The 70,568-nt window shown below is 37.8% G+C and overlaps 8 protein-coding genes across 13 annotated transcripts; 2 read left to right on the top strand and 6 right to left on the bottom strand.

Moving 5' to 3' along the window:
* Positions 1–13,095: 13,095 nt before the first annotated feature.
* Positions 13,096–17,360, bottom strand: gja1b (gap junction protein alpha 1b). Its single transcript, XM_057352762.1, has 2 exons — positions 17,223–17,360; positions 13,096–15,861 (listed from the first exon to the last, which is right to left on the bottom strand). The coding sequence occupies exon 2, from the start codon at positions 15,843–15,845 to the stop codon at positions 14,703–14,705; it is 1,143 nt and encodes a 380-aa protein (XP_057208745.1). The 5' UTR covers positions 15,846–15,861; positions 17,223–17,360; the 3' UTR covers positions 13,096–14,702.
* A 444-nt stretch (positions 17,361–17,804) lies between these two features.
* gja13.2 (gap junction protein alpha 13.2) lies at positions 17,805–20,455 on the bottom strand. Of its 2 annotated transcripts, XM_057353728.1 has the most exons (3): positions 20,271–20,455; positions 19,468–19,535; positions 17,805–19,048 (listed from the first exon to the last, which is right to left on the bottom strand). In XM_057353728.1, the coding sequence occupies exon 3, from the start codon at positions 19,036–19,038 to the stop codon at positions 18,205–18,207; it is 834 nt and encodes a 277-aa protein (XP_057209711.1). In that variant the 5' UTR covers positions 19,039–19,048; positions 19,468–19,535; positions 20,271–20,455; the 3' UTR covers positions 17,805–18,204. The 2 variants fall into 2 exon arrangements, with proteins under 2 accessions (XP_057209711.1, XP_057209710.1); XM_057353727.1 differs by lacking the exon at positions 19,468–19,535.
* Positions 18,951–24,618, top strand: gja12.2 (gap junction protein alpha 12.2). Of its 2 annotated transcripts, none has more exons than XM_057353730.1 (3): positions 18,951–19,055; positions 22,007–22,117; positions 23,213–24,618. In XM_057353730.1, exon 3 carries the CDS (start codon positions 23,219–23,221, stop codon positions 23,954–23,956), a length of 738 nt encoding a protein of 245 aa, XP_057209713.1. In that variant the 5' UTR covers positions 18,951–19,055; positions 22,007–22,117; positions 23,213–23,218; the 3' UTR covers positions 23,957–24,618. The 2 variants fall into 2 exon arrangements, with proteins under 2 accessions (XP_057209713.1, XP_057209712.1); XM_057353729.1 differs by having other exon boundaries at positions 22,007–22,301; positions 23,213–24,617.
* Positions 24,619–25,371: 753 nt separating this feature from the next.
* On the bottom strand, positions 25,372–27,654 carry gja12.1 (gap junction protein, alpha 12.1). Its single transcript, XM_057353256.1, has 2 exons — positions 27,544–27,654; positions 25,372–26,168 (listed from the first exon to the last, which is right to left on the bottom strand). The coding sequence occupies exon 2, from the start codon at positions 26,131–26,133 to the stop codon at positions 25,372–25,374; it is 762 nt and encodes a 253-aa protein (XP_057209239.1). The 5' UTR covers positions 26,134–26,168; positions 27,544–27,654.
* A 1,741-nt stretch (positions 27,655–29,395) lies between these two features.
* On the bottom strand, positions 29,396–30,268 carry gja13.1 (gap junction protein alpha 13.1). Its single transcript, XM_057352986.1, has one exon. The coding sequence runs from the start codon at positions 30,266–30,268 to the stop codon at positions 29,396–29,398; it is 873 nt and encodes a 290-aa protein (XP_057208969.1).
* Positions 30,269–31,453: 1,185 nt separating this feature from the next.
* gja11 (gap junction protein, alpha 11) lies at positions 31,454–33,508 on the bottom strand. The gene is made up of 2 exons (XM_057352865.1): positions 33,243–33,508; positions 31,454–32,632 (listed from the first exon to the last, which is right to left on the bottom strand). Exon 2 carries the CDS (start codon positions 32,605–32,607, stop codon positions 31,750–31,752), a length of 858 nt encoding a protein of 285 aa, XP_057208848.1. The 5' UTR covers positions 32,608–32,632; positions 33,243–33,508; the 3' UTR covers positions 31,454–31,749.
* Positions 33,509–33,711: 203 nt separating this feature from the next.
* Positions 33,712–36,282, bottom strand: hsdl1 (hydroxysteroid dehydrogenase like 1). The gene is made up of 4 exons (XM_057353054.1): positions 35,920–36,282; positions 35,341–35,786; positions 35,008–35,226; positions 33,712–34,861 (listed from the first exon to the last, which is right to left on the bottom strand). The coding sequence occupies exons 1-4, from the start codon at positions 36,137–36,139 to the stop codon at positions 34,790–34,792; spliced, it is 957 nt and encodes a 318-aa protein (XP_057209037.1). The 5' UTR covers positions 36,140–36,282; the 3' UTR covers positions 33,712–34,789.
* Positions 36,283–36,322: 40 nt separating this feature from the next.
* On the top strand, positions 36,323–70,362 carry tbc1d32 (TBC1 domain family, member 32). Of its 4 annotated transcripts, none has more exons than XM_057353466.1 (34): positions 36,323–36,665; positions 37,208–37,411; positions 37,489–37,650; positions 37,896–38,073; positions 38,209–38,280; positions 38,380–38,505; positions 38,671–38,749; positions 38,851–38,954; positions 39,072–39,133; positions 39,315–39,450; positions 39,562–39,621; positions 40,260–40,362; positions 40,898–41,035; positions 41,123–41,212; positions 41,744–41,886; positions 42,603–42,730; positions 43,173–43,374; positions 44,712–44,791; positions 44,918–45,056; positions 45,348–45,435; positions 45,691–45,809; positions 46,592–46,711; positions 47,148–47,236; positions 52,060–52,182; positions 53,040–53,148; positions 53,636–53,729; positions 54,773–54,898; positions 56,885–56,970; positions 58,523–58,602; positions 60,172–60,287; positions 60,886–61,040; positions 62,874–63,014; positions 66,716–66,904; positions 68,811–70,362. In XM_057353466.1, the coding sequence occupies exons 2-34, from the start codon at positions 37,257–37,259 to the stop codon at positions 68,928–68,930; spliced, it is 3,912 nt and encodes a 1,303-aa protein (XP_057209449.1). In that variant the 5' UTR covers positions 36,323–36,665; positions 37,208–37,256; the 3' UTR covers positions 68,931–70,362. The 4 variants fall into 4 exon arrangements, with proteins under 4 accessions (XP_057209449.1, XP_057209447.1, XP_057209450.1 ...); XM_057353464.1 differs by having other exon boundaries at positions 37,174–37,411; XM_057353467.1 differs by having other exon boundaries at positions 37,174–37,411; positions 56,885–56,968; positions 58,533–58,602; positions 68,811–70,361.
* Positions 70,363–70,568: the final 206 nt, after the last annotated feature.

The following is a 70,568-nucleotide window of genomic DNA, read 5'->3' as shown; positions in this document are numbered from 1 at the left end:
AGCAATACTGAAGCCCCAACCCCACCCCTTAAACCTAATGTCAGTGGCGATAAAGCATATCATACTAAAACGTACGAATAAGATCGTATGAATGTATACGAATTAGCCGCTTCGCAAAAATAGTTACGAATTCCTGTGAAATTAAAAGGATGTTTTGAATCAGGCTTCAGCTACTTTAATTTAAACGTTTGTAAAACGTTACACAAGTAAATCAAATGATGATGCAGAGACCGAATATATATATATATATATATGCTAATCTCAATACAGAAATAGTTATTGTTGATTTTAAACTAACTCTGTCGGTGGAAAACTTGCATAGCAACAGAAAGTTTGTGCACAATCGACACGTTTCAGCGCTTTGCCTTTTGGGTTCCTCAGTGTCTCTGGTTTCCGAGAGGAATGTCAACGACTAGACCAAATAGGCCCTCAAACAACATAACTCTTATTTAAAGGGCATTTCTTTCAGAATCACCAGGAAATGTATGCACGGATGTCCCATGCGTCTTAGATGCATGTTTGAACTATAAATCTGGGAGGGAGTCTTTTGTACCTGCTGATGGATTGTAAAAGCTCTTTTTTTTACTCGAGGGTTCCTCGAGCTATTGTGTGGTGTTTCAGGAGTTAAGCAGACGCTTCATCACTCTCTGCTGACCGCTAATTTACAGCCACATAAACAAAGCACGTAACATTTCATTAAACAGAGCCGGCCGCCTTCGCAGAGAGGCAAACTCATCAAACCAAGAGATGAGTGATAGATTTAATGATATGTGTTTTGCAAACATAATATAACATTTCAGGTACAGTATGTCATTTTTGGCAGGTCGCTGTTGGTCATTTCAATTACATCATTGCATATAATATGCCATTATCATGTATTGCATAATTGCACGAATTGGTGATGAAGCCAAACCAGGTAGACATTACGCACGACTTTAAGTGGTTGTCTGGTGTTCATGACTGCCATGATACAAGTGTCGAACAGATGTGAGGATTAAAGTTGAACGATTCCTGTGCATGGACTATGTTTGTATTGTTTTTATGGCAAGCATGATAATGAACTGGACAAAAACGAACAATTCAGAACTGTTGGGTTTCAAGCATTCTTCCCAATATCTTTCTTTGTGTTCATCAGAACAAAGAAATTTAAGATTGGCAAGAAGAGGGTGAGTAAATGAAACAGAATTTTCATTTTTGGTTGAACTATTCCTGTCATTGTTTTTTTTTTCTTTCTTGTGAGCCGACTATCCCGAGATATTTAGCAATTGTCCTTGCTTTCACAAAAGCATTGTGTTCTCTGTATAAATATCAGTTCTGAAAGCCGTTTCATTTCACACGAGTAACACGCACACAAGAATAGCATGCAAGACAACCATTTCTTAACAACCATCCGGTTTATAAACGGTTTATAGTTTTCCACCTCTTCAACTTCAGACTTTCACAGCTTTCCTTCCACTTGCAAGCGCTCAATATTAATTTTACATTTCGCATTTTATGGCCATTTCACGCAGGCCCGTCCTGCCACAGCTGCACCATTAACCGTTCAATCGCTCACGCCATCAGGTCCAATAAAAGAACTGTGAGGCGAGATGCGCCTCGCGTTCGCGGTAACAGGGACACGCGGGAACACCCGCCGCGGACTGGCGGTTCCAGGTTTGTTTTTGGTTGGCCGCTTTTCCAAAGCCCAGCTCTCCCAGCAGGTGATATGGGTAGCTACTGTTTATTAAGCTGTTTTGTGGGCAGTAAAATGCAAGAAGTGGCCTATTAGAGCTCGTCTGTGTCTGACAGACCGAGGCCAAGCCGTTCAATAATTACTTCGTATAAATGCTTTAATTTCATGACTTATCGCTGAGCCCAGCAAAAAGGAAAGACATTTTGTTCAAATCGACCAATACCAGTCGTTCGCTTTGCCTCCATTCGTGCAATTAGCCGCCTCTGGCCTGCGCTCAAATGAAAACCCCAGACGAACCCAACCTGCGTTATTCTGCAAGACTCAACAAATGTCTGACAAACGCTGACCTGTTGTTTATAGAAATTCCTTTTCCGCAATATAATGACACGAGACAGCATCTTATTAGCTGCGTTTACACAACACGTTTAATTCATGGGAAAAAGGGGATGTTTAGCCGCCAGCCAACATGTTAACACCATGTGACTGTCTGTAGATCTTTGAAATGTGTTTTGGTTAAAGCATGGGACACCCAGCAAGTCGCACAGTTATAATTTAGGAATTAAACTCATTTAATTTTGTCTGGCTTTAAACGCTGTGTTTAATTATTTCGATGATTATAGCCCGATAGCGTATTGCTATTTATCAAAAGCAAATGTTGTGGTATTTGAGGGCGGGACTTGAAAAATAATCACATTTTCACAAGCCACAGGTTTTCATATGGCATATTATATTCCGATAATTGCTCTCTAAGTGCAAGGAACCTAATCTCTTTTGCGCCAAACAGCTATGGCTTGACTGAGACCAGATCATGCTTAAAACCGGTTTCCTTTCATTTTCATATTTCGTGGGTTGTGGTTACAGTAAGGTGCAAACCACTTTTTCCACTTAAAGTCAAATGGTAACATGGTGATCTGTTAAACCAAAAAAGCTCCAGTTCTGGATTCCCAAATGCAGAATGTCATGCAGGAGTATTACACTTTGAAGAGATCCATACAAAGATTTTACAGACAGGAAGGAAGGACGTACTGTAAGGCTGGAAGAGCCAAATTAAACACTTGTCTGGTGCTGTTGGATTTTGCTATGGTTACTGCTCGGTGACTTTGGGACCGATCCACAAAAAAAGCGCTTTATAATCAAGAGAGGCTGTACACTACCTTCAAAAATAAGTTTGCATACATCTAATATTTTGATTTCTTTATCTCAACATAGTGCATACTGTGTCAATTCTCCAGTCATCTCAACGGAGAGATTAAAAGCGTTGTCTCAGGTGAGCTCATGGATTCAGGTGAGCATGACTCAAACACAACACTTCAGGCATCAGATGGAAATGATGTCAGCTTCTTCTGAGCGGAGCGGACTTCATTGCTTCTGGGTTGCCGGCCTAATAGCCTCTTTAGCAGAAATAATTGCAATATAAATAGGCCGCGCTGATGAAATACATACTTTTGCATTTAAACGTGTTTCTTTTAAAGCCTTCATAAAAGCATCCAGAGCTTGGCAATCTGTTTAAGTACGTGTCAAACGCTTTGTTGCCAGTATTACAGAGACCGAGCGCCAGACTCGAGACGTGCAAAGCAGAATTGGGTTGCAAAGGAACTGAATTCCTCCCATGGACTCATGTGGTGAAAATGTGAAAAAGCATTTTGATGTGAGGTTTAGAGAGCGGGTCTTTATGTTTTTCCTCTTTTGCTTGTTTGTTAAACGGGAACACTGCGTCTGTGTTAATGTTAATGTAGATACTGTTCGTTCGCTTTATTATATTTGCTTTGTTCACCACACTAAACATAAACCGTGACTTTACATCATTCTCTGCAGAAAAAAAATTCTGCTTGATTTGATCTCCAGGTGGTGCTGATAGGTGTAGTTGACCCAGAAATGAAATTTCTGTCATTTACTCGCCCTTATATCATTTCCAACCTGCATGCCTTTCTTTCATCTGCAGAACACAAAAGAAGATATTTTGAAGAATGTCGGTGACCAAACAACAGGGACCCCATTGACTTCCATTGTATGGACACAAAACCACTCAATTTCTCTTCTTATGTTTTTATAGGTACTGAACAACATGAGGGGGAATTAATGATGACTGAATTTTTATTTTTGGATAAAACTAAACTATCCCTTAACATGACTTCTCATATACTTCCCACAACATACGCTTTGATTATTGTGGGTTTATCCTTAATGCATTCATTCAAACATAAATGCAAAATATTTCTGATTTATTATAAGGCATGAATCAGATGAGCAGTCATTTAAGGGCAACCCTGGGCCGAGAGCTTTTTCTTTCAGCAGTGTGAGCCCATTTCTCTCTCCAAGCCTTTGTAAGCTGTTGCACTGAGACGTGCGCTGCACAACATCAAGATGTGAGACTAAAACAACATCTGATTTGCTATTACTTACAAAAATCCAAGTAGAAAGACAAAAGAATAATATGCTTTTCATTGAGTTTTTGCTGGTTAGTAGCTGTTAAACAATAAGTTGTGTTAGTGGGAAGCTGGTGGGAATAACACAGTCCACTTAGCTTTGTTGTGTTTGGTCCAAGCTCCTGCTTTTCCTCTGTGAGCTGATTGCTAATTAGCGCTCGGTTGGTTTTGTTTGTTGTTTGTGCTTGGCATGGTTACTGTGAGTTCTTTCTGCTTTCCCAAATTCTGTTGTTTGGTAGCACCTAAATGTTTGGCTGCTAACCATCTCAATCTGTTATTTGGTTTTATAAAGCTAAATGCAAGTTCTCATAAATTTCTTTAAGATTGTGATGTTTTATGATTCAGCTTTTAGGTATTCGCTTCTAAACGCTTGCTACTTTTTGCCTTCTTGCATTAGAAGGATAACACGAGGTGGAATGGATTAGCATCTTCTCTCTCTCTCTCTCTCTCTCTCTCTCTCTCTTTCTCTCTCTCTCTCTCTCTCTCTCTCTCTCTCTCTCTCTCTCTCTCTCTCTCTCTTCAACAGAATCCCTGTTGAAGTAATAACATTTATATTATTACATTTATAACATTTATATTTCAATTGTACTGACAGGTACGCCCACCTTACTTGCGTATACATTTGGGCGGTCTTAGTCAAATCATACCACCAACTGACGTAGATTTGTGGGGGTGTGGTTACACGAGGCGTTTCAGACAGGTCTGAGTGAGCATTCGCTATTAGATAGAATGCATCTTTTGTTATGATACTTTCATTTTTGCAATTTTACGTGTCTAATACATGCATGGGCGACTTATAACACACCAAAGACACAGAAAAACCCGTATTCGTGCCATATGACCCCTTTAAAGAACCGTGTCTTTCTTACCTTTTTATAATCTGAAGAAAACAGAAAGGTTTTGTGAAACAGAAAAGGTTCTTTGGATGTAAAAGTTTCTTTATAGAACCATTTAGACAAAAAAGGTTCTCTATGGCATCATGAAGCACCTTCATTTTTAAGAGTGTTCACCATTTGTTTCAATTATATTGTATGTTTTCTTCACCTGAACCTTTGCCTGGACCTTGCCATCATTCTGTTTTCTGTCCATCGTATTTTATGCGCTCGGTTGGTTATTTATTCTTTTTTGCGGCTGTTAAATGGATAGTTCACCCATAAATGACAATTGTTTCATCATTTACTCACCCTCGTGTCATTCCTAACCTGACTTTCTTTCTTTTGCAGAACACAATAGAAGACATTTTGAAGAATGTACCCAAACAGAATGTTGGTCACTATCGTATAGACATTTAATATTGTTCTTTCTGCTCAATTCAAGCTCTAAACGTGTCAAAAGAGCCGGTGCTTTATGAAATTTGGGTCTGTTCTTCACACAAAGCTTTGAGCATTTGAACTGTATTGACATTTTTATGGTGCTTACATGCATTTTGTCATTTTTAAGGTTTGACCCTCTCTAGGCACTGTTCACTTTTATTGTGTGGAAATAAATATGTTCACATGTAGGCGAGTAAATGATGACAGAATTTTCATTTCGGTGTAAATTGACTTGACAAGGATACGCAATACTAGTCAAGTTTGATACCTTTAAGAAATTTGTTTATCATTTTTTAAGCAGGAGAAAAGGGGGAAACTTTATTGTCTCGGGGGAGCAGCAGTGGCCCTCACCCAGAAAACAGTTTGTCCTGAACCTGAATCTGTAAATTTGAAGTAGAGCAATGTGATCTGCAGATGGAGAAAACCTGCACCTGTGTACAAAGACAGCGCTGATCTGAGATTACACAGACGCTCAGAAGACAGCCGGGGAAAACTGCTATCCCTCACGGACTCAGCATGCTGCAATATTACGGAAATGAGGAAACCCTTTGTCAGCTTAATGGAATTGCGAGAATCTTCCGTTCTCAAACATTCATTCATCAATATCATTTCATATTCAATTGCAGGTTGCACACTTCATTATATAATAATCCACCACGGTCGCCAATGTCTGTTTTTACAATCACTCCGGCTTCGAGAACCTCGCACGGCTAGCAAGGAAAATTAAACCGCAACAGTTTAGAAAGCTGTGGATACGCGCTTAGGTTTGTTTGTTGAATGTGACTCTAGCAGTTAAGCAAGCACTATGTCATCCTCACTGAGTTTTCGTATCGGCGGTCCACGTTTCTGCTGATTTCCGAGTTCCTCAGCATCTGAGAGCCACTTCTGCCTTGGCCAGTGCGCAGCGAGCAAAAGAGAAAATATACATGGCCACGATTTTTAACAACATTCTTAGCTGCTTTAGCATTCCTGATGCGATTGTAAACGTGCTTGTGAATTTTTCTGGGGATGCAGAGCCAATGCAGCGGAGGTACAGTGAGGTTGGGGAGCAGTGGGCCGCTAACGTATCGGGCTGGAACGGAGGGGGTGGATGCTAACTTATGGGGCCGTAACAGGTTGCCCGCTTAGACGGACGTATTTTAAATGTGAATGCACGCAACGCAAATGCATAAGACAAGTATGCATGCACCACAACCCCAAATCCCCCCCAGTCTTACAAGTTAGACGAGTCTTACAAGTTAGTCGTCTAAATTTTTCTGTTAAGACTAGTGTTTACTTTTTAAGTCAGTTGCATAACATCTTAGATCGGTCTAATTTAAGACAACAAAATTAAGACTGATGGCCCCCTGGCTAACTTTTCGTTATGATGTTGTTATGGAAACCAATAACCTGTCAACTGCTCCCCTGTTGAAAAAACCAGCATATGATGGATTAGGTATGATTTGATGCTGGTTTGACCACCTTAAACCAGCTAAGGACCAGCACATGACCCAGCACATTACCATCTTAAACCAGCACAAACCAGCATCAAAACATACCAAACCAGCATATGCTGGTTTTTTCAATAGGGTCTAGATCTAAAAATGGCCTGACTTTGTATTGTAAAGTAGCAAATATTTTAATAATAAGAAGAAGAGGAAGAGCTTTCAAATACCAATAAAATTCACTGGAAGTCTTATGAAAATGCTGGAGATTTCTTTTGTGTACATATTTGATGGTTTGTGAAACTGACCGATTTACACTATTAATGTTCTCAGTTACAGCCCAAGCCTTGTTTTTATGATTATTTGCACTGTAATCTGTTAATTTAAGTTGATTTGGCAGCATTGTATTCCTCTAATATGCCAATATTTTCAGCAAAGAAAAGCTGGGTTTAGCGCCTTCTTGTTTTAAGTTGTTCAGTGTCTTACTTTTTCTACAATTCAGACTGTCTCACTAAAGACCATGAGCTTATTTTATGCAACAGTCTTTCTTCATTGACTTTAGTTAGTCAGACTAATTCTTAGACACTGTCTTGCCATGGCCATGTTTATGCAATCGGCTCCTGGAGGATCATCTTCCAGTTAAAGGAACAGTTCACCCAAAAAATGAAAGTTCTGTCATCATTTACTCATCCTCAAGTTGTTCCAAACCTGTATAAAGTTATTTTTTCTAATGAACACAAAGGAAGTTTTTTGGAAAAATGTTAGCAACTGACATTTCTGGAGCATCGTTGACTAACATAATAGGATTTTTCAAAATCCTGTTTTTGTTCTGTTGAACACAAAATTAGATATCTTTAAGAATTTAAGAAAGCAAACCATTCTGGGGCACTTTTGACAGCCATTTTAATTTTTCCAATGAGCCGTTTGCTGCTATTCGCAACCTGGACCTTTAAGTAGTAGGCTGTGATTTTCTTTTAACGTGATAGAAGTTAAATGCACATCTTCACACGCATAACACAGCTTAATGAAGAATATGAGATATGAAAATATATATAATTTTTTTAATGAGCAGTACAAATGAATATTGCATGATTTTTATTTGTACATCCTTTCACAAAAATACATTACATAACACGTAACATTTCTGCTTGCTTACGGGTGTCTGAAAGTCCCAATAACATTCAGGCAAGGAAGGAAAATGTTTATATTAATTGCATCAATATAAAGAGGAAAATTAACGATAAAATATAAATGTATACTTTATGTTGAAAAAGTATCATAAGAAATAAAATATAGAAAAAGTTCATTTTAATGAGCAGTACACATGAATATTGCATGATTTTTGAAAAGTACATTGCATAACACATCATAGCATTTTGGCTTGATTACGGGTGTCTGAAAGTCCCAATAACATTCAGGCAAGTAAGGAAAAGTTGTATAGTATTTGCATAAATATAAAGAGTAAAATTAACAACAAAATATAAATGTATACTTTATGTTGAAAAAGTATAATATGAAACACCAAACAGGATTTTGTGCACAAATTGTGCACAGCATACATATTGCATAGTAATAGTATGGACGTTCTCACATCATACTTTAAGAGTTAATGCTGTTAATGGCATTTTAGTGAGAGGTTGCTTTGTGCCTGACCTCCTGACTCCATAAATCCCCTATAGCAGTTCAACAGAAGTTACTCTCCATTCCTTCTGTCTAAGCATCTACAGACCTTTAAAATTATAGCTATGGCAAATACATATTGCCAGAAGAGCACCGCTCAAGTGATTCAATCTGTTACATTCTTTGAATAGATGCTAGTAACAGTCAGGGCGAATGAAATATATCTTATTCCCCATTCTTAGAATACTCCTGGCTTGATTTTCCCGATTTGGACCTCTCAGTGGAAAACCGGGGCGCATCTGGCTAAATTTAGAGTAATGACCATAGTCAACATATTGGACTTTGCCGTAAGTGAGAGTCGCTTTGGAAGCGAGGGGAAAAAAACACAGAGCGGCGTTCAGGGGTGAGCATGGAAATATTTTGCTTATGCCAGTCAACCCGCTATTGACTTTGGATGTACGCTGCATACTTTCTTCCCTCCTGACCTCTCCGTAACTGATGAAGTCTCGTAATCCCAGTTTTGGACCCTGTGTCTCTCCAAACCCCATCCACCTCAATTAGAGATGTCTTACAGAGCCCCGGTGAACTTTAAAGTCTCTCGTTGAGACTCGCAGGAGCCTACCACATTAAAGTTTTAATGGCCTTGACACTTGGACAGGAGAGCCTGTCAAAACAAAGGTGGCGCTGGGTTGGAGAGAGCAGAGAGGACAGTGGCAGGGCCGCGGTATAATCCATCCCACATGGCCAACATCCTGCTTTGAGAGCGACACATGACTTTTTTTGTTTTTCAAGTATCAGTTCTTTCTATGAAAACCTGTAGTGGTTCATCACTGGTGTGTGCGTACATCATGCGATGGTGCTCGTGTTCTGGATTTGCGCTTCATTCTTGCTAATTCTCTTCATCTGCCTCATTTAATGCATTCCAGTGAGCATCTGTCTCTTTCTTCTGCCTGCTTTTTGCACTCTGGTAAGTTAGTAAGGGAGTGTAGGAGAAGATGTGTTGCCCTCTTAAAGGAAGAGTTCAGCCGAAAATAAAGATCCTGTCATCACTTCTAGTGTTTTGAGGAATATTCTCAGTGTCATTCTATATAATAAGTGAATGGGGACTAGGGCTTTTAAGCTTAAACGTGGAAAATATAAACACCAAATGTTGGACCATAACCACTGTCTTCTAATTGTTGTATGATTTTGCTTATTTGAGATGTTTTATGGGCCACTTTGCGACTTTTCAGGAAAAATGAAAACTGTTTCATCATTTACCAGTTGTTTCAAATCTGTATACATTTCTTTGTTCCGAAGAACACAGAGAAAGAATGTTTGTAACCAAACAGTTCTTGGCCACCATTGACTACCATAGTGCCCCAGAACGATTTGCTTACATTCTACAAAATATCTTCTTTCGTGTTCAACAGAACAAAGACATTTATAAAGCAATTTATGGCCAAATGGTGGCCAAGAAATTTTGGTTAACAAGCATTCTTCCAAATATCTGTCTATGTGTTCATCAGAACAAAGAAATGTATACAGATTTAGAACAACTTGAGTAAATGAATACAGAATTTTCATTTTTGGGTGAATTGTTCCTTTAATAATGGCAGACCCCACACACGTTTTAATAATGCTTCACATTACAATTTGTATATCAGATTTGTATCATATTGTCTTCTGAACATACAAATATACATTTAACAGAAAAATATAAAGATATACACCATTTTTAAAGTTTAGGACCACTTGACTGAAATGTTTCTCATGATCTTAAAAAAACAAACATTTTATCTAAACGCGTACTGTTGTTCAAATGTTCAAAAGAATCAACTTGAAATGCACGATTTTCACAACAGCGAGATATACGACTAAAGATATATGAGCCAGATATATAAATTAACCGCTGAGATTATATATCTTTCCATTCTCTTCTCTCTGCCCGGTAGTTAGTGATCATATGAACTGTATCCTGTCTCCTATTTCCCCTGTCCGAGTTTGTGTCTGTTTTCAGGCGGCCTTTGTGTGTCTTCCTCTCTCTGTGCTATTAGCAGAAGCTTCCAACAGCCCTTTGTGTGTCATGTGCCACTCTCTAACTTTAAATGTCTGACGACAGCTTTTAACAATAAACGGTTTATGCGCCCTGAAATAAAGCAACATAAAATCATGACTGCGTGCGTTTTGATTGAAAGCGAAAGCAGAGGGATGAAATATAGCCTGTTGGAGGACAAAATCACCCCTCGGCGATTATACAATAACTAGATTTCTAGTGGTGCTTTTCCTCGCTGCCATGATGCTGGGGTGGTTGCCAGCATGTTGACTATGGTCAGCATGTTGCTATGTGGTTGCTAGGGTCCCTAATGAAGATTAACCATGCTTTTACTCCAGTATTTATACACATAAGTTACTTTTGGCAAAATGGCGAGTGGCAACACTTTGAGTTGTTTTCCACAGAAGGAAATGGCAAGGCCTGGGGTCACATGCCTCGGGTCTTCCTGCAGACTTCCTGTTGGTACTACAAATGCCCGACCTGACAGTGAAGAGCTAATGTGGCCAAGTCAACATCAACTTATCCTAAAGAAACAGCCAGGGACTCAGTCAATGTAGTAGATGAAGTAAGAGACACCGATAGCGTCAAACAGTAAAGTGCGAGAAACTAGAGAATGATGGAGATTTATAAACTCCCGCTGACAGAGAGGGTCTATTAGCACTACGTTCTTCTGAACTCGGTTCATGTTCCTCAGCCTATTAGACATGTTTGGGAGCAGCTCTTCCATGTTTAATAAAACCACATCTTTTCTCTCAGCAGTGCCGGAGCGTCTAGCAGTGGAAAATTTCAAAGAAAAATGCAACAAGGATGAATCCAATTTCTAACCGCACGGAAAGCTGAGACACCATTTGGGATTGGCAGCTCTCGCCATTGTAAAATTGGAAGCATCCTATTGTTTTGCTTCTCTTATGCTTATATAAACATCGGGGAGTGGGCAGGTCTCTCAGGAAACATGACTGTGCATGATATCCACCGTGCCCTGAAGGTGAAGACCGGCGAACGCCGACCGAGTATGGCACGTTTACAGGTGTGATAGCCGGCGTTCCTCCGCTCTTGCCGAGCTCCAGGAAGAACCGGGCGGTTTTCGGGAATCACATACGATGTTTTCTTGTACCTGTACTCGGAACTCCTGCCAGATAAGAGCAGGAGAGAGATGCACGTAGGGATTCAAAATTGGGATCAAGTGTGAGAATTGTGGGTAAATTTGTTGTATGCAAGGATAAAAAGGAGGAAGTTGTATATTTCAGTGTAAAAGACGTTAATCAGGGGCTGTCCAAAACATACAGGAGCTATCAAAATGGGCAACGTCATCAGAAAAAGTCTATTTGCCATTTTTAGTACATTTTTTAGCCATTTTACATGAGTTGTCAGCACCACCCAGGAGTTGTGGTCTGGGTGGATGTATATACGCCGGAAATGTAACTCACACACTGAGGTTAACAGTAGTCTGTGAGCAAAACACGGCTGTATGTGCATTTAAACTCTCCGTACATAAGTACCCATCTCTCCCTGAAACAAACTCGTGTTTACTCCAGTTTGTTTGCGCAGATATTTTGTGGTATTAATAGTGAATTTGCATAAAATATATCCAATAATATATACACTCTCCATCCTTCTTAAAGGGATAGTTCACCCAAAAATGAAAATTCTGTCATCACTTACTCACCCTCATGTCATTCCAAACCTGTACTGTATATGACTCTTTCTTTTGCACAACACAAAAGACGATATTTTGAAGTACGTTGATAACCAAACAACACTGGCCCCCATTGTCTTCCATTGAATGGACACAAAACCACTGTGACATTTCTCAAAATATCTTCTTTTGCGTTCGTTCAAATAGTCATATACAGGTTTTGAATGAAATGAAGGTGAAAAAATAACGACACAATTTTTACGTTCACGTGAACTATCCCTTTAAATAAAAGAAAATGCTGGGCTGAAAGACTTTCATCCTAATGCTTTTAGGCAAACTTATTCCTGTGGGCCTAACTTTTCTTTTATCATATTCTCATGAATACCTACGGGATTTATCGGTTGGGTCTCTGTTATACGCAATAGCATTGCGAGATAAATCTGGTTTAAAAAGATCTGCATTAATTAGCACTAGATCAAAGTCTCGTGCTTTTTTTACATTCTTCTGCTCTAGCCACATGTGGTCGGCAGACTCGGCCCAAGCATATGGTTTTATTTAGCTTTGTGGAAAGGTTAAATAGGAAACTTGGATAAGAGAAAAGGCACTGAATCTTTTTATATGATGAAATTTTGAAAGTTTCTGGGGCGTTTTAAAACATACATGTAAAAACGTATCAGTCTTTCGGTTTGCGAGCGGGTCTTGGCGTAAGTCGATTTTGGCTGTTACACTGCGTTTGTCTCTATTGCTTGTTTAAATGCAAGTGGTTGTGTACGGCTAATTCTCTTGGATAAAACGCTCGAACCAGACTCCTTCAGATACTGGCTCCAGACAAATTGCAGTGCATTGTGTGTTTTTCGAACATAAAAATGCTTAGGCTGACTGATGTCTATTGCACCTTAGTAAGAACGTCTCTCTACAGTATTACTGAACCGTTTCCGTGTGACATGAAACCGAGACACAAATGCAGAATTACAAAGAAAAAACTTTATTGGTTAAATTGCTTTTCACAGATTGGATTAACGTCCTTTTTTTCGATTCGATTGCATGTTTTTCCATCAACATGAACACTGTACAACAGTGGATTCCCAAGGAATGACAAACATCAGTGTTGTTTCAATTGAAAACCAACTTGAAACCTTTTGTGTTATTTACCAGATGTAAAACCTCAGACATCCAAAACCCAAAGATTCTGTGAGCGCGCTGTAAAAGTGTAGTGAATTTACGCCTTGTAGTGTGTTGTAAAATAAATTAGTTTCGTGCATAACAGAGAACTTTCCTTGTCATTTTTGCTTCAAATAACACCCTAGACAAACTCTCAGTGCAAACACCATCGTAGCTGAAATATCCATGAGCCTCTGCGAATGAGTACCAACATGTTATGATGCAACGTTTGAGAATCAAAAGAATGAATGTCCGAAATGAAATTTCGCCTACTAGCGTTTGGTAGTTGTGGAGCTACGCTGGCATTTATCTTTTAATATAACTGACTAAATATTAGTCCAGCTCTTACAAGCAGTCTTCTAAAAACTCACATTTGTGACATAGTTAGCTTGATTTACAGTACTAAATCTCTATCTCTCAAGCAGCAGTGATTACATCGAGTTAACAAGTCATTCACTCCAAAGGCAAGACACGAGAAAACATGAAGTCTACTCTAATTCATTTCAAACCGAATCGGAAAAGAAAAATGACATACGTTTAAAAAAAGGAACAAAAACAAAGCCTTTCTCTCAATTTCAGCAAAAAATCTAAATACAAAAACAAAAAAAGAAAGTCTACACATAAACTCTTCTGTTTCAGACCACCACCACCACCACCAAAAATAACGATGAAATGTCATCGAATAACAAAACCAACACCACATAAATTCAAAGTTTATCAGGAAAATGACAGTCCACTGTGATTAATAAAACCCTTCTCTTATTTGCTGATGAACGTACTGCTGAAATTTGGATTATTGTCAATAAATATGCGATTGGATGGTATTAGTTATGTAGACATGACCTTGATTAGTAGTCAATCTTCTTTATAGTGGTGGACATCCTGTTAATCTAATGAATAAATAAATATTAATTCGTTGTGAACACCTTTTAAACACCCTGTTGGACGACACAGATTCGAGGTCATGAGAATGAATGACATTTCGTCATTTAGCAGATGCTTTTATCCAAAACGACTTAAAAATGAGTGACATAACAAGTGAGATCAACGGTGGGGGTTAGAAAACGACACATGGGAGTGCAACGTGTTAAAACCGAATCATTTTACGAAACCCATAAAAGCAAAAGGAAACGAATCGCCAAGGCATATTCTGGTGTTGAGAGACGCGCCGCATACGGCCCACGCGTTCTCTCTTGGGCACCTGGCTTTTTCGGTTGTTAGGGCGTGTTAGCTGTGCTAGTTTCGACATCATTATTAACGAATAGTACCTCCAGCAGTGTGAGTAATTTTATGTCTCTGTATCGACTAGAGTCTAGAATGAGGAACTTGTGCGGATTTAGCCCCGCCCCCTCGGTACAGGAAGTGAGCGCCTGCGTCAGTCCTCTAGCGCAGTGACGTGGCACGAGGTCGCGCGGCTAGACATCCAGGTCGTCGGGCCTCGGTCGACCGCTCATGCGGCTGCTCGCCCGGCTGCACGGCCGGGCATCTATCAACGCCAGCGGCTGCAGCTCGTGGCCCGGCGTTAGTTGCTTGTGCTCGTGCGTATCGTCGGGGTAGTCGAAGGCTCTAGCGTGTGAATTGGAGATGGTGCTCCCGTTCTGGCCCAGACGGTTCTGTTCTGTGCTGTAGTTGGCCCAGTTTTGCTCATTGGCCTGCTTGTTATAATTGCGACACGAGTTGGTCCTTTCACCAGTGGCTAGCTTGTAGCCCGGAGGCGACATGGGCGACAGCGGCGCGGTCGGCGAGGAGCAGCCGTTGTAGTAGGCATACTTGGTCGTGGACAGGTCCTTAGGCGTCGGGCTCATCGTGCCGGTGACGAGCTGGTTTTGTCGGCCTTTCACACGGTCCTTGATCCGTTTGAACAAAACGTAGAAGAGCTCGATGACGTTGAGCAACAGCGACACCAGAGAGACCACCAGCATGAAGACGATGAAGACGGTCTTCTCCGTGGGCCTGGAGAGGAAGCAGTCGACTTGATGGGGGCAAGGCAAGCGCTTGCAGGTGTACACGGCCGCCAGGCTGAAGCCGTAAATATACCACTGAATCATGAGGAAGGCCACCTCGAAGATGGACTTGAACAGGATGCTGATGATGTACGTGCGCAGGAGAGCGCCCTTCATCTTCACCTTACCGTGCTCCTCCAGGCCGTACTTGAGCTTCTTGAGCTCGATCTTCTTCAGGTGGAGGTCCACGTCGCCGCCTTCGTTCTGGACCGCTATCAGTTCCTCCTGCTTGCGGTTGAGCTTCGCCTCCTTGCGCATCAGGTAGAAGACGTGCGCCAGGTACAGAAGCGTGGGCGTGGACACGAAGATGATCTGCAGCACCCAGAAGCGCACGTGCGAGATGGGGAACGACTTGTCGTAGCAGACGTTCTCGCAACCGGGCTGCTGGGTGTTGCACTTGAAAGCCGACTGCTCGTCGCCCCAGGCCGACTCCACGGCCGTTCCCAGAACGAGGATCCGGAAGATGAAGAGAACCGAGAGCCAGACCTTCCCTCCGGCGGTGGAGTAGGCCTGCACCTTGTCGAGGAGCCTTCCCAATGCACTCCAGTCACCCATCTTGAGGGACGTCTAGCTGAAAACAGAAAGCTCAGATGTAACAGAGCGTATTTTTCAGCACCTGCTAAGGATGTTATTGTGAAAACAGATCGAAAGATTCACAAAATATAACGTTCAGAAGGTCTTGGATGGCTTGGATATCGAACATGTGGCTCACACATGTAGGGTGGTGAAGATAACTGCCAGCCAGGGCTTTGTTAATTACTGTCTTTTGTTTTTCTGATATTAAATCTCCCCTTTGAATGCAACAGTTTTTTTTAAAGACACACTTAAAGCAGCTTCATGAAACATCAACTAAGCAAGGTGTCTATTTAGCAACGCGTCCATTCCCTCAGTCATGGCAGGGATTTTTAAATATAAAACAAACACATTCTCTTGAATGGTGAATTTAACTTTTCATTAATTCTCCAATACGGAGAAAATGAGAAGCTGTTTTAGACGTTCCCTGTTTCATGTGCACCAGGAGTGAGGGCAGCATATCAACATTTTTGGGGTCCTGTGACTTTAAGCTAAGAACTAAAAGAATGAAGGTCAATAAAAGTCCAGAGAAATGGAAAGAGAAAAAGAGTAGTGTACTTTGTTGTTTGGATTACAAATGAACAAAACGTACTTTTCGGGCAAATATAATTTGATAACTGCTATACAGATATTGATTTGTTTTACTATGATGACTTTAAGGCTCTTGAGTGTTCTGTTCACTGCGTTTAATTTCTATAAAAACAACAAAATGATATTTAACAAATAACAAAATATACTGTCTACCGAAAATATGCCCCGGTAACGCAATGATAGTTTATTATGGGGTATGAACAGCGCCTCCTATCGCGCGCTAGGACTGAGCAGAAAAGGACGTCTCGTTTCTTTTCCTGAATAAAATTTGTACAGCAAAGTCAAAAACACAGTCTAAAAGTATTTTAATCAGATTTTCGAAGCAAAAAAGGCCTCAAATAAGTTCCACTACATTCACATTTCGATTTCTACTATAACGTTTTCCTTCAAATTGTTTTTCCTAGACACAAATCAACATTTTTCAGTCATTTCGTTTTTTTGTTTTGATTATTGGAAGGTTTCTAAAACGACATTTTTCTACCGAACGAAACTTCCATCTCACGTGAAATATCACGAATCGTAATATAACACCTATACTGTAACATGTCACATAAATCAGACATTGCAGGGAAATGTGGCTAAAATTACAATTTTATCTGAGCAAGTCATTTGAACTTTTACAACTCTAGAAAAAGCATTTCTCTTACGTTAAATATCTCTATATACACTTTCCAATGGGCTCAGCTCAACGCGATTATATAAATGCCGCTACTAAAAAAATATATTATCAAAGTTTTGAAAAGTTTGTGGGCTCTTTGTAAAGCTTACCTGGAGTGAAGTGAGAGGAGGGTTGCCCTGCAGGGACTCACTCCGTCGCTTCTGAGGATCGTTCACCAAATCCAAAGCAGAGAGACTATGAAGAAACTGAAGCACACTTGTCAAACTTTCCCTGCTTATAAGAGTCGGAGAGAAGAAAGTGGAAAGCAGACGCACAAAGTTTGGCGAAGTCACGTGACCTTCTGCGTCACAAGAAGTTTTTGGGTCCTCCTCGCTGACTCTCTTTGGCTCCTCACGAGCTTCTTAAGTGCAGATTTTGCTTTAAAAAAACACATTTCTGTAATACTTCATAATAGCTGTTGTTATGTAATTACTAATTAGTAAGTATTACATAGATTACGGTACTTTAATACGAATGTATGAAATTATGAATCAAAGTTTCTTAATGTGCGTTGCTTAATGATGGTCACGTTAAATCACGTTAAACACTGGTAATTGTAAATTAAAGTTAAAATTGCCTGGTGTAAAAATTTTAATTAATACATATTTTGTAAGAAATGATGATGTCATCAAATTCAAATTCGCTTTTAATGTATGTCGAAACTCTCATTATATAATTTTGATGGAGACAATAATTTGACAATTCTGATCCAGCTTCAATAGATCTTTATCTACAAATTTACCCAGGTGTTTATTTTCTTAACGAGGACCAAACATAATTTACATTAACTTGATTTTTAACAAATACATGAATCCAATCTATAGTTCATAGAAAGATTTTATTTAATTTAATTGGTTATTTTCGTTGTAGACTGAAACTGGAAAAATCACTGGCCTTGTAGTGACAAAAGAAGTTAGTGTGCAACTCTAAAAGAGTATAGCGCCATCTCGTGTACAAGTGCAAAAGTTACAGCTTTTTATTTATAGCCCTGTTGTTATCTTAATTGTATTAAAATGGTTCATGTTAAGTATATGAGGTGAATGTATGTTCTCAGAAATATTTCATGACATGAATGATCTAGCACATCAACATTTAACGCTCAGGTTGGGCTCCGTCCAAGCTGATTTTCCTTTGACCCCACCTGTTCTGAAGAGCCATGTTTATCTCATTGTGCTTCATCCCATTAACAGGCTCAAGTTCTACCGGATATGATGAGGGATATCGGGAATCGTGGGCATACGCCTCCCCATATTTGTGGTTTCTCCTGGTTATCCTCTTACAGCACAAATAAAATATCTCTAGCACATTTAAAGCTAGAGATATACAAGCCACCACAAGCATGAAAATAATGAAAATGGTTTTCTCTGTGGGCCTAGACATGAAACACTCTGTCACAACCGTACACGGTGAAATGTTACAGTGGAACTTAGGTTCCATGATGAATCCGAACAGATAATATTGTCCAACGATGAAGGCGACCTCTAATATGATTTTAACAAACAGTTGAGTCAGGTAACTGCCTAGCATGTTTCCTTTGATCACAACTTTACCGTTTTCATCGGTATACTTGGGTGACTTTGCCATAGGGTTTCTTTTAAGCTCCTCTCTCAGCTTATTCTCCTGGTGAATGACGTGCACCACGTGGCCCAGATACACCAGAGTTGGAGTCGAGATGAAGATGATCTGCATGACCCAGAAGCGAATATGTGAGATGGGGAACTTCCAGTCATAGCACACGTTCTCGCAACCGGGTGTGTTGGTGTTGCATATTAAGTTTGAGCGCTCGTCCCCCCACACGTTTTCTGCTCCGGCTCCCAAAACCAGGATCCTGAAGATGAAGAGGACGCTCATCCATATCTTGCCGATGACGGTGGAGTGGGACTGGACCTTGTCCAGTAAAGCGGAGAGAAACCCCCAGTCTCCCATGACGGCTTTTCTGGAGGGTAAGGGAAATTTTACACACTCATTTTCCTTTAAAGTTGATCACAAATACGGTCTGTGACCCTCATAAACCTATGCTGCTTGACAATAAAATGATCGCAATATGAAATGTGCATGTGATAAAATTGACCTTCACTAACAGTGAGGAAGTCACTTCATGAAAATACAGAAGATCTCAGTTGTTACCCTGTGTTGCTATATAACACAAAACCCATGTTGTCAAGGAATTGGGGCTTGATATAATCTTCGAAAACAGCAGATATGCTGTAATGTTTCAATCAAATATTATTTATAGACAGACTCTTACTGGAAATGAAAATAGTGCTGTCTGTGCTCACTTCCCAAAAAACTTTTAGTGAACATTTTATTTAAAGTCACAGTCATATCATAGCATGTATACACTTATCAACTCACAATTGTTGTACTGTAGAACAAATTAGTAGAAAGAAGGTTCGGTTTGGTGTACTGTATAGGTGGCCGCCCTATGGATAAATGTAAACATAGCCATGATTTAGATCAAAACCGAGAAAAATGTTTCGTGATTTGCTAATCTGAACGATCAAACTGTAAAGGGAACATTATTGTTAGTTCACACTATCTGAAATATTACAGTACATATGTAGAGATGTATGTAGAGGAGTCATTTCTGGGAAGGTAAAGATTACAAGATAGCCTAATTGTATTGTATAGGCCTAAGTAATTCTTTATAGATTAAAAATTAAAATATACTTAAAATTGAAAACTTTCATTTAATGTAAATCCTAATGTATTAAAGTATTTCAATATTACAATAGAGTGTTCAAACAATATCACCATTATTTGCCAAATAACGCCGTATCTACACAACATGACAAAAGACAATAGAACCCATTATAATCTAAAATTTTGTCCACACCGAATGCGGCGCGATGCGACAAACCCATTAAGAACAAGCAGGTTGTCATTGAACATGACAGTTTATTGAACTAACATCGAACTTTTTGAGCATGTTTTTACACTGAAGCCTGCCATATTACAAATATAAACAACATATATTTCATAAAACACAAAAAATGTAACTGGTAACAAACTGCTGTTCTGGCCCCCCCAAAATTACTCATTTTGAAAACCTACCCTGCTATCTTAAATTAGGTCTATACTGTATATACAGTATATATATTCTTTAAATATGCAAAACAAAACACAACACAACACAACAAACCTCATAATATTCTTACCTGAGCAGACGATTCCGAATAATTAGTTTGTAAAACTTAGCATAAATAAATTGTTTCCTTATTCTGCTTGTCTGATTCGATTGTATTAATGATATGGCCTGTATCTTTAAGACATGAAATGTCTGTAAACGTGGTTACTCAGGCAGGACTTGATAGATTCGAGCAGTCATCTTGTATGATTGAAATGTGATTCATTTTATCTGAAGGGACACGCGCTCCACCCTTCTGCATAATTACGCAATACCCGTTTAAATCACATATTTTCACTTCTGGGTTTTGACGTCAATTCAGGAATAGATGCTTGCAGACTTTCACATTTTGTTAAATCATCAACTTCACATTTCTGTGTGTCTGTGTAGGTTGACATTAAGGGGTGAATGGTTGCTGGTTTGGGTCCCATAGTGTCAGTTTTGGCTTTTTCCATTGATATTAATAAGGGTTACAAGATGATTTCAATCATACAAGATGACTGCTCGAATCTATCAAGTCCTGCCTGGGTATTTACAGACATTTCATGTTTTAAAGATACAGGCCATATCATTAATACAATCGAATCAGACAAGCAGAATAAGGAAACAGTTTATTTATGCTAAGTTACACTGCAGGTTGTAAATAGTTATTTTTGTAATTTTGCCCCCCACGAAAAAACAATAGCATGGTATTACATAAATAATTGTAAAGAACGCAATACAATACATTAGCAATATACTATATTTTTATAGAACATAGACAACTTTGACTGAACATGACAAATATTTGTTTGAAACTTGAACAAATCTGAAAGCCCACTTCTCATTTTCATTCCATGTAAAGCATTGTGTAACACTTGTTTTTGCTTAGTCTGATTTTTTTTGTAAAAGGAGGCATTCTTTAGTCATTCTTCTCTCAAGGATATACATTTTTGTTTGATTGTGTGTAAATGCGGGAGGGCAGTGATCCCAACATTGAGCTTTAAACCTGCAGCTGACACTCTTAGTAGTCTCTTATCTGTTTTTAAGACCTCTGTGTACCTGATCCTGCCGTTCTGGTCGATTCTTAAGAAAACAAACAAATGGCATTGTATAATCTAAAAACTCCCATTCCATAGGATCAATACAATACTAAGAATACAATACTACACACATGAGAGCAACCCGAACAAACTGAAACTGGGGTACTTGTTTGTGTTAGCTAATGACTTAAAATGTCCCGCAGCAGTTAAAAAGAATTGAAACACACATTTTAAAGTATATTTAAGATAAACTGCATGTTTCTTCAGATCCCTTGAGGAGTCTCAAGACTCAAACCCTTGACCTACATATATTAACAGAATTACTGCATCATTTATTTTTTCTTTCACATCTCCAGCATTAGTGTCAACATGAGCAAAATGCTTTCAAAGACAACAGTTGAATTCTTTTATTTAGCAGATGCTTTTATCCAAAGTCTGTTGGTTTTTATCCCATCCGTTGGTTTTTCATCTTTGTCAGACACTAATATTAATATAAATCATTTAGAAATGTTATTGCTGGCTCCATTTTAAAACACTATAGTAATATAAACGGGTACAAAGTAAAACCATAGCAGCATATTGTAATGATCAGGGGCCTTTGGTCTACCTCTTGAAAGCTTTTGCTAATGATGGATTGCGTAAGATATTTTCACAAACAAAATAGTGTTTACAAAAACATTATGAAATGCAAACAGCTAGACCTTTCATTGTAACGTTGTGTTTATGTGTTTTTGTGATTTCGCAGTCTCTGGAAATGACGATTTCATCACGTTCCTCATGATCATGTGGGTGGCGACTTTGAACATTTCAGGGTTTCGAATTTTCATGTATTGCAAGATCTTGAGTCAAAGCAAAGGTAGGCAATGTAAAGATTCTCTGTGATGCAGTTCTGAATGTGTGTGTGTGATTGTGTGCGATTGTGTATTAATTGACCCGAGGTCAAGTCTGATTATTTTTTTGTGGGAGGACACTGATAAAAAGCTTCACTTAGTAAAAGATGAACTCACGACCTCAGTTTCATAGGACATATCATCCTAAAGGTAAGTTAACTTTGCGCTATCTGATCTGTTTTCTGACAATATCAATTGATGATAAATTGTTGCTGGGAATTAACAAAAATGTTGCTTGTGTTGAATTACAATGTTGGATTCTTAGCAAACTCATCTACTATTTAAACTTGAATGAAATTCACAGTAAACACTTTCAACAAGGACAAAAACGAATTTAAAGGGTTTTATCTCCACCAAGTCTTTAGAAAACGCAGTGTCCCTCCAAATGAATTGCCCTTTAAATCACATTTGTTGCCATTGCAATAGACAAAAGAATAACAAAACAGAATACTTTTATTTAAAAAAAAATGTAGCACCTTAAAGCAAAACATTTTACAGAAAGACACATTTAGATTTCATTTTAAAAACTAATGTAAAATTATATATCTGTGACAATAATGTGATGAGCTGTACCTATTTCTCCGCTTGAACGTCAGGAAAACTACATTATTTGTCAATAAATAATAATAAAAACTATAATAAAAATCAATATAAAGCTAAAACAAAAATGGTTTATTTAACTATAAATAAAAATGTATTCATTCATTCATTAAAAAGAACCTTGGATCTAGAAAATGACCAAATGTAAAGATGTACTGTACTTCTTTGCAGATACCTGCTAGTTTAATTTTTTTTATATAATTATTATACGTTCTTAGTTCAATATAAGTGTTTAAGTACATATTGTAGATATTTCTTATAAAATAAAGAATAAAGTTTCCTTTATGAAAAGTAAGAAATGATATGCAGTAGCAGTGTTATCTGTTAATACTCTACAATACGTTTAGGCTATACCTGACCTTTTCTTTAATTTAATTAATTATGATAAACATTCTAAACACCGAAATGTAAGTAAATCTCTCATGTTGTGATTTTCAACACACATGTCTTTTCATCTCCAGGTCAGCATGGAAGATTGGGGCTTTCTCTCCAAGCTGCTAGACAAAGTGCAGTCTCACTCCACCAACATCGGGAAGGTGTGGCTGACGGTTCTGCTGATCTTCAGAATAATGGTTCTCTGTGCCGGACTGGATAAAGTCTGGGGAGATGAACAGTCCAGCATGGTCTGCAACATCAACACGCCTGGTTGCTTAAACGCATGCTATGATAAAGCCTTCCCCATTTCCCACATGCGATTCTGGGTTCTCCAAATCATCTTTGTGGCCACGCCAACTCTGGTTTACCTCGGCTACGTTTTGCACGTCATCCACAAGGAAAACAAACTATGGCAGCATTTGCAAAACCAGGTTGATAAAGACGGAATCAAACGTCCAAAATACACAGCCGACAATGGAAAGGTTTACTACAAAGGGAGCCTGCTCGGTTGTTATATGCTGAGTCTTATTGTGACCATTTTGTTTGAAGCAGGTTTCATTGTGGGCCAATATTATTTAATCGGCCTTTATATGCCCAAACAGCTTGACTGTTACAGGGCACCTTGCCCTGACATTGGTCTACATTGCTTTACATCACGACCAACAGAAAAGACCATCTTTATTATCTTCATGCTTATTGTGGCATGTGTATCTTTAGCTTTAAATGTAGGAGAGATATTTTATCTGATAGGTCACAGTGCCAGGTACAGAAAGATCCCACATCCAATGGCTGATATGCATAAAATAACCTCCACTGAGAATTCCTGCTAAAAAGAAATCATAAACGGTAATGTAATTTTGATTAAACACTTAACACATATTGATTTAAAGAATGCAAATATGTATCGGATCAAAAACAAAGACAGACATGAACTACATAGCATTGTTTGTCATTTGGTTTTTGTTTGTTTGTTTAACGCACATAAATGTGAAATTTGTGTATCTAAATCTGTAAATATCTTGTATATACCTTTAGGCATGACTTTAAGTAGTACTTATACAAATAATTATCACATAAACACATTTGGCAATCTACATTTTATGCAAAGTGAATTAAAATTTCCTACTTTCTCGTCATCGAAACCCATAAGCCTTTGTGCTGCTAATACCTACCTATTGAGCTTGAAAGTATCATGTGGGTAAATATAAATGAAAAAGAAACAAAGAAGGCTGTGGTGCAAAGTAAATCGATTTTGCTATTACAGTACGTGTCAAAGGTTAACCGGATTTTTTTCTCACGCATTTTCACCAGCAGGGGGCGTATGTAGTCCACTGATTGTCCGGTCTTCTAACTCTTAATACTGCAGACAGTTAATATAATATTAAGAGCAAACAATAAATGTTGTGCTTAACTAAAAGAAGTCTTTTTTATTTATGTGTTTTTTTATTTGTGCTTTAACTGTTGGTATCAAACACAGTATTTACAAACAAGGTTTTAACAGAGTAGTTGTTCAGTGTGGTTCAATTTACTGTAAATTCTAATATCATCTTAAAAACCTGTCATCATTTATTCACCATTCTGTCATTCAAAACGCATATGACTCTTTCTTCTGTAAAACACAAAAGAAGATATTTTGAAAAATGTATCAGTGTATTTGTCAAGTCAAAACTCAATAGGTTCCAATGTTGTTTGGTTACCAACATTCTTCTTAATATCTTCTTTAGTGTTCTGCAGAAGACAGAAGGTAAATGATGAATGTTTTTTTTTAATGATATCTCTTTAAATAATATAGTCCTACCTTTAAATGCTGACACTCTCATAAAGTTTCATAATGACATCCACAGGTTTTATTTTAACCAAACAGTTATACATAACCAGACATTTTATGTCCAGCTGTGAGCGCTGGAGTCTGTAAAATAATGAAAATCTATGATAAAATATGTGTTATTTGTTTTTAATGTCATTTCATAACATTAACATATTTTTATCTTTCAACATTCTTATATAAATAAGAGTCAACTATCCATTGAAAGGTTTGAAGTTCAATACAATTAAATGAAATGTCCTTTCGCAGCATGCAGAGATCTTCCATCATTCATTCTGAGAAAAGACATTGTCTATAAAATAATGAATAATTTGAACAAATTTACAATATTTTAAAAAATACAGCTGCAAATATGAATAATAATATGAGTCTCATTTGGCTATTAACAGGTTTTTACAGCATTGCAGATTTCTCTGCGCCTTAAATTTTGCTAGAACCCGCATTCCCTGTAATGTACATTTTCGATCCGTTTAATCCATGAGGGTACGTCCTTGTATGCGTGCTGCGACGTCTCTTTGACCTGCGGCATATCAGGTAGAACATCTCCACCACATTCAGAAGCAGAGAGAGACATGACATCACCAACATGAAGATGATAAAGATGGTCTTCTCTGTGGGTCGAGACATGTAACACTCGACTGTATGAGGGCAAGGAAACTGGGAACATTCGATCTTGGGAAACATTATGAATCCATAAATATAGTATTGGCCTGTGATAAACGCAGCCTCCAGCAGAATCTTCACGAACAGGCTGGTCAGGTAGCTACCTAACAATTGCCCCTTGATTATAACCTTGCCACGATCATCTATATATTTATGTGGCTTGATGCCTTTCTTCTCAGCCTCACTTTCCAGCATTTGTGTTATTTTTTTCTCCTTGTGAAGGACATGCAAAACGTGGCCGAAATACAGAAGCGTCGGCGTGGATACAAAGATGATCTGAATGACCCAGAAGCGAATGTGGGAGATGGGAAAAGCATGATCGTAGCACACATTTTTACAACCAGGTTGTTTGGTGTTGCAGATCATTTTTGATTGTTCGTCGCTCCACACCTTCTCCGCACCGGCCCCTAGAACCATGATCCTGAACACAAAGAGAACCGTGAGCCACACCTTCCCAATGACAGTGGAGTGAGACTGCACTTTGTCCAAGAGCTTGGAGAGAAAGCCCCATTCTCCCATGTTTGTGCCTCTTGTACCTTCCCTGCCTGAAAAACCTAGGGGGAAACACAATTTTGTGTGATTAGATTTTGTTGCTTCAAAGAATAGTTTTCTAGTTCATTTAAAAAATACTTTCCTATTATAGTTATATGGAATAATGGAAGCACGTACAGATATTTTTAACACGCTATTAAACAGCATTTTGTTCACCCAAAAACAAAAATTCTGTCACCATTTACTCAACCTGTTGATATTTTAAACCTGTATGGCTTTCTTTTTTCTGCAAAACACACAAAAAAAGATATTTTGAAGAATGTCGGTAACCAAAAACGGTCGGTCCCTGTTGACTTCTATTGTGTGGACACCATACCAATGCAAGTCAATGCAGACCATCGGTTTTTCAAACATTCTTCAAAATATCTTCTTTTGTGTTTTGCAGAAGAAAGAAAGTCATACAGGTTTGAAATGACAAGAGGGTGAGTTAAGGAATGACAGAATTTTCATTTTTGGGTGAACTATCATTTTAACTGCATTCACCTAAAACACTAACAATTTTTAGTTCTGTCTTGTTCTAAAGTTGTATCTAAATTTTTATGTTAAAGTTGAAAAGATCATAGCCACAAGTGACATTTTATGATACCTTAATTGAACCAACTGAAAAATTTTGAACCAATTTTGAGTTTTGCTCTCATTTTGTTTTACTGTGAATACTGAATACATCAATTCAAAAAACTTCAAGAAATGCTACACTTTTGTTGTGTTTTTCTTTTTCCGTTTGGAAACTATGAAAAGCCATTGAATGGAAAGAAACTTATTTTGAACTTTCTACCTCTGTGTGCCATGGAAAAAATGAAATGAGCATACAGGATGAGTGAACAGTGACAACATTTTAATTTATGTGCTAGTTTGATACCGCAGATCCTAAATTTGTCTTTAAATATGTCGTATCCATAATACCTCAACTGACTTATAATATTAAAAATGAGCTCAAAACTGAGACCAAAAATATGAGACCAAAAATTAGATCGGCGAATTGAATGATTGCTGTAAATATTCATATTCTTTTAGAAAAAATAATGTTAGGCAATAAAACAATTACATGTGTGTTTTAATGAGAGAGAAGCAACGCTTTTAATAAGCAAGCAGCTGTTTTAACATTCAACCCTCGAGCTATTAACAATGTGAATGACTTATGTGATCTAACACTCGCAGCAAATGGTTAACATTTCTAAACATTTTTAACACGGTTTAACATTTATGTGCAGAACAGACCGATGTAAGAAGTTACATTTTAATCAGCTGAGTTACCTGTTACATTTATTTACCCCTCCAGATACAATAAACAAAACAAACTTAACATAATAACAATAATACACACTATCTTTTTAACAGCAGACACACAAAAATGTAAAAAAGTATCGATTTTTTTACCTGTAGCGCCTCAATACAGCGACTGTGTTGCCCAACGAATAAAAGTGTCAGGTGTATAGATTGAACTTCAGTTCACTGCAATTTCGCAATCTTTCTTTTTTTTGTTTCGGGTGGGCTGTCACATTCCCTCTGACTTCTGATCAGTAGTGGACACTTAAAGTCGCGTGGATGTTTTCGGTGGAACTGAGCCTCATGTTAATTATTAATTGTGTTAAAGGTCTATCTGGGATTGGTACATAGGCTACGTGTGAAGCAAGTTCTGCCTGTCCTCTCATATTCCCACGTAACATGCATATAAAAAATATTATTGTATTTCAAAGTGCAGGAGGTTGACCCTGTGTTTTGATTGGATAATGACGGTATTCAACTCTACAGGAAAGCCTGAGAATAAGGAATATTGCGGAGTAAACCAGCTGTTTTTAAATGTTTCATGAGAGAAAAGGACAGAATAAATGCTCCCTCCACGTGCACAACAGCAGCAGGTTTATAACATAATGAATCTTTGAGTTTTAGCGCTGGGGGGTTTTCAGCAGACGTGAACAGTAGTTACTTCAATCCAACACAGTGTCTGGAGTCAATAAAAACCATCACATAAGCTTCAGCTACAGCCCCGAGCATTTCATAAGGCCGTCAGGTTTATTATGATTGTGTAGCATAATATAATGGCAGCTATCATGAGTGTACTTTTATGAATATTTAAAACCACTAAACATGACATATTAGCAGCACTCCTTCATTTGGGATAGGTGGGTAAAATCAACATACTCTAGGAATGGTGTCACTTTATTTGCTGTGTAAAGAAGTACCGTAGAACTTATTGGAATTACAGTAAGCTGCCATTGTGTTGTGCTTTGTGCAAAAAACGGGTAACACCTTTACAAAAAAGTCCCATTGATTAACGTTAGTTAATGCATCAGCTAACATAAACTTACAATGAGCAACATACTTTTACAGCACTTATTAATCTGCGTTAAGGTTATTTAATATCAACAACGTTTTGCATTAGTGACTCATGTTAGTTCATTGTGTATTAGCCTAAATAACGTTAAAGGTCCAGTGTGTAATTGTTTTGAAGGATCTATTGACAGAAATGCAATGCAATATAATATACATAACTATGTCTTCAGAGGTGTATAAAGAGCTTACACAATGAAGCGTTATGTTTTTATTACCTTAGAATGAGCTATTTCTATCTACATTCACCGCGGGTCCCCTTGCATGTAATTCGCCATGTTCTGTCAGCCGCCATAGTGTTTCGAACGGGAGGGGGGGTGGAGTGAGCGGTTGGTTGCAATTCACAACCTAGATTTCACTGACTGGACCTTTAATAAATACATGTTAATTTCAACTAAAAATGAATGCTGTGCTGTAGAAAGTTTATTGTTAATTAAGTTAATTTGATCTAATGTAATCAAAAATGTCAACAAATGGAGCCCTATTGTAAAATATTTCCAAAATATGCACTAGAAAATACACTTTTTATTTGTTCAAAATTTTAATTTTTATTCCAAAAAAGGAAATTCTCATACATTGCACTCACAGTTGTTATTTATTTTGACACATCAGTGCTGGCAACTAATAAAAATGTGACAAATGCTAAAAACAATATCTAAACAAACAAAACATTCACCAGTGCTTAAGTTACTCACTGACTCTTAATAGCTACGCACTTTATTTACATACAATACATGAACACTTTTGTTTTTTGATATAGTACACCAAAACTTACAAATTACCAGTAAAACTATGCATTGTGCAATCACAATAATGAAATATTTTAAAACCTGTTAGGAATTTGTAGACGTTTCAACATTAAAAAAGGTTTTGCTTAATTTAATGCAAAAGTCAAAATCTAACGGTCGGCCAGCAGTTGTTTTTCGTCCTTAGCCCCATCCAAACTTCCTCCGAGACTCTGACCGCTCTCGAACTGCATGTTCAACTTGTTCTGCTTCAAAGCTAATTCCTCAGAGCTCACCTTCACATGCCAGGAAGACGCCAAGCTGGCTGGGTTTTTAGCAGAAGTAATATTATGCGTGCCTCTCTTGTTTGACCGGCATCCCACCCTGGTACACAGCAGGTAGAAGACCTCGATGACATTAAGTAAGAGAGACACACAAGCAACCACAAGCATGAAGATAATAAAGATGGTCTTTTCTGTCGGACGGGACATGAAACATTCTACAGTGTAAGGACAGGGGGATCGGGAACAGGTGAACTTAGGGAGCATAATAAAGCCATATAAATAATACTGTCCGACAATGAAAGCAATCTCAAGGATGATTTTGAAAAAAAGCTGGGTCAAATAGCTGCCAAGCAGATTTCCTTTGATCTTGATGTGGCCACTGTCATCTGTGTATTTGGGTGACTTCAGCATGTGACCCTCGCCGAGGCTTTTAATTTTCTCTCTCAGCTTCTTTTCTTGGTGAATGACTTGCACCGCGTGTCCCAGGTACAGTAGGGTTGGCGTGGACACAAAGATGATCTGCATGACCCAGAAGCGTATGTGCGAGATGGGGAACTGCCAGTCGTAGCACACGTTCTCGCAACCGGGTTGTAATGTGTTGCAGACCAAACTAGATTGTTCATCGCCCCAAACGTTTTCGGCCGCCGCTCCCAATACCAGGATCCTGAAGATGAAGAGGACGCTCATCCATATCTTCCCGACGACGGTGGAGTGGGACTGGACCTTGTCCAGTAAAGCGGAGAGAAACCCCCAGTCTCCCATGATCTCAGATGTTCCTTAAAAAAGAGCCACGAGACAATAAGAAAAGTTGGTAGAAATAAAAGACAAAGTCCATTTTAGTTTTAAACTTAATCAATAATCTACTGCAGGTTTTCATGAATAACACACTCACGCCACCCTTAAAACAGTTAATAGACTTAATCATTAATAAATCATTTGAAATATTTTAGATGTTGTCCAAAGAGAAGAGAAAAAAGATGATACCGAAGACTGTAAGAGGTTATTATTCATCTTAATTATTAAGTTGATTCATTAATACAAAGTAGAGTATTTTTAATTATTAATAGCATTATATGAACATATGGTATGTGCATAAATAAATGAATAACAAATAGCAGTAGAAAGAGTACAGGTGGGTTTAATGGATAGCAAGAATTTGACACATTTAGATTTATAGAATAAAAAACACTTCCATAATGTACTTAAAGTGATCTATTGTCACACATTAATTTCGTCATTACCAAAAATATAGTTTTTTTGTACTTCTATTCACGGTGTCTCAAAAAAGCAGTTAAGTACACTTAGATCTTATTAAGTCTTAGGAACTTTGGAAGCACTAAAAACTATTTTTTTTGTATAATAAATACAAATAAAGTGTGTGAAAATAGAGCGAATAACCACCAGTTAGATTCATGAAATTAAACACATTGCCTGTTATATTTGATTTATTCTATTTTAAATAAACTCACAGCACAGCTACAGTAACTAATATTGCAGATGCTGTATAAAAAAACATAATCAATTCAATATTGATTTCACACATACCTTTAGTGAAGTACGCTTTCCTTATGGAGACTAGATCGCATACCAAGTGATAGTCGACAATAGTTGAACCTTGATTTTTTGGCTTTGCTAAGATTGCGTAATCTGCTGAAAGTGTCCGGCTGTCACTTTGTCCGCAAGTAAGCAGATGAAAAAGTATCTTGAACGTAGGTTCAGAGGAGTGTCCATTAATGATTAAAGAGCTGATTCTGAACAAAAATATATACTACGTTCAGTTCCCTGACCCACAAGAAAAATGTTTTAAAGGCAACATCATTTTGAATAAAATGGCTCTTTTGGCTTTATGGCACATTTAGTGCACACTTATGAAGGAAAATTGATTGAAAAAGAAAACGAGGAATGTATAAAAGAGAAAAATGACTGACATGACACAAATGTAAAGCTTGATGTTTATTTAACCTTTGTACATTTGAACAGTAAAGAACAGCAAATGTAAGTAAAGATTTTCAAATGAAAACAGGTCTTTATCAAACAATCATTGTCAACATTACACCTGATTTGTTAAACAGACAGAGCGTAGTGTACTTTGTTTGAAAGTGTCATAAAGACAAAACAGTAAGCATGTGGGTTGACAGACATTGAAACGGGAGGGGGGTCTCAAGCAGGCACGAGTCGCTTGTTTCGATGTTTGTTTACCCAAGTTGACCGTGTGAAAGGCTATGTGTACAGAGACCTGTCGATCAGATACGGACCTCTTGCATGTCCTCTGAAGCCACGCTTTTGGTTCCCTCATTTCCAACTTCAATCTCTCGGTTGATCCAGTTCTGAATCACCTGATCCTTGCTCTTGAAGTCCTTCCTGTTCACCATCGCGGTCACGGGAGTCACGGTGTAGTCTCGTTTCCGGCTGAGACAATCGTTTAGCTTTTTGACACAGAGATATAAGATCTCGATCACGTTCAGGAGTAAAGACACGCAGGCCACCACCAGCATGAACCAAATGAAGATTGTTTTTTCAGTAGGCCTTGATAAAAAGCAGTCCACCTTGTGAGGACATGGAAAATTGTTACAAACGTATTGGAACTGAAGGGTGAAGCCGTATAGATAGTACTGCCCGAAGATGAATCCCAACTCTAGCATTATCTTACAAAGCAAACTGAGAATGTAACTTATCAGAAGACTTCCCCGAATGTTGACCTTCCCATTGCCGCTGATGTACTTGTACAACTTGTAGCCTTTCTTGGGGATCAGGCTGAGTTGCTCATTATTCATCATCTCTCGGACTTTTTTCTCGGCGTGTATGACGTGGACGACGTGGCCCAGGTAAGCCAGAGTGGGCGTGGAAACAGAGATGATCTGAAGAACCCAGAAGCGTATGTGAGAAATCGGGAACGCCTTGTCGTAGCACACGTTCTCGCAGCCCGGCTGTAGCGTGTTGCAGGTGAAGTCCGATTGCTCGTCGCCCCACACTCTCTCAGCGCCTGCGCAGAGGACCAGGATCCTAAACACGAACAGAACGGTGAGCCAGATTTTCCCGACCACGGTGGAGTGCATCTGGACTTTATCCAGCAGTCTGCCGAGGAAGTCCCACTCGCCCATTTTCAGGTCTCAGTCGTGCAAATTCCTGAAATAAATTCAAAAAGATGTAAAACACACGATTTGTTTTCTGTTTGTATGTGGGGAGTGACTACCAATGGTGGCAGACAAAATATGATGCTTATTGTCAGAAGACAGAAAAACGTTCTGTACAATATTGTTGATGGGAACCAAGGTTTCAGCCCTCGGAGAACCCAAAACATTGATAGTGACAAAAACAAGACTCTTTCTCTTCTCCACCTTCGAAAGAACAGAAGATTTTCCAAAATGACTGCTTGTAAATATTGTTGAACGTGATCATTTTTAATATATGTGTCTACGTTATGGTAAGATTTACGTAGTGGGGTCCCAAAGTCTACTTTCTAAAAATGTTGGGTTGTTTTAACGCATGGTTGGGTATAATACAAACCCAACAAAAGCTTTACAAAATTAAGCTAGAAAATGTCTTATCATTTTCCCATCCATGGTCTGAAACAACCCAGCATTCTAAGTGTAAGACCTCATTGAAAATCTGGAAAAGTTTTAGGATTTTTAAACAATTTAAACCAAAAAATGTTAATGTGAAATAAAATATAACTAATAAACAAGCAAATGTGTACAATTGACCCAAGTAGAATATACATGATATTTTCACTTACCAAATGTAAGTTGACGAACAGAAAAAATGACACCCTCGGGAAGGACCAAACAGATGCAAATGACTGTTTTCTCTAAACCCCTCATCTCCGCTCTGCCACCTCCCTTTCATATCAAGGCTGCAGCTTTTGGACAAAAAGATGAGAACGCCCCATTACCAGTGTGTAAAGACAACTAAAGCTGGAGTTTTGGGTCAGAATACATTAAAAGGATAGTTCACCCAGAAACAAAAATTCTGTCATCATTTATTCCCCCTCTTGTCATGTCAAACCTGTATGACTTTCTTTCTTCTGCAAAACACAAAAGAAGATATTTTGAAGAATGTTGGTAACCAGAAACCGTTGAGCTGCATTGACTTGCATTGGTTTCGCGTCCATACAAAACCAACGTTCTTCAAATTATCTTCTTTTGTGTTCTGCAGAGAAAAGAAAGTCATACAGGTTTGAAGAAGGTGAGTAAATTATGACAGAATTTTTGTTTCGGGTAAACTATCCCTAACATTCTGCCTTAGTGACTTACTTTGAAGCTATACATTTTTATCAGTATAGACATTCCCAAGGACTTTTTTCCTCAAACCCATTCTGCTGAACAGGAACGAAGAGACATTATTTGTGATTCTCTTGTAAAACGATAAGACATGACGTTTTGTGATAGAGGGGTGTCAATGGCCCTGCTCTAAAACCCCGAACAACCATTAAAGTGAAGTTCCCCATTACCCGTGCCACCAAACAGATCTGCAAAAATAACGATTGTTTTTAATCAGGTTCCCCAAACACTCCCCATCTGATCCAAACAGATAGTTCTGGTCAAAATCTCACCTTTGCCTGAAGACATTGCTGATAGGATGATATACTAAGTCCAAGACAATAAAAGTGTTTTTTACAGTTTAGCTGGGGTTATATAATTGAGATACATATAGAAAGGGCATTATGTATTCTTGGCAAGCTTAGACACAACATTCGACCAAACTAATCAGAGATAATACTGTCTCTTGTATAAACACTCTACAAACAAAAAAACATCTACAGTATACAATTATATGAAAAAGTACTAACGAAAAATCAATTAAAAATATGAAGATGGTCAAAATATATAAAGTGGTAGTGAATGTGAGGCATTTTTGGCACAGAAGCTTTTTATTGATGTTTTATGGTGGTAAATAGATACCAAACCCTGGTTACATAATGCTACAATCAAGAAAACACATCTTTGCTGAGTATAACCAGTAAACTCAAAAACCCTAGTAGTTGAAATAAATACCATATTTACAAAAGCCCTTACTTCTAAATATATGATCTTTGCCAAGTGTGGATTAAAGTATCAAAAAACAATAGTGCAAAAATATCTATTTAATCCAAGCATTATCGTTCAAACCACCTACAAAACTACTGTGCAAATAAACTGAAAAACAGAGATGTAACACAGCATTTTCAGCGTCACACTTCCATCAATCATGTATTATGAATGGGCTTAAAAAGTTTGTTCTATATGAACCTGAAATATCAAATAAAATTTCAAGAACGAGGAAGTCGAGGGGGTAGGAGCCTTCTCAAGTGGCCCTTGTCAATACGCGCGTGCCCAGCATCCACACCCACTCTGGCAAGCATTGCACCAGCCGAAACTAGAAAAACAAAAGACAGAATCACACTAGATTAACATACCTTATTCTCTAAAATTCACTGCATGTCGTATATGTGTGGTTGTGTATGTGACGAATAAACGTTGAACTTGAAAAAAGGAAACTAACTGGAATCACTCAAATTTTACCTGGAGGGTGTGAGGCCAGTATCCTGTGGTTCTGTGAGATATGCCCAGGGTTGAAAGAGCGTGGCTTGCATACACTTGCGGACTTGGAACGAACCAGCCAGCAGTAGCGTAGTCCTCAGGTGCTTGAGATGCAACTCTAAAAGGTAGTAAACTCTGCACAAAGATTCCTCGATGTCCATATTCATAGTGCAGAGCCCTACTGAAGTTATTGAGAAAAGCCTGTGTCAAAACGACAACGCAGTAGAATTAGAAAACCAAGTGATTGTTACCAAACTAACGGATAATGTAAATGTGTGGCAGCGGAATATGACAGTGAATTGTGGGTAAACTGACCGTTGATGCTGAGAGTGCAACCCGTCCAAAAGCGGGACGGAAGCACCTTCCGTTAGAAATGTTCACCACCGCACCTTTTCCCCTCTCTACCATGGTGGGCAGAACCAGACGGGTGACAAGGGTAGCCCCCACTATATTTTTATTAAGAGTGTCCCACATTTCAGCTTCAGACAGGTTTAGAAAGTCTCTGCAGAAATCCAGAGACCCATCCAGACTGTTTATAACGAATCCAATATCTTTACCGAGCATGGCATCTTTTAAAGGTTTACAGGCAGAGGGTCCCTGGCTAAAGTCAGCTTCGATCAATATGGTCTCAACCCCGTAAGTGTCTGCGATAGATCTGACGGTGTCAGCTACATTGGTGACGTCACTGCTGATCAGAATCACACAGATGCCACGTCTAGCCAGTTCTGCAGCGTATGCTTTAGCTATTGCCCCCGAAGCACCTAAAAAGGGAAATACATTTTAGACCATTCACACCAATCTTGCAAAAGATGGCACTAATTTAATGTGGACTTTAAGTATGTGTAAAAATATCAGCGTGCCATAACATCACAGTGCAACCATGCTTAAGCATACCACAAATGACAGCCCATTCTCCATACCGCTGCCTAAGATCCCTACGGTATACAAGACGAGGGATAAAATGAAGCCTTATCAAACGACAACAGTCTCTCATAAAAAGCACAGCCCTGCTGGCTGTGTAACACGCGCCTACCAGTGCCAGTGTTTCAACATAACAATTACACGATCTGGCAATTTCTCTATACAAGAGCTGGAAGCTGTCAACAGCGGCCATCACAAAGCGAAATCGACACTACTAGTTAATAGAAAATAAACGCTGTTATATTTGAAACGCTTAAACTTAACAACGTTTCTTAAAAATTTTGAACAGACACAATTTCGACAGATCTCTTCTCCCCCGTCACACGTGAATCCACAACCCGGAAGAAAAGTTATCACGTGATCGGGAAAAGCGCAGTCACATGATCAGCCCGAGCGTCTTGTGTGAGCGTCCAGCACAGGCAAACATCACATTTTCCTCTTCGTTTGACGATTCAGTATCTTTATTTATACATTTTGGGAATTTCGAGCCGAAGTATATTTATATTTTTGTACATTGGAGCTTATTTATACAGGACACAAATGTCTAAAAGCGGAGTTTGCAACGCGGACGCTTCTCCTCAGCGGAGCTTGTTTCCATAGAAACGGATGCTATGCTAATGTACTGTAGACAGCTCTGTGAAACGTTTGCTTATTACTTATTCCCAATGTTTTGGAAGCAGAACGGAACTGATCTGTTTGAACACCGTGAAATATGCCAGGTAGGCTTAATGTTTAAAACAGTTGGATGTGTGTTTCTCTAACGTTAACGTTACCTCGCATTTATATGCCAATGAGAAACTGGAATTCTTTCCAGCCGCATCTCATAACGTAATTCTAAACATCTGAAATGGTAAGTAAGAATTACAACATAAATTACATATATAGTCCTGAGTTACATATATAGCCTCTATTGCTTAGATGTAGTGGTCTGACCTAATTGTTGTTATTACTGTATCCAAAATAAATGTATAATAATTCATGCGATATTTTGTATTATAGTTAATGCAATATTTATCTTTATATCTATATGCATATTGTGTATTATGTAGATTGTGCCTGGCTGCAATGCATTTTTACATTACAATTATATGTTGTATTAATTCATTTTGCTGCCATATTTATTCAAAGTCACTTACATATTAGAGAGCATTCAACATTTTGCCAAGATCCAACAATAAGCATCTTACGCAAACTTTAAAAAAAAATATATTTCTCTATCTACTATAGACCAAGCACACCTCAGTTAACACATTGACTCAAGCACCATAGATCTCCTGTAGAGAAGAGCTGATCACACCCCCTAAGGAGCGATGTCTCAGTTCGCCACTGAAGATGAGACCGAGCTCCAATGCCTGCTGAGAGAGCTCCTGAAAAGTGTGAAAGACAGGATCTCAGGAGCACCGTCGGTGGAATGTGCAGAAGAAATCTTGCTTCACTTGGAGGAAACTGACAAGAACTTTCACAAGTGAGAGACCTTTCATAGCACATACCTGATTGTGCTGTTTGTTTAAGCTATTTTCATGCTGTTCTCCTGTTCTTCAGCTATGAGTTTGTGAAGTATCTGCGGGAGTATGTGGAGAGCAGCTTGGGAGCGGTTATTGAAGAGCAGACAGAGAGTTCTGCCAGGGGTGATGGTCATGCCGTCGGGTCAGGGCAGGACACCCTGGTTCATGCTGTTACAAAGAACACTCGGGAGTCCACACAGTATGTGCTTTTACGATTCCTTGTCATGTGTTTGAATGTTTTAGTGGTGCCTTTCGTTAAGCAAAGATATCTGAATCAATACAATGAGAAATTTGAAAGTAGTCAGAAATATTTCGAAACATTTAAAGTATTTTTCATATTCATTTTGTTGATGTTCATGTTGTTGAATTGCATTTATGACCTTAATAAATGGGTCAAGCTATGACGTATCACATGACCTAAATGAAGATGAAAACCTTTGTTAGGTATAAACAGATGATGCAAACGCTGAAACAGACCATGATGGTGGTGGTGGAATCCCTGATTAATAAATTTGAAGAAGATCAACTAAAGAAAGAGGAAATGCACAGGAAGAGCCAACGTGAGCAGTCAAGCAGCCATTACACTGACAACTGCTCTGACAGTGACTCCTCATTCAACCAGGTTTTTAGCCCAACTTGCCAAACATAAAAATTGATCTTTCAGTTGAAATATTTAGTTGAAGTAGCTATACATTATAGACAATAGTGGATTCATACCATTGGCTAAAGCACTAATAACGTTTATTTCAAAACACAGAGCTATGCATTTATCAAGCATGAACAGCTGCAAGTCATCGCCGAGAAGCTTGACCCCAGCCGGCCACGCGAGGTGAAGCTGTAATCTTAACACAATGGTCCCTATGTTTTCTCAAATTTCAGTGTGAAAGGATTGTTGTTTTAATGATGCAACCTTTGTATCAATCTGCAGGTGCGCTGGGACGCCCTGCAATCTCTCTGCTATGCTCCCCCGTCTGATGTTCTGAGCTGCGAAAGCTGGACCGCCCTGCGCAGAAACCTATCAGCTGCGCTTTCTGACCCTGACCCTGACATCAGTGTAGGAGCTCAGTGCTAAGAAGCATTGTCTGTTGTGATATGTGGTGCTCAATTATCTGTTTCATGAATAACGTGAATCGTTTGAATAAAAAGTTTGTTCCTCTATTCTTATGATACACGCGATGTAGGAGTCTAATGCCTGTGTTGTGGTACTTTGCTGTCGTAGGATAAAGTTCTCTGCTTCTTTGCGAAAACCTTTTCATCTTCTCCATTAAATGTAACTAAGGACGTATACACCAGCATAGGTAATAGGATTATATTAGTATTAACCTTCAAATGTTTTGCTCATCTCGTAACTGCGCCATCTCAGGTTTTTCTTTACATTATGTGATGTCATCCATTTTAGTAAAAAGCTTGGAGGCGCATTTCCTCTACCATAAGTTGAGTTTTCCCAGTGGCTCTACAGGGATCGATGCGAACCGACCGGATATCGCTCGTCTTCTCAAACAAGTATGTGTCAATGTGTCAGACGCTCCTTTCTCGTTGCTCGCGACGTTGAGCAGAATTGCGCTTGTGTGGCTAAAGACTGATTGAACCGTAATGATATATTTTCTTTGATGGTTTTAGATGTGTTTAATGAACGACTTTCAAAAGGAAGTGACAACATTTTGGATACGACACCCTGAAAAGTGAGTTGTGCCGTTTCGATTATCCAAAATATGATCAACTGAAATGAAACTTCGAGGCAGTAACCAATATAGATATTTCTAGTGAAGCTTTTTATATATAAATATATTTATTCTGCTTAATCAGGATATTCTCTATGACTCATTATCTTTAATATACATTCTTTTATGTTCTGTGCTTTAGGTACATGGAGGAGATCATCGAGGCCACCCTCTCTCTTCTCTCTCTACATTCTGAACTTGGCGCAGAGAAATCTCTCGAACCCATACACTTAATCTCTCTACTGGATATTAAAGCCACCTGGTTTAAAAAATGGATGGTGAGTTTTATTTAGCAAACAAAGAATAGATAAATATTTTCCTCAACGATTAGAGTTCCTTTTCCTTTTTAGAGTACAGATAAAATTGATGACTTACAATTCTTCTCTTAGCATGGCTACTACAGCAGAACTGTTGTCTTAAGGCTCCTTGAGAAGAAGTACAAGACATTGGTGAGTTGCACCATTTGGCATCATAAACTTCATACAACTCAAATTTCTAACCCTTAGCCCAAAGTCAAGTTACATTAGGATACAGTATATAGTTTAGCTCATTCTGATTCTTGGGATAGACTAGTATACTATTTACTGAATATTGCACAGTAAACACTCTATGCTGATTACTTTATTACTTAGTTATAGTCATCTTAAAATGGTTGTTTTGTATTTTTTATGTTTAAATATCACTTGTGGACGGCCAAAAGAAAGACTTTAAGTACAGTTGTTAAATGTCATGGCAGTAATTACTTGAAGATCATTTGTCACGATTAAATAGAGAGTGAAGTTAAGGGCAGTGCATTGTGGGAGATGGTGGCAGACAGTGTTCTCTGCTGTACAGCACTTTTTAAGAAATGTACAGTAGGGAGATTTTATACATACAGAAATTATACTATTAATATACTATCATACTATTCTGCAGAAATCGAAAAATTGTTAGAATAACATTCAGAAATTGGCCAATTTAAATGAAGTTTTAAAATGAAATGTGCTAAAAGTCATTTTTTAATTGACTTTTACAAATGTATTCAACGTATTTAAGTGTAGAATTAATGCATATTATTAATCATTAATTATTATCCTGTCAATCCTAGATTGTAAATGCTCTTCAGCAGTGCATTTATTACCATGATTCCTGTGATTCTGTCCGAGATGAAATCTTGGAAATCAGCCATGGCCTGGAACATCAGCAGATTGGTACGGCTGAACTTTTGCCCACACATTGTGCACAATTATCAAACTTTATCTGACAACCTGGCATATGTTTTCTCCTGTGTGCTGTGATAGACTCTCCTCTCATGGTCAAACAGCTAGATTATCACTAGCTGTGCAGAGATTATTCCACGTTTATGAGTTTACAGTGAAGAACTTTCCTAGAAGCCGGTTTCAGTGTTTTTTTTTCTTTTTTTGAAAGACCCACATGGAAAAACGAACCAAACATTTACACGCTGTTTATCTTCTGCTAGGATGTACTCGAGGCTGAACTGCCAGCCCTGGACCACCTGCAGTTGTAAAACCATCTTAAATTGTATTGAAAAGATGCATGTTTATGATCGGCACAATTTACAGTGAACTGATATGTCTAACAGGGTGAATCTTACGTGTACAGGTCACAATTCACTTCAAATATAAAAATATACATGAAATTCAGTTTTATCTTATTATTGTGATTAATAAGCCCAAAAAATTAAAAATAAACGCATTCAAAATCTTCTTGTGTTTTATTTATCAGGTACTGCTCAGAGAACCCTCTATGTTTCCAAAGAGCTGGAGTATATTTATTTCGTTCACTCGTTGTGCGTACTCGGAAGGCTTGTGATGTACACTAATGGAAGAAAACTTTTTCCCATTAAAGTAAAGAAACGGAGAGGTACGTTGGGAGGAAGCAGACCTTTTGAAACTCCCATGAGAATAGCAAATCTGACTCACTCTATGTGTAATGTATTGTCTGTTTCAGATCCGGTAACTTTGACCGATCTAGTGGTGATACTCATCAACATCATGTACCAACACCCTAAACCATTCGGTGGTGAGACAGCGCATACAGGTGTGTCATTGCGTGTCATAATCAATATAAAGTTTCACCCACGTCTGGCCTTAATGATCAGAGTCATCAGACTGTATGTGGGACTTTAAGTGAGCGTAAGTGATATGGGTGTGTCAGTTTTACCTCATAGTGTTTTTATCAGGACCAGAACAAGGTACAAGGGTTCCTCTAGTTCATCAACTGAACTCACTCACTTCATTGGAAGAATAAACTGCTTTTTACATATTTTCTCACACCAAAGAAACTCACAGAATTGTGCCAATATTGAGTTATCGATGTGTGGATCTGGCTGTTGGTTAGATTGTTTTCAAGATGTTTATAAAATACAAATCATGTATTGTGTTGACTATAACTTAAAAGTGATATGTCACACAGACAAAGTCTTTCTAGGCTCTTTGTTTGTTCTTGTTGGATCTTAAGTGCTATAATATAAATCATTTATTTTTAGGAACTCTGCTGATAACCGCTGTGTCCTGAGACTCCCAACAGGAACTCACAGAGTTGATGTCTGTGTTTGTGCGTGTTTCGTAGACTCGCTCTCCCCCACCAGTCTTGTAATGGAGGTGTTGAGGACGCTGTGTGACCGCACGGAGTGTGCCGTGGAGTCTCTCTATCAAATCCCTGTGATAGAGACGCTGCTGGACCCTATTATCTCACTGCTTAAAGGAAAGCTGGTGAGCACTGTAGAAATGCTCCCATACCCTTGCATTGCCAGTTGTCTAGATGTGATCATGAAATATAATTGCTGCTCTGATAAAGGTGCCATATTCTACACTATTTATTTAATTTTTTGCTCCACCTTGGTCTGTCTGTCAAAGTCAAGCCGTGAGTACATGGTGTGTATAAAGTAATATACTTATTTAAACAGTTTTTTAAAAACCACCAAAACATCGGAGGACTGTGGGATATCATGGGCAGCAACTGGGATGTTGCCTTTAAAATGGCCTTGGGGATGGCATCTCATTAGACAGGATGCAAAACAAACTTTGCATTTGGCCCTGTTGCCTTCTACTTCTGTACGCTCCCTGCACAGACAGCCATTTTAAGCCGTCATACAACGGCAGTTATATTGACCCCTTGATGACTAGACAAGAATGATCTTTTTCCTGTCTATTACAACACAGATCCAATGATAAATCAATGGCTTTTTTGTCCTCTAAAAGTAACTCAATGGCTGCACATTCTCTTAGAACTGATGTCACATAGCATCATGGAAATAAATCGATTTTTTTTACAGTTGCACAATAGAACAAACCAGTTCATTTAAATTCAGAAATAAAACACAATATAACCTTCTCCCTATGACATCTAATCAGAAACCTAATCCTTTAGTATTTTATATGCATTATACTGTTCACCCGAAGCGTTTTCGATTTGTCTTTTGTCGCAGCCCAAATTAAATTCCTTGGAAAGTGCCCTGACTTACACTGCAGACGCCCTGGCGCGAATCGCTACCACTGAACGAGGTTTATCACTCCTGCTTTATGACAGAAATCTCGTCTCGGCTGAGGGTGAAAGGTAAGTAAATCTAATTTTACACTCAGGTTACATTCATTATTTCTTCTTCCGCCTAGTGTCGTCTCGAGTAAGTCTGCACTTGTGGCGGGTATATCATCAGCATGCATAGGATAGAAAAACTTGTCATTCTTCAGTGACACCTGTGCCTTCAGTGAGATGAGTTTGAATGTACTCTGCGATAGAAACAAAACCAAGGGTAAAACCTAGGGGCCTGGAATAGAATGGAACGGAATAGTTCACATTTTTAGTTAAAGGAACAGTTTAACAATCTGTGGTTAAAGGGATAATTCACCCAAAACTGGATTGGAGGAAACAATAAAAATGACCTTGTCACTTTTAAATGTGTTGCTCACGTATACAACAGGTCTGTTATAACCCTTTATGACATTCAAAGCTAAATCATTGAATAATTTTTCGCTAATATGTGCTGTTATTCCCACAGTATTTCTGCAGCACATGTGATCGTGCAGTTTACCCAGAGACTGTTGGCAAAAGAGCTACTCGTGTTCTCTGAGCTGGAGATTTCTCCCGCTGTGAGCGGGGCCTTCCTCTTCGTCTGTCGGCAGATGTACAACACCTGCGAGGGGCTGCAAGTCCTGCGGCCTTACCGTCTGCACGAGAGCATCGCCAAAGCCTGGAGAAAGGTGACTTTTATTCACGCTGGGGTGATAATATACCGTGTAGCTGATGTGTTCATCTGAAGTGACTTACAGGGACGGCCCCTTTGCACTTGTAGATAATGGTGCCCTTTGGGGATTGAACCTGAAGCAGCCCGGATCTTAAACCCATAGGTTACAGCATCCCTGTAATTAAGGTTTATACAGCGGTTAGTTCTAGTCTTCAAATTTGATGATGATGATGATGATGTGACTCGTTACAAGAGTGGTGATGCCCGAACACTGGGTCGTTTTACAGTTTAACGTATAAACCGTATAATGACCTTAATAAATAGACTCATTAAAGTATACATAAATAGTTAAAAAACATTTTTAACTAATTAAATGTAAAAGCCAATAACTTGAGCTCCTAATATCCTACCAAGTATGCAAAAAGTCAGCATCTTTTATCTATTTTTTCAACAGTTTTTTTTTTTTTTACAATTTTTGTGGTCATTTAAGTGTTATTCTGTCATTTGTGCAAATGTTTTGTAACTTAAGAAGTTATCCCTTTTTAATGCATTGGTTAAATTACTAATGTGTCATATCACCAGCCAATGAACCAGAGTTCATTTGCAAAAACCATCATATTTTTTATTGTGTTATCATGTTTTTATTGTGCTTAAGTTAAGTAAGTTATTATTACTTCATCAAAAAAACATAATACTTGAAATATTACTTGAAATGCTCAATAAAAACGTGATTATTGACAATTTTAAAAAATGTTGTTATCTGTTATTGCAAATTAGCTTTTCATTTGTTCCTTGGAAATATATCAAGATATTGTCTTGATTGACCTTTACTCTTGAGTCACTTGTGACTAAAACAGACATTATGTTCGTTTGAACAATAAAACACTTTATATGGTCTGATTTTGCTAAATGTCTGTGTCATGAACATTTGGTAATATATAACTTAGCACACATGATTTTGCCAAAAACTTTTCTTCACCAAAACAACCTACGAGCAAGTGTGTGCATATTTCAGATTCGTTTCTGTTATCAGTCCTGCATTTTACTTCATTCTGGACAGCAGCTTTAGAGCCTCGAGTGTCTGTTTCCCTGTGCAAAACAATATTAATGTTGGAAGAAGTGCTGAACGTCCGTTCTCTGGCCTGTGTGAGGAGGCTTTGTGGAATACAGAAGCAGCAGTAAAGCTTTGTGCCGTCACTAATGAAAGCCCTGTGGGTTTCCCTTCCTCCATGGGCCGAGGTTCAAGCAGAAGGAAGAATCGGCGTCACATTCAATATGTCGTCTCATTATTTAGCCGAAGGGATTGAATGCCATGAAGTTATCCAGCCTAACACTGAAGTCTCTTCCCTGCAGACTAGCTCGCTGTCAGAGAGAGTTCCCACCCCGGTTCCTGGAGCCCCACCAGCTCTGGCTGCCCAAGAACCGCAGAACGTGTGAGTATCTCTCCATCCCCAGCTGTCTTATCCTGTTCGTGAACAAGCTGTCTGTTTTTGGCCTGTTGTGTAGGAAAGAGGAAACGTACGTCTGTCTTATGTGAATCTTTTATTTGAATTCTGCAGAGTGGCATGGGAAGAGATGCTGTTGGACAACCTGCTGAATTTTGCTGCCACGCCAAAAGGACTGCTGCTTCTCCAACAGACCGGTGCCATCAACGAGTGCGTCACATACATGTTCTCAAGATTTACCAAAAAGCTGCAGGTAACATGATCAGATACCATTGTCATTTACAATGACGCATTTGGCAGACACATGTATTCAAAGCACCTTAGCACATTCATTATTGGTAATCAAAACCATAGCATCTGTCTTTTCAACATCAATTAAATCTAAATATATTTCTTAAACACTCTTCGAAAGATATAAAAAGTCCAGCTTATATAAAAGGTAATATTTCCCAAAACTTTACATTATGCACATATCCTCAGGCTGTCCTCAGCAACAGGAAGCTGATCTACGAATGCTTATTTCCTCCGTTCTGTCTAATGTCAGGTCAGCAGGTGTGAGAAGTTTGGTTACGGTGTGATGGTGACCCAGGTTGCTGCGACAGCCCCAGGCATCGTGGCCTTGCAAAGCTCAGGTAGCAAACGTCTTACTGTTGACCGATTTACTTAACAACAACTAATAGCTTTAAATACCAAATGTCATGTTAAAAATGTACTGAATGCATTTTAGATTGTTCGTGTTTCTACAATTATTACTATCGATTTAGCACTCAGTCTGAGACTCATTGCTCATTGAGGCAACAAACAGCGTTGCTTAATGTCAAAGGAAACGATTTACTCTGAAAACGACGATTTCAGGTTTTTAAACTAGGTTTTAAACGGATTTGAAGGTTTTGTCCAGACAATTGTGGTAGAGCTGTGGTCAGCGCTGGAATGTGGACGAGAGGACGTTAGGGTGGTCCATCCGAAATCTACTCCGATGGACCCCATCGACAGGAGCTGCCTTAAGGTTGTCACCTCCCATCATTCACCTTCAATATCCAACATCATGGTGTCAAAACCTGCTTAAGTCATAAATAATTCATAATAAATTATTTTACTAATACTGTATGTACAAACAGCAACCAGCCAGATATGAGTCTTGTGCAACAAAAGGACAATTTTTCAGGTGAAGCTGAAATTTTCACTTAACCTTGCACTTTAAAGTCAACGTGACATGCAATTCACAACCGACGGTGTGCTTTGAAATAGATGCTGTTAGATCAATTTTATTCCATTTTTTTTCTAAACAGCCTTCGACAATGGGGTACAGCAACAAAAAAGAGACAGAAGAGAGTGTGCTACTTGGTTAATTATCAGCTTTACTGTTTCAAGAACTTATCATGCAGCATAGCCTTGAGAACAGGACTGTTTCTCCTAGAGTTATGGGTGTCTGATGGTAGAAGAGAAGAGAAGAGAAGAGAAGAGAAGAGAAGAGAAGAGAAGAGAAGAGAAGAGAAGAGAAGAGAAGAGAAGAGAAGAGAAGAGAAGAGAAGAGAAAAAATTGAATGTTATCAGTATGACACACAGCTGCCAAACCATGGACAAGCACCAGAAAGGGTCATAAGAGCCATATGAACGTACATTTTTTTACACATGCACTGATGAATTGTGCTCAATAAAACCAGGAAGATATTAGGAAACTAAACTGGGCGCTTTCTCTCGTCTTGCACGTTGTATTTGTATAGCCATTATATTAACTCACACTATTACAGGTATAAATGTAATAAATCTGTGTATGTGTGTGTGAAGTCTTTTCTTTCTCTAGTAAACCTTCTTTCTTCACCTCATGCTGTGTGGGAACTGCTGGGACGTCGAACACTTCCCAACAAGACAGAGTACAATCTGAGAGAGATGGCCTCCTCTGTTTTAGTGAGTTCAGTAGAATCTATGCTCATCTTTTCCAAGACACATCACTCTAAAGAAAATCTGTAAAAACGGGGCACAAGGAATTTTCCGTATTCATTTTTTACAGTTGTTTTACCTGTATTTTGCACTACATTGAATTACATTTTAGCATGAATGGAAATGTCTGTAAAATAAAGGTCAAATGTATTTTATCCGTTTTTTTACAGTGCAGTTTTATTCGTTTTCCTTCTTGTATATCAGTCGATCCTTAGCTGTACCCACATTAAAGACCCTTGCTGTGCTGTATACAAAATCTGTAAGATCAGATTTGATTATTTTGCAGTTCAAATCATGATCATTTGAGGGCAGACTTTCACCGGGCCTGTAACACATCGCAGAACTAAACACATTCTGCGTTGCACTTGTACGTTTTCTGACAATGATTCACTCTTTCTGCCAGGACCTGATGGACCGTCTCATCATTGTTAACTCCGATGCAAAGATTCACTCGCTTTTCAACTACGAGCAGTCCCACACGTTTGGCCTGAGGTAGGATCGATAGTTCAGTCCTCTCTACCAGTAAATGGAAGTGCACAAATGTGACAGAAGGTTCTTAAAGAGCTTTATTATCTGATTAGCATTTTCTTCCTCTCCATTCATTCTTCTCCAAGGATCAATGGCAGATTGATTCAGGTCTTTGTGGTCTCTGTGCTATGATGATCCTGAATTAATGCCAGACAGGATGATGTCGCGATATGACAGAGTTCAGGCTCTCAAAGGAAGTCAAATTGATTGGGGTACTTGTTGAAGGAACGCTCGAGATGCTTTTGGCTTATATGTACCAAAATAGTTTCACTCTTTTTTTATGAGTTAGGAGAAAGGAATTGGTTTAGCACTTTAAATCACTGACCGCAGGCTAAGATCACATTTACATACTGTAGATACATAGTGCTACAGCAATTATTTAAACTACTTGAGGCATTTATATTAAAACCAGTGTCAATATTATCATTATAAGGGTCACATACATCATAACCCTCTGGATTTCAAAAAGGAATCCGTGTGTCCAAAAAGAGTAAAATAATGCATTAAGAAGAACAAGGAAAAACATTACATGGTGTACAAAAGTAACAAAAACCTCAACATTAATGTACCATTATAATTCTAAATTGAATTCAGTTTTTATCAAGTCTATCCAGTTTGCTAGTTCCATATTTATTTTGCTATTCTAACTGTGTATTTGCATTTAGTAGCTTTTCCACCCTACTGTTCGTGACCCTGTGAGACGTTAGAACAGACCTCACCGTTTGATTCTTACTGTGTTAGATGAGCTATTTTTATGAAGTGCTAGAGAAATTAAATTGTCCAGTGTCTTTCCATCAATTTATTCCACAAATGTCTTCCTCGTCATGGCATGTGACATCTCAGACAGCTTTGCTAGACAGCTGTGATTAAAGTTTGAAGTTTCAATATTGACTGAGACTCAGAATGAACATTGTGTCTTCAAGTTTATGTCTTTGTTTTGATGTGTGTTTGTGAATATGTTAGCGCTTTGTCAGGCTAATGCCTAAGCCTGAAAATAAATCTTCAGATGGTTATTTGAGCACAGCAGAAGTTGCCAGTGGCGATTGCCGGGTTGCTCTTGGCGATTCAGAGAGTAATTGGGATGATGAAAATGAGTGCTTTGTTTGTTTTCGAGTTTGTTTGTTGCTGTCATGTTTATTTTAGTTTACGTTGTGATAATAAAGTCAAGATGTATGGTGTGGCATAGAGCTCAGTAAATTTAAAGGAACACATTTCTTTGTTCTGTTGAACACAAAAGGATATATTTTGAAGAATGTAGGAAAGCAAACCGTTCTGGGGCACTTTTGACTATCATTGTAAATTTTACTACTATAGTAGTCAATGGTGGCCAAGAACTGTTTGGTTACAAGCATTCGTCCAAATATCTTTCTCTGTGTTCATCAGAACAAATCAATTTATGCAGATTTGGAACAACTCGACGGTGTGATGACAGAATTTTAATTTTTGGGTAAACTGTTCCTTTAACACTATTCAGAGTTTAGGCTAGAAATTTACAAAATAAAATACAAGTTGTGTGAATGAAGAAAGTATTAATTACTTGCCATATTTTGTGTTATTTCTAGGGCTGTGAAACGATTAATCGTGATTAATCGCACCCAGAATAAAAGTTTGTGTTTATGTAATTTATGTCTGTATACTGTGCTAATTAATTTTGTATTTATGAACACACACACACACATAAATGCATTTATTTCAGAAAAACAACAAATATAACAATAAATAAACGTTTATTTAGAATTTAAATTATTGGTAAATATAAATTAATACATTTAAATATTTCCTAAACATATAGACAAGTATGTGTATGTTTTGTGTTTATAAATACAAAATTAATATGCACTGTACACAGATATATATTATGTAAACACAAACTTTTATTCTGGATGCGATTAATCGCGATTAATCGTTTCACAGCCCTAGTTATTTCTTGTTGAACTATTTAAGGTGTGTTAGGCAAAAATCATAAGCCCAATTCCTTAAAAAAGGAACATAATACTCTCTACTAACTTAACTTAACTACTAACATAATACCATACTAACTTATGATTACTAGTTTGTTTAAATTGTGGTCCTTTACAAGCACCATGAATTATTTAGCTGTTGATTTTGTTCAGTGTGACCAATAGTCATTTGGGTTTGAGCCGTTAGTTTAAAGAGTACATAACTAGTGATTTTTAAGGTCCGACTTTGGTTTATGGAGTGTCTAACAACAAGTTTATGTACATAGAAGGTGTAAAAACACAATTATTTCGTAATAATAAGTAGTTATTCTTACTTAGTCAGTCCTCTTGACTGTCACTCAAATGATTCGTTCCGCGATTCATCTGTCTAATCCCCTCCTTTCCGCTAGCCTAGTCTGATGTGATTGGTCAGATGGTCTAGTCTGCTGTGATTGGTCTACCGCGAATGAAGCTCAGGAGCTACAGTGTTTGGGGGAGAAGAGTGAAGTTTTCGCGGGCAGTCCTAGCAAAACGTAGGCGGGGACTATATGTAGTGACGTAAATCCGTGGCGGTTCACGAATCGGACTAGGGACGACTCGTTTGCGTGATTCAGAGTCGACTCCTTTTTTTCCAAGCCAATGACTTTGTTATTCATTCACCTTCGGATTTACAACTTGGCAGACTGCTTACTTTCAAACACGGCAACATTACACACCGCATGAAATGTAATTTTCATGATCTCATGTTATGTACTCTTTAAGATTATCAACCCTTCTGGAGTTTGAAACCGTAACCGTTCAATTCCTAGCCCAATCCACGTCCTTGACTTCTCACCTACTTTACTGAATTAGATTATAAATGAAAAACTATTGTAAATTAAAAATGCCAGAAAATGCTGGACATCTGTGATTTGTTGAAATGTTGGTGGGTGGGTTTTATTTCTTAAGGTCTCACTGTATGTGAGACTGTTATGTCTGAACGTCTGGCTGTTGGGATGGAAGGGGGAATGAGGTGAACATGCACATAAATCAAAAGTTTCAGGGTGTGGATCTGTAGGAAATAACTCAGACACTCCCACATGCTAAACATCTCAGTTTGTGAAATATCACCATACAATTCACACACATTTGGATGTGAATAGATAAAGCGCCTCCTTGTGTCCAATACTGTGTAGTGTTATAAGAAAAGTATTGTTAGCTTTTCACTTTTAAAGGGATAGTTCATCAACAAATGAAAATTCTGTCTTCATTTACTCACCCTCAAGTTGTTCCAAATCTGTATGAACGTCTTTGTTCTGATGAACACAAAGAAAGATATTTGGAAGAATGTTAGCAATTTTCAGTTCTGGGACATCATTGACTATAATAGTAGGAAAAATTAAAAAGGTAGTCAAAAGTGCCCCAGAACTGTTTGCTTTTCTAAATACTTCAAAATATCTCACTTTGTGTTCAACAGTACAAAAAATATACAATATTTTTTCTACTAAGGTACTGAATGATGTCCCAGAATTGAAAATTGCTACTATTCTTCTAAACATATTTCTTTGTGTTCATCACAACAAAGACATTTATACAGGTTTGGAACAACTTGAGGGTGAGTAAATGAAGACAGAATTGTCATTTTTGGGTAACCTATCCCTTTAAAGCTGTCTAATCTTGCTCTGCAAAATAAGTTATTTTTTCTCTTATCCTCATGTTTATAACATACTGTATATCTTCCTTACAGTCAGAAGTATTTTTCCTCATTGTATAAGTATTATACAGTACATTTTCATTTGTCCACAGTGACGTTGGCACAGAGTTCTTCTCTTAGTCTTTAGCTGCAATGAACCGCTGATGCCGCACTGATTCAATCTCAGTCACAGTACAGCGCAGTTTAATGTCTGAGAATCCTCTACGATTCGCTCCGCTGCTTTGAATCACATCGTTAGAATCCATTAGAGAGAAGAATCAGTGTCACCTCACAATTCCAGCTGCTCACCTCACAATTCCAGCTGCTCAGACCTTATGGCCTCTCCAGAACTGAAATATATAGCGATATCACCGTTCTGCGCTCATACAGATTATATTCATCCCATTGGTCTAGTGCTGGATTTCATGATTTATTATCGTGACATCTTCCATGCTGAATTTCATGGTAACGTGTCCCTGTGGTTCCTCAGAGGAGTTGAGCGTTAATGATATCCATTAGTGAAACTGGCACTCGTTTGATATACCAAACTTTTATTATACTGGAGATGCAGAAGAAAAGTTTTATTCTTTAGTAATCACAAATTATTCTACAGTCTGAAGAGTAAACATAACACTTAACCAGATGATGGCTGGCAAATAATATTGTGATGTGTGGAGTTTTGTTAAAGTTAAATTCCTGTGCCCTCATAATCTTTAGTTAAAATCTGAAAATGCACTTCCTTCCTGTAATGACCATCCATCTTAAATGAGGTATGTTAGACGGCTTGGGCGGAGCATCCGTTAACTCCTCCCTTTCAACGTTCAGTCAGCTGCCAGTTCCATTTCAAAATGCAACTGCTGTTTTTATACATCCAATCAAATCGCGGAGAAAGATGATAGCCACGCCCACTATTTTTCTCATTGGAAATTCCATTTCACTCGAAAATACGGAAGTAAAAACGATCCGGTTCACGGGGACTTTAATGATGGAAGCAAGCAGGTGCAAAATTCATTTAATCAGACAAACATGTCTTCAGTTTATTCGATGTTTAGAAATCACTCTGTTTGGCATTAAGCTACCTCGAGGTTTTATATAAATTAAACTTTTCTTTAATGTCATGCTGATATATTGCTAAAAGTTTGGGGCGTTTTGCTTGTTGTCTTTTCTCTTTCTAGGCTCCTGAGCGTACTGTGCTGTAACCTGGATACTTTTCTTCTTCTGGAGTCTCAGTTCAATGTCTCTGAGTTACTGCTGCAGGATCAGAGGGCTAATGTGACAGAGCCGCCCTCGGGTGAAGGGTGGGTGGCCGTCTCTGACTTCCCTCCCTGTATTTATAAGTTAAAGATTTGAATACGTTTTGTTTTTGATGCACAGTTAAGTTCTAAAATGAATTCAAATTAAAAACTCGGATATGCGGATAAATATGACCTTTGATTAGGCATTACTGCATAAGTTAACAGCAACATTGTGTGGCATAATAATCTGACCCTCATATAAAATGGCTAATAAAGAAAACTTACGTAAGGTTATTTATATACAGCCACGGAAAAAGTTAAGAGACAATTCCAAATTTTCATTAAATCAGCATTTCTAGATGTATTGTGGTCATTCCAGTCCAGTGTCTGTTGAATTTCAACGAAATGAAACCCTCAGGAGTGACAAAGCTATTCATCAGCAACGTGAAAGACTGACAGAATGACAAGACACCTGAAGAAAACTATGATATAAATTGAGGTTATCACATAAAAAATAATTTGGAACTTTCCCAAATACATGTAAAAATATTACTGTTGTGTTGCTTAAAAGTGAACATAAACTTACTTTTCGCAGTAATTCAGGTCTAAAAAATACAAAGCATCTTTTCTGTTATTTTCACCAGTTTTCATTTTCTGCGAATAAATGCAAGAAGAAACAATATTTGAAATAAGGGAGAAATATTGTTCACAGAATGAAAGAAAAATCATCATTTACCTAAACACATGAAAAACTGAAAATATATTTTTTAAACGATCTCTTACATTTTTCCGCAGCTGTATTTGTGCACACATATACCGTACATTTACATGTATCGCTATATATTTGTAAATACATAAACATGCTGTGGTAATTTATTGATTCTGTATATTGCTTGTTTATACTGCCTTATTATTCCCAGAGAGTTTATCATTGATGGGCTGTCTGTGGAAAGAAGCCACATCCTGGTTCGAATCGGCGCAGTAGGTGGCCCGTCTGAAAGGAGACTTCCTCCCCGAGCCCTACAGAAGGTCTCATCTTTCCTTATCTGATCTGATGATTATGTAGACTTGCAGTGATATTTTTACTTTGTGTACCAGGGCACTGTTACTCGGCAAAAGTTGTTCGGCAAAACTTGACAGATGAAGCTTCTCTTGTAATGTCAAAAGAATTTGTGAAGGCTGGGTTGGACAAAGGCTATTGACAGGATGATTAATGACTGAATATGACATTAATGGCATTTAAGCAGACGAACCTCAGGATTATGACTCACTACTTGATATTTATAACAAAAATAAAGCATTATTCCTGGTTTCCTTTTCTGTTCGTTTTCTCTTTTGGTTTACAGGGCTGGAAGACACATAAAGCCCTTATTATTCTTTAGCTTTTCAATTGTTTTGTAATGAAGTTAGACTCTTGGCTTGAAATTGCAGTTTTAAATAGATGTTAATTATAGTTGCAAGGAAGGAATTATGTTTTTATACGTGCTGAATTTAAAGTGTCTCATCTGTCTCGCAGGGGAATGATCCTTACCCTTGGCCGATGGTGTCCATCTATCCTCTGCCCAAGTATTATATCCTCGACGTGCACAAGACTCTCCGCAATAAACAGGGTAAGAACCCACAGAAAGATTAGGGACTGGGAGAATTCATTATGAATTGGGCTCGCTGATAAAATTGTTTATTTGCATGTGCTGTCACTCGAAACAGCAGCAGAGCGCTTGAGAAAAACATACTTTGTCTTTAAATCCATATGTATCTGTTGGCGCGAGTTACATTTTTTATTAAATTATGAAGCATTACATATTAAAGAAAATTCAGAAATGCATCATGATAAAGTGGCATTAGGTAAGTTTATGCTTACAATTCATAAATTATTATTTTAAAGTAGGACTGTCAAGCGATTAATCGCGATTAATCGCATCCAGAATAAACGTTTGTGTTTTTGTACTGTTTGTGTACTGTGCACATTAATTTTGTATTTATAAACACATACACATACATGTATACATATTTAGGAAATATTTACATGTATTTATTTATATTGACCAATAATTTAATATATATATAAATGTTTATTATTATGTTTAATACATTTTTATTTTTTATATTTTTCTTAAATATATGCATGTACGTGTATGTTTTTATAAATACAAAATAAATATGCACAGTACACAGACATATATTACGTAAAACGAACTTTTATTCTGGATACGATTAATCGCCCTATTTTAAAGTTAAATTCCCAGTTTACCGTGTTTTCTATGGGTGTAAACCAGTTAGCAAGGACAGTTTTTCCTCCTTGCGACATACTCGTTTCTCCTTTTTACAGTTACGGCAATACATCTTTATTTTTAAATGACAGCTGTCTCCGGCTCAATAAACAGGGAATGGAGGTTCTTAACAGCTCGCAAACATTTTTCCTTTACAAATAAGTATCGGCACATGGTTGCGGTCCTATTCACTGATTCAATGGCATACAATATGTTTCTTTAAACCTGTCTCGAGACGTTTATTGGGTTTGCGTCGGAACGTTGACTCATAATTATCTACTGTATTACTCAAGTTGGCCTTTAAAATGATAGAGGCACTGAAGTGAGACTTTGCGAGGGACATGTAGTCATTAATTGACGTCTTGTTTTGTGTTTCTTCTCAGAATCTGAGATCAGTGCTTTCTTGGCCTCCTGTAAGGAAGCAGAAAGGGACTCTAGCTGGATGGAAGAATGTAGAAGACAGTTCTGTAAAATCATGGTTGCGAGATCACACACTCTCGCTGGATACGGTATGACCTACATTCAACACCGTCTGAACTTCAAGTTGATGCCCAGCCCATCTCATCTCAAAGTTTGACTTTATAAAGGGGGTAATGTCATAAAAAAATCAAAAATCAAAGCCATAAACAGGACCCCTGTGGTGTGAGGGGCTCATGCAGCTTTGAGGTCCCTCTCATAAAAAAAGGTTTGAGCTCTGAGAACTTCATCGATGACATTGCTTGTAAACTACAGAAGAACTACAGATAGGAGGAAAAAGGGAAAGTTTGGCAAACTTTGAAAAGACTGTCAGTAGCTGTCACTCTGAATACTCTTCCGAAGAATCCCAAATTATTCGCTGAAGTTTATTTTCAGTCCAACTTGACCAAGTTTCAGTGCAGATTATTTTTTCAAACTGTCAATGTTATGCAAGCACAGACACTGTTATTAAAGGACGGGGCAGACAGCAAACCCCCAGCTTGTGAGTTGGTGTTGTTACTCATCTCACATGTGAATAGGCCGTTTAACACAGACGTCCTGGAGGCACAGCAGCGCTAAACTGCTCATTTAATTCTATGGGTTAGAGAGATGGTGGAAATGGTCGTGGGTAAATTATGGGTTTGGTGAATGAAAAAAAAACAGTTTATAGAAAAAAGAAATAAAAAGGGACAGGATGATATAACCAATTTACATTTAAATAGGGAGACACTGAACTCTCCTGTATTTCACATCTTTTATTTGTTTGGGAAGATAAATATTTATAATACATTACAACTATATAAAATGATATGAAGATTATCAGTGTATCTGTTGATGTCTTATCCCACGTAAAAAAAGCGCTATGTTTACATGCACCTATTTTCCGACTGAATTCAATCTGATTGCAGATTATGAAAGTGCTGTTTACATGTCCCCTAAACAAAATGCAATACGATTCAAAAATTCTTTACATGTACATGAAATATATTCCGAACTGCGCAAGCGGACAGCTAGGGTTGCCAGATTTGCGTAAAAAATCCAGTTCCATGGCCATTCAAAACGATCCAAAAACTAGCTCAAATGCCCTCGCATGGCCCAATTATCAACATCTGATGAACAACATTATTCCACTTTTAACCCGCGAAAAAAAAAAGTTCCCAATTGACCAAGGACTTTAAACAACAGGACCTGGCAACACTGTGCCCAGCGTCTAACATCTCGCTTCAAACTTAGTTTCTGGAAGGAAGTATAAGTCAGTATAGTTAGTATTTTCACATTTGCAAAGAAAACAAAGTTTTCGAATAACACAAGGTTCTTTATTTGCTTTATCTTATAAAAGAACCCACAAGCCCTGTAGAATGCACAGCGCGTGTCTCCGTTCCCATAATAATGCGCGTAACATTGCCATGGATAAAACATGTTCATGTGGTAAGTTTTGCGTGATTTTTCTATATTTGACGCAAACATTAGATAATTAAGACAAGGCATTTTTAAATCCGATTGAGAAAATACTCTGATTCAAGCGTTTACATGCTTCATTTTTTTCTCTTGATCGGATTGCTTTCGGTCTACACCGCCCCTTTCAATCCGATCGAAATTTCAATCGAATCGACCTCATTCGGATTGATTATGTGTTTACACGAAGGCTTTTCAGTCCGATTGAGCCATCAATGGATTATTTGGTTTCATATAAACGTGGCTAATGTTAGGCTTCAGACGCTCAGATCAGAACCGGATATTTCCTCGTTCCGTCTGCTGAGTTATGAGAGTTATAAACATTGATGGTTTGCTATTCATAGTGAATGGCTGGGCTGAATATTGAACTAAATAGATAAACAGGACGACTAAGGCCTGCACACGCACTTAGGAAATGATATTATAAGTATTCTTCTCATGGTATCTCTGTTTGTAACTCAATAGCTCAAAGATGTTTAAGTGGCATCCAGGCTTTGTATGAGTGGGGCACTTTTGCAGGAGATGCAGGTTTCTCGTCCTTTATTTCTGTGGTTCTGATATTTTCTTCACTGTTGATTTCACAGTGCTCGCCGATCTGCTGGAGCGGGTCGTCTTGCATCTCTCATCTTCGTCCATCGACTGCTTCTTTCCTCCTGCAGAATATAAAGGTCAGTCAAAGCACTTGATGAAAGATGTTTTCTGTCTAGCAGAGATATCACCCACACCGCAGGGCCAAAAGAAATGCTTGAAGAGCAACATAGGCGTATGTGAATATAACATTGTGGTGTTATAACATATAACATGACTTTTTCTGCACGTGTTTACATCAGTGGTCCTCAAACGGTTTTTGTTTAGGACTCAGATTTGTTATTGCATATCAACACCCAACACTGTACCAAAATCGTACGAAATGTAATTTCAGTGTTTTCTGCTCAAGGTCGGCCAATAAGACACAAATCATGTTTATTCTTGTTCCAAGTGAACCTGTGTTTTATGTAGTCCAGATTTTATGAAAGGGATATTGTACATCGCAGAACATACCTGATTTTTGCCATGTGCCTGATTTGGTTGAGAATGCCAAATGAAACATCTCCTTTGAATTCAACAAAATATAACATTTAAGAAACCTTTTCTCCTTTTAAAAGTCTTTTAAAGGCTATTTATTTGGCTGCTCATAAACCAGAATTGGCCTGAGACCCATGAACCACTGAACAAGTTCAGTACTATGAGAATCATTTCACTGTGATGTACTTATTCTTTCGAAAGACATTCGTCTGCCTCCTGTTCCCACAAATGGAATGGGAAATAGTCGAGGCTGCGTGGGTTTTCATTTATTAAACATAAAGATTTCGAAAAGCAATATTGGTGGTGTTTTTTACTAAATCCCAGCTGTAAGAAATATCTGCAGGGTTGAGCCTTTTTAATACAACTAATTCAAAAGAAAAATCACAGCCTTCTTAAACCATTATTGTTTTAAGATTTATTATAAGCCTTTATAATCCTCATTATTTTGCTCTACAATTGGCTCAATAGGAATCAATTAAACACTTTAACAAAGCATAGTAGGAAATGCTACACAGAAACTTTTAATATGTAATACGCAAACTTTGTTCATTGTTCATATTTGTTCATTCATTTAATTATGAATAAAAGATCACAGATATGATCTTTTGGTTAGATTTTTGCACAGTACATAGTTTGCCTTACACGTCCTCTGGTTTTGGCTCTGTACCCTCCCTTCTCATTGACCAAATCGGTCGGGGCGAGCCGTCACTGCACGCGTGCTTCATCTCACTTAGCCGCTCGCGTCATAACCACCGAGTTGTTTTTGCCGGCTTCCTATTGGTTCGCTCGCCAGCCAATCAGGACCGTTCCCTGAATGAGGCGCACATCCATCAACATTATGTCATCATTACAATCCTGACGTCGTTGCGCTATTAATGAGGATGGAGGAACGGCTACATAATTATATCAACGGGCTCATTTCACTCTCACCAGGGGCATTTACTCCATTAAGGCCATTGTGAATCATGATGAATTTAGATCGCACCGTTGATGATGATTTGTGGGTTAGCCGATGTTCGGATAAGAATGTATTATTTAACAACACATACTGCAATGCTGTTTAACTCCTCTGTTCTCTATCCGTTGAGTTTAAATTGGTATTTATGGCCTGTGGAGGAGATGTAAATGAGTCTTTTCTATTTTTGGGGGGTGTGGGTTGGGGTTTAGTGATGGACCACAGTGTGAAGAGCAGGAGCCTTTCATCCGTGGAGCAGTTGGGTGTGGAGATCTCGCTCAGGTATGTATACAGCATCAAGCAATGGTTTCAAATGTATTTTGTTTTGTTTGTCTTGCATCCCTAAAACAAGTTGAACTTGTACAGTCTAAGATTTCTGCGCTGGAAAAACTGAATTCCTAATGAGTTTTTAATTAGTCTTGTTTTCCAGTTCAAGTAGCTAAAAATGAAGATAAATGTACTCGGGATGAGAAGCAGCACTGCATAAGATACAAGGGAGGATGTATCTAATGTCTTTTTAAAAAGTGAATTTTTAAAACAAAATGGGTGACGAAATCACCCATTTTGTGGTCAGCACAAATCTTCCTTATCCTAGTTAAAAGCGGTCTTGTATAAAAGATATTTTGTTTTACTGCACTCTCAGAATGTGTTCCAATTCTTTTAAGTAGACACAAGTAGAAAGGAAAACATATCTGGCATGGCAGTAAAAAATAACACTTACAGTTACAGTCTCTGACAACAAGTCTTCATGTCTTAAAAGTTGTTTTAGGGGCTTTTTGAACTTTTTTTGTCTTGAATTGTTTGTTTAATAATTTAAGCGTAAACCTCACTAAACTATGTTAGATTTATGGTTCAAAACAAGAATAAAAACAATTTGACAATGAAATGCGAAAATCTTAAAGGAACAGTTCAACCGAAAACTCTGTCTTCATTTACTTACCCTGAAGTCGTTCCAAATCTGTGTACATTTCTTTGTTCTGATGACCACAGAGAAATATATTTGGAAGAATGCTTGTAACCAAACAGTTCTTGATCATCATTGACTACCATGGTAGGAAAAAATGCTTTATAAATTACTCTTTATAAATTACACAAAATAAGATATTTTGAAGAATGTAAGAAAGCAAACCGTTCTGGGGCACTTTTGACCTCCATTGTAATTGTTTTGGTTCATTGGAACAAATAAATGTATACAGATTTGGAACAACTCAAGGATGAGTAAACGATGACAGAATTTTTATTTTCGGGTGAACTGTCCCTTCAAGCTTTCTGCAGTAAGTCCAATTATCTTGTTTTTAAGTTTATTTTTCAAAATATCTTTTTTCAAAATCCTGATGAATAAAATGTTTTTTTTTTGTTGATCTTTAGTAAGATGATTCTTACACAGCTTCACCGACAGCCAGATGCATTGTGTGCCATGTCAGCACACAAGTTAAACTCGATATGAACCCATTTAGATATTTTGTCTTTAGGCAATCTAGGCAATGACTGTAATCAGGCGATGCATTATAGTGCACAGCACATTTGGGTAATTGCAAGTCTGTGTAACCCTCATTTGGCGCTGTGTTTCTCAGGGAGAGACTGTAAATGTGTGATAAAACAGAATTTAATTCAATAGTGATATTTGTCCCTATTAGTCAGAAAATATTGCTTTGAAAACGTTCTAATTATGTAAATGTGCACAAGCTGTTGTTGTGGAAGACATTTTAACATTGTCTGTTTACCTTTGTTTAGCAAGGTCTTATTGAATAGAATATTAAATTAAATAGCATTACAAAAGACTGTGTGTGTGTGCGTGTGTGTGTGTGTGTGTGTGTGTGTGCGCGTGTGTGTGTGTGTTTGTTTGTGTAGGTACGGGAAGTTCCTGAAGTTACTGCGAGATGATTCTGAACCAGATCTGTGTCTCCTGCTCAAGCACTGTCAGGAGTTTCTCTCTCAGCAGAGGATCAATGTGACCTCTGACCTCTGTATCCTACTCCTGTTTTTCGATTAATCAAGTGGTGCGTGTGACATCTATTGTAGTGCAAGCATTATGGGATTCCTATCTTAATGGGATCACTGAATTACACACAGCAATAAACGTTTCAAGTTTGTTCATGCTGTCTCGTTTTTCTCTATTGAAAAAGTGCACATTATTTTAACATTATCGGGGACAGACTGATATGTTGGCCAAGATGATTTGGTCAGCTAATATTTGCTTTTTGAGATTATGAGGGGTGGATGAAAACCGTGCGAGCTTGGCTGATAGTTTCAGCTTGTGTCAGCTGCAAAATGTACAGATAACCTTGTGTTTTCAGTTGATAGGGCACCTTGATACCGCCAGTCAGAGAAAAGTAATTGCAAAACTGAGCTCATTCCTTCTGTAGTTGCAGATTGATGTACAACAATGCAATGACATCCGTGTGTTTTAAAGCATGATTTACTATCAACGTCCAAATACATTTGAGGTCACTCTATCGGCATTATGTCATCGGTCGATCCCCCTGTTCTTTAGATATTGGCATTAGAATCAGTCGATACCGCAGACGATTCCTCGTGTTGAAGATTCCTTGACCCAGGTGGCAGCTTATTTTCAGGGTGGTTATCCTGGTCACGATTGGTTTGCCTCCACGGTCTTTCTGCTCATGCACGGTGACGTGGGCCGCTCACTGAGTCTGCTCCTGCGTTTCTCCCGTCTGCTGCCGTCCGCCTTCCTGTGGCCCCCGAGACTACACGGCTCTGTGAGTTACAGCCCGATCCATTAGTACCGCCTTTGTTTTACAATTCTAAGCCCTCCTATCTTCCCACTTGCTGTAAAATCTCTTTCTCGGTCTTGTCAACATTCATTACATGCATCTGGGGAAGCGAATTGCACGCATGCATTCAAATGTCTTGGGCTTTGTAAACAGTTGCATCCATCCGAGTTGTAAATAGCAATTTTACAGTAATGCGGCAAGCTGCAATATTAATTGGCAATTGTAAATCGAAAAATGTACATTTAGGTTCAGATTTTTCTACCATCACACAGTACAGTATATTATATCTCAGCATATAGCGTTATATTCCCAGTTTAATGATGTTCTGGATTTATGCTTGTGTATCTTCCCTATCTGCATGCCACAAACAAAACTGAGCGTTTTAACCGTATTATCATTCTAATCTTCATGCGCACAAGAAGAGTCTTAATACTAGGAGGAAATGTTGAAAATCATGATATTACTCAGGCATAGTCATTATGGTCCCTATAAAAGTTGGATGGGGCAATCTCTCTCTCTCTCTCTCTCTCTCTCTCTCTCTCTCTCTCTCTCTCTCTCTCGGAACAGCGGATGGTAAACAGAGCTCAGTTAATCGAGTTTAGCTGTGGAAATATGTGGAGAAAATGATAATGCTGCACACACACAGGAGTTCGTCTGATTACACTTCCATATTTCTGCACTGTCAGAGATGCAATGCATGTAAATCAGTCAGCTGAGGCCTTCAGAGAAGACAATAGTGACAATTAAGAGAAAAGACACAGTCCATGTAATCTCCACGGTCCACGCTCAACAGTTAGACACAATGGCAGCTGGAGAAATGTTGGCTTTGTCATTAGCATCTCTGATGCATTGACCAACAAATGCTGTTTTATTGCTTGAAAAATGAAAAATGAAAATTCTGTCGTCATTTACCTACCTTCTTGTCATTTCAAACCTCTATGACTTTCTTTCTTCTGAAGAACGCAAAAGAAGATATTTTGAAGGATGTCGGTACAACGGTGGTCCCCATTTGTGTCCATACAACAAGTCAATGGGGGGACCAACGGTTTTTGGTTACCAACGTTTTTCAAAATATCTTCTTTTGTGTTTTGCAGAAGAAAAAAATCACAAAGGTTTAAAATAACATTAGGGTGAGTAAATGATGACAGAATTTTCATTTTGAAGGTGAACTAATCCTTTATTGTGCATGCAGCATCCTTAGGGGCGATTCACATTTTGTGTCTAAAACCGCGCGGAAAACACGAGCCGTGCAGTTTTCTCCTTTTCTTCCAAAGTGCCTAGGAGTTTGAGCTCTCCAGGTGTCTGTCGTTGCTAAGCAACCATGGGCCGCGCTAGCTGTTGAGACGAGGAGGTATAAACAAAGGATATATGGATTATACGCAGTGAAAATAATTAATGCTGTGATCATCTGTGTCTCCATCTTCAATGAGCTTGTTTATATTGGTTGGTTGCTTCATGTCACATGACCTGCGGTGCGCTGAAAAGTTGAAATATTTTCATCTCGATGTGGCGCCGATGCGCCTAGAAAAACGGGAGCGTCGCACCGCATGCGCATCGCGACCGCGTCGCCCCCTATTTGAGCGCGCTTGCCACGTGTCTACATTTCAAATAACGAATATGCGCACGCAAAAGACGCAAAATGTGATTCACCCCTTAAAGGGATAGTTCTTCCCCAAAATAAAAAAGGTAATTATTTACTCACATTGACAGTTTTTTTTTTCATTTTTGGGTGCACTATCCCTTTAACTCTTACAGATTGTCTATTATCTTTAGCTGTAGTGAAACATTTTTGTGTGTGTGTGTGTGTGTGTGTTGTAGGTGAACCTCCCTATAGAGATCGCTCAGTCAGGTATTCATCCCATCTACTCCTGCACTGCTCACTACGTGGAGATGTTGCTTAAGGCCGAGGTTCCTCTGGTCTTCTCTGCCTTCAGAATGTCCGGCTTCACTCCATCTCAGGTGCTGTATTTTAACAAGATTTTCAACACAAAGTATTGTTGTACATTTTACTGCCCAATCTCATATGCTGGTAAATAACCAAGTGATTTGATTGGCCTTCCTCCAGGAAAAATTAAGATTGTAAATAAAAACTTTTATTTTTCTAGTACTAAAATTTTAAGATTCCCAGAAGCTCTTTTACACCCCAAAGCACTCTTGGGACAAACCCGTCATTTACAAATAAAGAGGATATGCACAAGGTCAATCTACCAGTCAGAATAAATCAGCCTTATTGCATTCTTTATAAAGGAAAAGTGTTTTTTGGAAATGTCAGGTGTACCAACATATTGCCTTTTTGTTTGTCTGGAAGAAAATGAATGTCAGAGGTATGCTAAGAGCTAATTCTTCAGCCCAGTTACAATACCTAGAGAGCACTAAAGATGATACATAACATAATAATAAAAGAATAAGACAACACAAGAATACACATAATAAAGCTCACTATAAAGTGCTGCTCATCTCTTTTATTATCCTTATAATTAGATGATACAGATGGCCCGGCATTTGACCTCCTCGCACACTACAATGTGGTGATCATCCCTGACACCAGCAGGGTTGACATATAAAGAAACAGGGACGTTCTGTGATGACCTGAATAACTGAGAATCTTCATAGACAAATGCACAGATGACTCCGAACAACAATCTCTCTGCAGTTTATATGTATAAGCAAAGAGCTTTGTTTCTGCCAGCAGTCGTCTGTCAGATTTAGTCAGATATGACCTATTCCGGCAGTCAAGGACAAAAGAAATGGCTTTTTTTGGTATTCAGTGTTTTTTGTTATGGTGTTGTTATGGTCTCAATTCCACTTACGTAACTAAAAGTACATTTTTCGAAATCTAGTGCCTGATATTAGAATAAAAGAGGTTTTGGTCGCTGTAGTTTTTAATATGTTTGCAAGGTTGTTTTGGAAAAATAGTAAAACAAATGTTATTGATCTCTTAATTCCACTCGCATAACTAAAAATACATTTTTTTTAATTTAGTGCCTGTTATTAGAACGGAAGATGTTTTTGTAGCTATATATTTGCAAGGTTGTTTAGGAAAACCACTATTTGTAAATTATTAAAAGGCACATGCACGCATCTAAAAATAAAAGCAATATGTTCCAAATCTTTCCAAGGACCTTTTTTTCTTTTTATGGAAATACGATAATAGGTAGCGTTTCAATGTAACACTAGGAAATAAACGGCTTGTTTGATTGTTTCTCAGTATGATGTTAGAAAGAAGGTTTCAAAGTTCCTCAACATCAGAAGAACCGTCTTCACCTTGTTGTTCATACATTAAATGAAACTGTTACACTACACAGTAGAAAAAAGATTGCTATAATTGGATATACTAGGAGACTTAAAATGAGAGAATGTGTGTTATGATGTTCAGATATTCAGAGCTATGGCAAGCAGAATTAGCTTTTAATCATTCTCAGGATATGAATTTTTGATAACAACAATTCAATTTTTACTAGTAAAAATTGAATTGTTGATATCAAGAATTATAATTTTTACTAGTAACAATTGCTGTTTTTGATATCAGTAATGACATTTTCACTAATACAAATGTGAATTCTTGATATCAACAATGACGTCATCACTCAACTATTAAAAAACGTCATTCTTGATATCTGTAATTGCATTTTTACTAGTTAAATATCACAATAGGCTGCCATTCAAATTCAATTTCAGATATTAATAATTCATTTCTTACATGTTAAAAATCTTATTTCAGATATCAGAAATGCAATTCTTACTAGTAAAAAACATAATTTTTGATATCAACAATTGTGTGGTTACTAGTGGTAATGTCTATTCTTGATATCAACAATTGAATTACTACATGTAAAAATGCCAATTTCTGATATCAATAATTACATTTTGACTAGTGACAATGTTAATTCTTGATATCAACAATGTGATTGTTACTAGTAAGAAAGCCATTTTAGATATCTACAATTACTCTCAGATTTATTGATATCTGAAATATATTTCCTGATATCAGTAATACCAAATGCAACATGTTAAAATTCATTTACAGATATCAAGAATGAGCATTTCAACTAGTAAAAATTGAATTCTTGATATCAAAATTGGCATTTTTACTAGTAACAAGTAACATTTTGATATCAAAAATTATGTTTTTTACTAGTAAGAATTGCATATCTGATATCTGAAATAAGATTTTTAACGTGTAAGAAATGAATTATTGATATCTGAAATTGTATTTGAATGGCAGCCTATTGTGATATTTAACTAGTAAAAATGCAATTACAGATATCAAGAATTACGTTTGTTACTAGTTGAAATTAAATTTTTGATATCAAGAATACACATTTCTTTGAGTGATGACGTCATTGTAATTCACATTTTTACTAATGAAAATGTAATTACTGATATCAAAAATAGCAATTGTTACTAGTAGAAATTCTATTCTTGATATCAAGAATTATAATTTTTACTAGTAAAAATTGAATTGTTGATATAAAAAATTCATATCCTGAGAATGATTAAAAGCTAATTCGGCTTGCCATACAGAGCTGAATTTATAACTTTCTGATGCAAATATAATGACGATGTTTCACAATAGCCTCAAACATTTTTGGCTAACCATACATACATATGTACAAATATATAATATTATTGTAATGTTATCCAGTTTTTAAAAAAGTACCAATTTAAAAAGGCAAAACTGTCTCAAGTAACAAGATGTTAATATATCTTGAAATGGTTATATTGCATTGTAATTGTTTTCTTGTAATTATGCTACGAATGCAGTTGTACAACCTGGAACATTCCCTTTAAAATCTATATAACAAAATACGGAATTAAAAAATGTTGTTGTTGTTGTTGCTTCAGTGTAGAAACTAGTTTTGGATGGACAGATACTGAAGGAAAGAAGATTTGCTTGTATTAAATTGAGTGTCACCTTCATCATAGAGGCCGTCTATGACTATGCACCTGAGAGAGTGTTTTGAATACTAGACAAAGCATAGAGAGAGCGAGACACAGATGCTGTATAAATTGTCTCCTGGAGTGTTGTGAATGTACAGGGGGAACGGGTGGCAGGACCGGAATGACATCTATGAAACTACAGAATAATTGAGCATCTGAAGAGGATTCTTTGACCTGAATTGAGTTTACCACCATAGAAACAAGACACAAGTCTGTCGAGCCTATTTGACAACGGATTTTTGCAAAATAATTTACAATTTCTGTGAAGCAAATTGGATGTATTTTGTTGCTGTGTCATTTATATGATGAAACGTTATCCTTTATTCAGTATTCATTTGTTCAGTGTTTGTTTTGCTAATATGCTGTTAGCAATTTCAAATATTAGCACTTAATTTGCTATTATTTAAGCAAAACAATTGCAAACAAATGCAGAGTTAACGATAAAATAAGTCCTAATATCATATAAAAAAATATTTCTCGTTAGGCTGTTTATATACTTTCGTTTATGTGCCTAGAACAAACAAATACTGATTAAGGAAAACATTTTTGTTTCTTTTATAGATAATTATATTTCTAACAGGAAGCTCACCGTTGAATCGCACCGTTTCAGATCTCTTGGTTATTTTTCTCTTTTATATTGATTTGTTTAAAAATGTATGGCGCAAATATTACATTTCTTCAATGCGCTTTTCTAACTCCCCTTTCTCTCTTTTCAACAGATCTGCATTCAGTGGCTTGGCCAGTGTTTCTGGAACTATTTGGACTGGTCTGAGATCTGTCACTATGTGGCCACGTGCATCATCATGGGACCCGATTACCAGGTGTACATGTGTGTCGCTGCTCTCCGACACATGCAGCAGGAAATCCTGCAGCACACGCAGACGCAGGACCTGCAGGTCTTCCTAAAGGTGCAGTTACCCCTCGGTTTATTCACACTGACATAAAGCTCTTGACAGCCACCGGCCTGCAGTGAAGCTTTAGACCAAAGAATGATATTTTCCCTCAGAAACTTGTTTTTAGAAAGGCGCTGGTTATAAAAATCGTAATGTTTATGCATATTTTGCCATTTTGATTGATTTTATAATTACACTATACAAGTATGTAGGCTTTGACATTTGTTACAAGGAGTTCAAGCTAGAGGGCTTAGATTTAGATAAGTTCATTGCAGACTTGTTCCTGTGTATATAGATCTGCCCTAAATCAGATCACTGTTGTTCTTGTTATAATGCTATAACTTTGCATATCAACCCACACAAACCATTTCAGTCAGTTCTTTTTTTGGAGGAGGATTTGCACATGTCCAGGACTACAGTGCTGATCTGCGTTTCATCTAAATTAAAGATCAGAATGGAAATGACTCATAACACTCTCTCTTCATATTATTCTAAAGCTGAATGCAAGAGAAAAGAGACGCGGCATAGCAGAAAGTAAACTCATTCTTTGTAAGCAGGATTTCAAAGCAGTTGTCTGTAACTACTGAATACTTGCAACACTTTGAAAAGCATGACGCATAAAAGCAGAACCGGTGGAGGTTTTTCTTTTGCAGATTATTATCAGCAACAGTCGGCATTGAAAGAGTTTTAATGTCTGAATGGGTTCTTCTAATTAATAAGTCAGTTAATTGTTACGTTAAATTTTTTGGGAATTGAATTTTCCACAGTGATTGTATTGTTTTTCCTAAAAGCACTAAAATGGATGTCTTTGTTTTGTTATTACAGTACACAGTTTGGACAAAACAAGCATGTAAATGTAATTTCATTTTTTTAGTTTAATGGAATTTAATTCGGTGAACTATTTCTTGTGGTGCCATCCCAAAAAGGGCAAAAATCGCTCTCACGCACCTTCTCTGGATTGGTTCCACATTTGTGGAATGACCTGGCCGCTGCTACAAGATCAGCAGATTCTGTGGCCATCTTTAAGAACCGTCTGAAAACACATCTCTTCCGTCAGCACCTGACCGATCAGATCTGACTTCCATCTCTCTTCTACACTTTCTATAAAAAAAAAACACTTTGCTCTGTATACTGTGGTAGGCTTTGTGAGACCAGTTTTATTGCACTTATGCTTTTTTTGTTGTCCTTATGTTGTTCCAATTGCTTCTATTGTTAACCCCATTTGTAAGTCTGCTAAATGACTAAATGTAATGCAATTTAATTTCTTTATTTCATCAAGGACCTCAGCTGGATGAGATCTCAGTTACGACCCTGGCAATAGCTGTTTCCTCATGTAGTGTTTTTCACAGCCCATATACTTAAAATATTGTGATGGAGAGTAATCACCTGTCTGTTATTTCATTGGCTGCTTGAAGACCGATTCTATCGAAAGACGTTCTGTTTCTTAATGCTTGACATCTGCTTTTTTCTTGGCTCTTTAAGCATCGTGTTTATCTTTTATTTGTCATTGCCAAATCGACTGCTGTGGTCTGCAGTTATGCCCCCAAACTGCTTACACAGCAGGCATATTTTATTTAACACAACCCACTCATAAAGCTTTATTGTCCCTTCCCAAATTTTCATAGAACCGAAGTGTCCTTTTGTAACTCGAGGCACAACTTCAGGTGTGTAGATTTGTCCGCTGACTCATCACAAATATAATTAAGTTTGTTGTGCTGCATCTAAACTATTTTACTTATGCCCAGCGAAATGCCAGTTGGTGCATTGCTTATAGGACAAGAATGTTCTGTACTCAGAATGGAATAAAAACATCATTTCATTGACAAAGATACATTCTAAAGCTGTTTTAAGGTTGTTGTGTGAAATTTAGTTGCGTTTCAAGACACAAGCGACTCATCTCATGTACTCCGTGCTTTTGCAGGAGGAACCGATTCACAGCTTCAGGGTGAGTAATTACCTGGAGTACATGGAAGGACTGGAACGCAACTACAGATCCGTGGTACTCTCGGACATGAGGAGCATCTTGGCGAGGAGCAACTAGCGGGAAATGGACAAACTCATCAAAACCAGATTCAATGACATTCAATGGGATGCTGCAGTGTAATTCGTCCTGATTCTATTTATTACATGAATTATTGTTCTTAGTATATTCATAAAAATAACATGTAAAACTTTAAAAAGTATTACCAAATTTATATGAAGAGGAAAATGGACCTGTTTCATAACAATGTTGTGTTGTTTTACAATCTGTTGTATGTCAGCAGTAAATATATAAAGTCTTTTGATGCTTAATTGTTGTTTTAACGGTCGACCAAACATGCATGTGACGTATGTACAGGGCTGGGGAGTAACGAAATGCTTAGTTACGTATTTAAAATACAAGATTTGAGAACTGTATTTCATAGTTACTTTTAAATGGGTGGTAATCAAATTACAGTTACATCTGAAAAGTATTTTAGATCACCAAAGTGATTAATTGGAATTTTAATGTCATTTGTTTAATTTAAGCATTCGTATAAACTGAAACAGGCAATTCATGTAAACACCCAATTGGTGGTTCTCTAACTCTGACAATCTGCAAAAGCATTATAAAAAGCAGTTATGCCCACAAGTTTCATACCCCTTGCCGAATATGCAAAATTTGACAAAATAAGAGGGATCTGGGTTCATAGAAATTGCATGCTAATATTATTTACAGTAGTACTGTCCTGAATGAGTGTGATAGTTGTTTGTGAGTTTCTTGTTCAATTTTCAGGTAATTGCGACTTTTTCTGTCACGGTTCTGACTTTTTCCTCACAACTGTGAGTTTATAACTCGTAATTCTGACTTAGAATTGTTGTCTAATGAGGGAAAACTGTAAAGCTGAGGCTGTTTAAAATAATAAGCAGAGCAAAGCCAAAGTCCTCTGTTTGATGATCCCTTTGTTTAATGTACCGTATTAGTATTCCAAAGTATTCTCAAGTATTTAGATTAAGTTACAAAACTTGTGAAATCTAACGAAATAAATTACAGATTACTTCTTAAAGCATGTATTTTGTCATCTGTAGTGAAATACTTTTGAAAAGAAACCTTCCCAGCCCTGCATGATAACACGTGTCAAGCATGACTCGGAGTCTTGCTGTTATTTTTACAAAAGCGTACCGTACAGTACAATCAAATCTGCAGCTGTTTATTCTCTTTTAAGGATGCCGTATAAAAGCAGTATCACATTGACAGGCCATCATTAGCACATGGATGCATTCTCTTTCCCTCGCCATCTGTAGCTCGCACAGTGAATAATGAATTGGATCATTAGAGAGGTGTCTGTCTCCCTCGCAACAAATGCTAAATATTACATATTGTTTACCCAGTAGGAGGCAGGACCAGAATTTTAGGCTGTGAAGTTTTCTTTGAGTGTTTCGTTTAAAGTCACTTGAAAAAGTTCCATTGAAGTACTTGCGTACAGCCTACTTTTGATTTATGTATGTTGATATGAAAGCGCAGTTATAAAGTCAGTCGAGCGTCATTAGTCGATGTCATTTTTGTGTAATCATACCAAGCTGTTCACATTAATCAGGCTAATGATTTAATAACTGATGGTTGGCCGACAGGATTCTGGAAAGCCGAATTGTTGTGCCGTGTTGTGTGTTTGCTCCAGCCTCTTCTGCATGACGTGGATTTTGATGATGTATCTAATAG

The sequence above is a fragment of the Triplophysa rosa genome, linkage group LG15 (genome assembly GCF_024868665.1).
Source record: "Triplophysa rosa linkage group LG15, Trosa_1v2, whole genome shotgun sequence".
Lineage (NCBI taxonomy): Eukaryota > Metazoa > Chordata > Actinopteri > Cypriniformes > Nemacheilidae > Triplophysa > Triplophysa rosa.
The sequence above is the reverse complement of the archived record's forward strand: the minus strand, read 5'-3'. Positions and strand labels throughout refer to the sequence as shown.

Excerpts from the sequence above, each read along its gene's own strand:
- gja1b (XM_057352762.1), bottom strand. The coding sequence starts at position 15,845 with ATGGGTGACTGGAGTGCATTGGGAAGGCTCCTCGACAAGGTGCAGGCC.
- gja13.2 (XM_057353728.1), bottom strand. The coding sequence starts at position 19,038 with ATGGGAGACTGGGGGTTTCTCTCCGCTTTACTGGACAAGGTCCAGTCC.
- gja12.2 (XM_057353730.1), top strand. The coding sequence starts at position 23,219 with ATGGAAGATTGGGGCTTTCTCTCCAAGCTGCTAGACAAAGTGCAGTCT.
- gja12.1 (XM_057353256.1), bottom strand. The coding sequence starts at position 26,133 with ATGGGAGAATGGGGCTTTCTCTCCAAGCTCTTGGACAAAGTGCAGTCT.
- gja13.1 (XM_057352986.1), bottom strand. The coding sequence starts at position 30,268 with ATGGGAGACTGGGGGTTTCTCTCCGCTTTACTGGACAAGGTCCAGTCC.
- gja11 (XM_057352865.1), bottom strand. The coding sequence starts at position 32,607 with ATGGGCGAGTGGGACTTCCTCGGCAGACTGCTGGATAAAGTCCAGATG.
- hsdl1 (XM_057353054.1), bottom strand. The coding sequence starts at position 36,139 with ATGGCCGCTGTTGACAGCTTCCAGCTCTTGTATAGAGAAATTGCCAGA. Across the intron at positions 35,787-35,919 it reads AGAATGGGCTGTCATTTGTG|GTGCTTCGGGGGCAATAGCT; the intron begins GTATGCTTAAGC and ends TTCCCTTTTTAG. Across the intron at positions 34,862-35,007 it reads ACTGGCCTCACACCCTCCAG|TTTCGGCTGGTGCAATGCTT; the intron begins GTAAAATTTGAG and ends TTGTTTTTCTAG.
- tbc1d32 (XM_057353466.1), top strand. The coding sequence starts at position 37,257 with ATGTCTCAGTTCGCCACTGAAGATGAGACCGAGCTCCAATGCCTGCTG. Across the intron at positions 53,149-53,635 it reads CTCCCCGAGCCCTACAGAAG|GGGAATGATCCTTACCCTTG; the intron begins GTCTCATCTTTC and ends TCTGTCTCGCAG. Across the intron at positions 53,730-54,772 it reads GACTCTCCGCAATAAACAGG|AATCTGAGATCAGTGCTTTC; the intron begins GTAAGAACCCAC and ends GTTTCTTCTCAG.